Source organism: Emys orbicularis, chromosome 4 (assembly GCF_028017835.1).
Source record: "Emys orbicularis isolate rEmyOrb1 chromosome 4, rEmyOrb1.hap1, whole genome shotgun sequence".
NCBI classification, from domain to species: domain Eukaryota; kingdom Metazoa; phylum Chordata; order Testudines; family Emydidae; genus Emys; species Emys orbicularis.
The window spans coordinates 29,084,338-29,156,426 of NC_088686.1; the positions used below are offsets into that span (position 1 = coordinate 29,084,338).

The following is a 72,089-nucleotide window of genomic DNA, read 5'->3' on the forward strand; positions in this document are numbered from 1 at the left end:
AGTAAAAATAATAAATACACCTCTACCTCGATATAACGCTGTCCTCGGGAGCCAAAAAATCTTACCGCGTTATAGGTGAAACCGCGTTATATTGAACTTGCTTTGATCCACCGGAGTGCGCAGCCCCGCCCCCCCGGGAGCACTGCTTTACCGCGTTATATCCGAATTCGTGTTATATCGGGTTGCGTTATATCGAGGTAGAGGTGTACTTATACATTAATAATAAGAGTTACTCTCATCCAGTCAGAGGACAGAAACCATGATTACCATATTACCTTTGGGTCTAATTAAAACTAATCAGCACAACTGGAGTATTGGGTGTTCCCAATGAACTGTTAGAACAATCTGCTGAGCAAGAATAATTTGCAGAATTTATTTGGAAAATAATTTTGAATAGCACACACATGTGAGAAAATCATAGATTGTTCACATGCAAGGTGTGACCAGCAAAAGGTGAAATTTATCAGATACGTTATTCACTAAAAATTGTTCACACAGCTGCAGTTCCAGTCCCAGCCAAGACCGAGACGCTGTAGAACATTATTGGTCAATATTATCAGTACCCTTGCATGGCACCCAGGTGTGAACTGGGGGGACCTGCAATCTTTAGCAGACAGGTGGGATTTAATTAATTACATAAATCCAAGCCCCAGGGGCTATGATTCTAATGTGCTTGGCTTGCAGTGCTTTTCCCTTGGCTGACTGATGGTGTACCTCTTCTTTTAGGGAGCTGAGCAGAAATTGGAAATCTAGTCCGGACAGTTTCACCAGGAGGGGTTCCGAGTTCACAATCTGAAGGTTGCAGGTAGGCTACTAGTTACCTTTTACTGGCAATTGCAGAAGGAGAAGATACACTTAGTTCTGAGGATTCCCTACTAGCATATTAGGGGAATGATGGTCCAGGGATGAGAGCACTAGTCTAGGACTTGGGAGACCTGGGTGCAACTCCCAGTTCTGCTACAGACTTGCTGTGTGATTTGGGCAAGTCACCTAGCCTTTTGGTGCCTCAGTTCTGTTGTATTGTAAGCTGTATGCACTCCAGCTTCTTTGAGTATTGACTGTCTGTTTATTCAGGCAACAAGTATATAACTTTGCAATAGCTCCACAGACCCACAGTTCCAGCAGTTTCCAACAACGCACCTACCACAACCTGGAACAGCCACACATTTCGTTATCTGATTATCTGCCTGCTCCCCCTGGCGGCTGTTTGTTATACATATTATAACAAGTTCCCCATCTGCTGAATTGACAGGTTTCAGAGTAGCAGCCGTGTTAGTCTGTATCCGCAAAAATAACAGGAGTACTTGTGGCACCTTAGAGACTAACAAATTTATTAGAGCATAAGCTTTCGTGGGCTACAACCCACTTCTTCGGATGGAGATGATAGCACTGCCTTACCTCACAGGGATGTTGTGAGGATATCTACGTTAAAGATTGTGAGGGACTCAGATCCTGTGATGATGGGGGCCATATAAATACCTAAGATAGATATTGTACAGTATTTCACTGGTCATAAAAATAAATTAGAAGTGCCCTTACTTACCCCGGCATTTTACTAATCTGCTGAATTACAGCAGGATAATGTCTACTAGAGCGAGGTGGCAGAATAAAGGGGAGTGGGAGATTTTGCAATTAAAAGGAAAAGCATCTTCTTTCCCCCCCCCCCCCAAAAATTAAAACTTTGAAATTTTGAAGATTTAAAATGTCAAAATTTTAAAAACTTCCATCCAGTTCTGCTGGTTGCCACCCCTGAAGTGAAAAGGGAGTAACCCTGGAGCTCAGCTCTGATTTATTTACAAGTCCAGCTTCCTTTTAGAGGAGAATTATTGGTCCACACTTTTGCAAATAGCTTCTTAGAACTGGAAGTTATGGAAGTGTAAAAGTAGGTTTATAAAGTGAAGGGATATTATATAAGAACGGCCATACTGGGTCAGACTAAAGGTCCACCTAACTCAGTATCCTGTCTTCCGACAGTGGCCAATGCCAAGTGCCCCAGAGGGAATGAACAGAACAGGTAATCATCAAGTGATCCATCCCCTGTCGCCCATTTCCAGCTTCTGGTAAAACTGAGGCTAGGAACACCATCCCTGCCCATCCTGGCTAATAGCCATTGATGGACCTATCCTCGGTGAATGTATCTAGTTCTTTTTTGAACCCTATTATAGTCTTGGCCTTCACAACATCCTCTGGCAAAGAGTTCCACTGATTGACTGACTGTGCGTTGTGTGAAGAAATACTTCCTTTTGTTTGTTTTAAACCTTCTGCCCATTCATTTCATTTGATGACCCCCTAGTTCTTGTGTTATGAGAAGGAGTAAATAACACTTCCTTATCTACTTTCTCCACACCCGTCATGATTTTATAGGCCTTTATCAGATCCCCCCTTAGTTGTCTCTTTTCCAAGCTGAAAAGTCCCAATCTTATTAATTACATTTATATTTTATTCCCACTGGAGTTTAAGGGCTTGTCTACACTTAAAACACAACAGCGGCACAGCTGCAGCACTTGAGTGTAGCTGCTACCTATGACAACAAGAGGGATTCAGTTAGATAATCCACCTTCCTGAGATGCAGTAGCTAGGTTGATGGAAGAATTCTTCCATTGTAACCTCGTACTGTCTACACTGGGACTTTGGTCAGCTTAACTATGCTGCTCAGGGGTGTGGCTTTTTCACACCCTTGGCCGATGTAGTTAAACTGACCTTATTTTCTAATGTAGACCAAGCCTAAAACAGATCTGTGTGCTGGAAAGAATTAGCTTCGCTATGAGCTGGTGAACAGATCCAACAAATTGTGTTATCATTCTGATGTTCAGTGACATGTGGTAGGTGTCAGTTAAGCCGAAAAGTAGTTGTTGTGATCACATGGTGGCAGTTGGGTTTGTCAAGTAGCTATGGGTTTCCCTTGAGAGTGGATATTGTTTGGAGAGGAAAGGAAATGGCAGCGCTGCAAGTAAATGCTCTACACCCTGCCGCCCGTGTGACAACCACTTGGCTATAGCCATTAACTTTAAGCAGGAAATGAAAGTGATTGTTCCAAGAACACCCAGCATGTGTTTATTCTTCAGTACATTAGTTTGGACAAACAATTCCTGATGGTCATAAACATTCACCACAAATAGTACAGGAAACAACTGCCTTGGAAGATGTTCAAGGTGCTAAGGTTAATGTCCTGAACCCCCAAAAATGGTGAAGCTGCAGATTGCTGGGGATACAGCTAATGCTTACTAGAATTTCAAGAGTTTCTCCACTTACTCAAACTGGACCGAATTTAGCTCTGCTGTGGGTATGATTCCCACTGAAGTAATCTAGTCCCTTATCTAGGGATGTATGTGCTAATAATAGCATGACTGAGAGCTGTAGAATTATTAGTATGCCAAGAACTCTCAGCTTTGGAATCGTGGAGATTGATGTGTTGCTTCTACAGTAGTATATGCTAATTCCATCTCCATTTCGAAAGACTTGTGCTCCTATACAACTGTCTCTCTCTCTCGGAACTCTCCTTACACTATCCAGGGCAGCTGAGCAGTTGTTAAATTACCCCAGGACCCAAGTACCAAACAATTCCCACAATAGCTTCCACACTTGTGCGTTTGTATAAAATTTGACACACTACAGTGTTTTAAAAACACTTTTCATGTGCAAACCCAGAACCCTGATCTCTTCCAAATGGAAAGAGTTATGAAAAGCTTGAAGTATTTCAATAATTGGAAAATACTGTCCCTAATGGCGAGTGATTTAACTTTCCTGGAGCACTTTTCTTTCCCTCTCTTTTTATTTCTCGGAGAGCTTGGTTCTGGAAGTGAGTCAAATAGTACATGAGCACAGGAATTCAAGACATACTGAAACCATTTAAAAGCCAGTGCACTATAAATGTTTGGTTTAAAAGTATGTTTAAGAAAGGGATCAATTGTGAAAAATGTGTTATATTAGGAAAAGCAGAATGGCTTTGCAGGGAGAAAAAATGTGTGTTGGGAAACTTGGAAAAATAATGATAATATTGCCAAAAAATACATTGCACTTAGAGTGACTTTGAAGGATCTCAGTAGTGCTTTACAAACACTAACTAATTAAACCTCACAATACCCGATGAGGGCTGTTAAACCTATTTGAAAGATAGTTAAACTGGATGCATAAATTTAACAAAAAAAAAGTACTTTAGGAAATTCAGAGAACGCGATGAAGATAAAGGGCCAGATCCTCTGGTACATGAAAGCTGGTTTCATAGAAATGTAGGGCTGGAAGGGGTTTGAGAGGTCATCTTGTCCACCCCCCTGTTCTGAGACAGAACCAGGTATGCCTACACCAACCTTGGCAGGTGCTGCTCTGACCCTAAACCCAGCTGAGCCTGCCACTGAATCCCTGAGACAAGGGATTATTCAGGTGATGTAGAACAGCTCCTACACCAGCACCATTCTGGCCGTTGTGCAGGGGTATGGCCAGGGAAATAAGAGCACAGCCAGGCATCCCTATGCCCCAATGATCCCCTACGGTCAGAACGGTGCCTCTGGCTGCTCTAATTTATACAAGGGACTGGACTGACAGCCCGGTAGGTCCATGGCCATGCAGGTGCACATTAAGCTACTTTTGCATCCTTTGTCCTGAGCTGTGCTGAGCAGAACTTAGCCACAGCTCAGTATCTGGGTCAGTATTTTATTGGTAAAATCAGGGTTGTTTCTGACCCGATCCCTATTTATTTAAGTGGCCAACGTTTGTTTTTTTGGAGGGGAAGAGATGAGGTCAGAGCTGTGTGGGGGGGGCGAGGTAGGGATGGGAAAAGTGGATCAGCTAAATGGGTCCAGTCTTGGCCATCTCTAATATTTTCCACTTACCAAATTACTCAGACTCAGCCCTCAAAGAGTTTTTATAACCCCTGGATATATCTGAGAAGCTGGCCTACGTTAGCCAGATAGACTATCTCTCAGTATCTTGGAATATTCTCCTCTCTTTTGCCTGTCCCACAGGGGGTGACTGCTTTGTTCAGTGCTTTGTTATTTACACCTTTATTTCTTATGATTAATTATTACTCGCATATGCTGTCACAGATTTCTTCATTATCAATGTGCTTTATAAATTAATACATAAATAAATTAGAATCTTTATACAAAAACAGTTCCAAGAGACACCTCTATAGATCTCAGATGGGAGGTTGTTCCAGCCACACCAGACCCTAGTATCTGTAGTACTGTGCCTCTGGCTCATCCCTCAAACTAAACTACACAGAGTAGCATGAGCAGTGCCTCAGTCCTCATTGAAGCCCACAAGTACTCCTTCATGTGTGGCCAGATGGTTTGGACAACTCATAGAACATATATAAGATAGGACCATTTGTTGTCCAGTCTTGCTGCCAAATATTTCTTAAACTGTTTCTCCGAGAGCTAGGTTTGATTTTCCAAATTGGTTTGGTGATTGGCCTGCACCTTGAGAATGAGTTCACTCCTGGTTCTGTCATAGGAGGGTTTGTGCAACCTAGGTCTACCCATTTCCTTTCCTAGAGGCTTCCTAGGCAGGCCAAATCCTTCCCACACACAATCCTTCCACCGCCCCCGCTGAGCAGTGGCACACCCAGTCCTTATGTGAACCTTGTCTGCTAGGTAGGTCAGCTTGTCAAACCGGGCCCAGTAGAAGTGAGAGAGTAGCAGCCCAACCCGCCCACATCCCCTGCTTCATTGTGGGGCTTGGACCCAGCCGCAACAACTACCAAGGGTACACGTGGCTCAGGCTGGCTGGGAAATGGAGCGAGTCAGTGTCTCCCCTGGGCAGCCTTTGCCTTTGTGGGCTCTCACGAAGCCCTGGCCTGTGCCCTCCACTGGGAGAACCCGCAGTGGAGGGTAGTAGCAGTATTGCTCCTTTGCCTAAGGAGAATGCCCTCTCCAGCACAGCTACCCCCATGGGCACAGAGGAATGCACATTTGGCCCCTGATTCAGGGTGCTGCTGCAGCTGTGACAAGCTTGTGAGAATGCGCACGCCCTGCCACCACACTGAGAGGAATAGCAGCAGGCTAATGAAAAGCTAGGGGAGGAGTGGGGGTGTGTAGTGAAAGTGGGGGATGGGGACATAAACAGGTCACTTCACTCCCCCCCCCCCCCCCCCCCACCAGTGGTTATGATCAGGGTGTCTTCCAATTTCAAGATGTAATCAGAAATCCTGGGCTGGATTCACCAAGGGCCATACTCTGCCTTCCCTTGCTCACGTTGCACAGTACTGGACTGCATGGGAGCAGTCCCATGGAAATCAGTGGGAACGCTTCCAGAGTAAAGTACTACTTGGTCAGAGTAATGTGGCAAAAATGGGGCCTCAGTAATTATCTCTAGACCTTTAAAGAAAGACATTCAATTGTGGATAACAAATAGGCGTGACATTTTCATTAAGGAGAAACTGGCTGGCAGGCATTGGCAGTGGGTGTAGGGCTTGATCCAAAACCCATTGAACTCCAGGAGCCTCTTTATATTGACTTTGGATCTGGTCCACGGGGCCTTTTATCTATAAGTCCCCAGTTCAAATCCACCCAAAGTGCATAGGCACTGAAAGATGTTCCCATCTGATGACTGACTAGTGATCTGTGTTAGCTGTCTCAGCCCGGTTCCTGCAAGAATGGGGTCCGTATCACAAAACCATCACCACAACTTGCTCTGATTGTCAGCCTCCTTAGAAGTTTCAGCAGAGTGGATTAACTGCAAGGTGCTGAGTATTTTGGTTTGATCTGGCCAACTTCATTGAGACAATTCATGTTTAAAGTTAAGCACACACTCAAGTGCTTGGCTAGGTCAGAGCCAGGTGCTCAGTACCTTGCAGGGCTGAGCCCTAAATGGGCTTAGAGAGAGTCATGTTGATGGACATATTTATATTCCCGCTGCCTGTGCTGTGCATGTTCTGTGAAAACACAAAGGACGTTAGTGTTCAGTCTGGTACATTTCACAAGCACCAAATTAACCTAATTTGGTTTTCATATAAATGCAGTGACTCTTATCCCTTTGAATGTCAGCCCAAATCACAGAGCTTAAAGGAGTGTCCCAACTTCATCTTGTTCCCTTGTATACTTTCATTTTAGGAGCTCTGAGTTTGAGCTTTTATTCCATACTCCCCTCTGTTGAGTCTCACATAGAGATTTAGGACTACTGTGGGTTGTGGATTTTGATGCCATTAATCAAAAAGAGATCAGTAAAGTTATTTTCCTTTTTTCCCTGCTGCTTAAGACTGTGAGAGACTTTCCTGATAAAAGAATTGTTTGTTTGTTTTTAATTCCTCATTTCTTTATCTTTTCAGTTTCCTCTAATGCAATGACTCAGCAGCCCCAGGATGAATTTGACACAAGTGTGGAGAATGCAGAAGCTTGGATGAAAGCCATCCAGGAGAGACTGCAGATCAATGACGACACCAAGGGACCTCGGTCTGCCCTGGAAGCCAGGCTAAGAGAGACTGAGGTAGGGGAAGACTGATACTCCTTTCTGAGAGACATATTCACAAGTGGCATTGGCACTGCAGGGACTGCCAGGAGTCATGGAGAAGTTTCCATTAGGAGATGATCAAGGTGGGATAGGGCCAGGGGCGCCGCCAGCTTTTCTGCTGCCCTAGGTGGCGGAAGGTCCCGCCCCGAAATGCTGCCCCCCACAGAGGCGGCGGAAGGTCCCGCCGCCGAAATACCGCTGCGGTCGCCATTCCCCAAATTGTAGTGCCCTAGGCGACCGCCTAGGTCGCCTAATGGGTTGTGCCGGCCCTGGATAGGGCATGAAAATAACCTCACTAGCTGTAAGGTTGCTCCCATTTGGGCAGGATCACTTTAGCATTCTCTCCAGCTTCTTCTTTTGCAAGCCACTTATTGCTGTCATAAAAAAAGGAAATAGAATGTGTGTGGAGGGATGGGGCAGGGAGGTTTGCATCCTGCTGTTAGATTAGATGCTTCCAGACTTTTCATGTGTATTTGGAAGACTAAGAGCAATCCTGATTTACCAAACTATCTCAGCTGCTGTTCCCAGCACTCATTCATTTGTGCATGCTAAAGTGGAAGTTTAGTTGCTTTTCGCAATCACAAGACTGGGGTTTGCAACCACCCAATGCAGTGCAGGAAACGATGCTACCAGATGAGACCAGTAGCCCATCTCATCCCATGTCTCTGACAAGACAATACCGTTGTTACCCCAGAATTTGATAATGCCGCAGTCAGCAGTTTTGTATGTTCAGCCACTGCCAGCTGAAAACCAAACATCACATAGCTAGGAAAATCTTTGGCCTTTATGAGGCAAGGTAAGACAGCTGCATACTTGCAGTTTTTTAATCAGAGTGGGAGGATGGAGCAGAAAGTTAACAAGTGTGGAAGAGAGTGAGTGAATAGTGACCTAGTTTTAAGTGCCCCAGACACATTGTTATGACTAGAAATGTTTTGATGATAAGAGATAATAAGGTTTGGCCGCGATCGGCCAAACCTGCCGCGTCAGCAGGTAAATAAAACTGGCCCGGCCCGCCAGGGTGCTTACCCTGGCGAGCCGCGTGCCGAACGTTGCCGACCCCTGGAATAATCTGTCTGTAGGGCAAGTTTCTTCCTAAACCCTGTCAGTTAGTGGGTTTATAGCTCTCATCCTTTTAATGGAACTGTGAATCTGCGCATTATCTACATAGATACATAATATTTTGTATAATCCTGTTAATCTCTTGTCCTCAGATCTGGTGGCAGATGAATTATGCCTTGTGTGTTTAAAAAATAGTGTTTCCTTTTATCCATTTTAATTGTGTTGCCTTCCAATTTCATTCGATATCCCTTGTTTTTGTACACTGAGAAAACTGGCTGCTCCTATCTACCCCAGCTGTACCATTCATTATTATAGTGGGGCAGTAGGTTGAGACTAGTATCACTGCATCCTTCCCCAGGGCACCCTCAGGCTGGGCCTTTGCACTTACTTGGGCCTCTGCTCTGAGACACCTGAGTGTTCCACTGTGCCAGTCTAGTCATAAGAGGTACTCAGTGTACAATAACAAGTTTTCTGTGGCTGAGCCCTGGGCAGGCTGCTCCTTTCAGGGTTGCAAAAAGAATGAACACAAATGGATTGTCCCACAGGTGTGGTAAGGCTCCTTCTTCTGAAGGCTTCTGTAAAGCTCCTGTGGCCCCGACGAGGCTCACAGGCTAACATGGAAGAACAGTCCCAGCAAAAGTGGATCAGCATCGAGTCGTCCCTTCCATCAGAGATTGGCTGTTGGGCCGCACTGATCTGAGGAGTTCCCACAAGGTCTGCTCTGCCACTAGCTGTGCTGTGTTTTACCGTTTTAAAATCCTCCCTTCAAGTCTGACATCTCTCTCAGGTGTGGCAAGGCAGGGCCAACTGAGCCCACAATAGCTCATTAACCCTGTGTTCCCTGGTGTGGGGTTTGTATACCCCATCGCACTAGCTTATTTTCTATACATCTCTCATATTTCCCTGTGATAGGCCTGTTCTCTAAATGAAACAGCCTTCTCTGTTTCTCTTCAGATGAACATCTTTCTGTGTAGTCATGTTTGCCCCCACATCTTTGAACCCCCTCTGTTTTTGAGCTGGGATGACTAGCACTGAAAAATGGCACTCCTGGTGGGGTGGTTTAAATATTGGCATTGCAGTATTTTCAGGACCATTTTTTCAAATGGGGTTCATTGTGGGTTGGAGCATGTACCAGGCCTAGCATAGACACTCATCCGCGAGCTGGTGGTGATGGGCCGACTTGCATAGCAGTCACAAAGGCTGGAAATTCCTATTTCATTTTGGATTGTGGATTTGTTTCTGCTTTCGGATGAGCACAGCCCTTACCTTTTGCATAAGGAATGTTGATACAGACAACATCGTAATGCATTCAGAGAATTCAGGAAAGTCAGTGCTGTGGGAGACAGTTTATCAAGGGGTTCTGTCAACATTACAGATCACAAGAATGAAGATTATGTGGTTTGTGATGATTTTACCTGGGCTGATCTAAAGCTGATGCCTTTGTTGGACTTTGGAACAGGGTCATAATGCATAGAAAATCCTTGTTATAGTAGCTTTTTCAATCTGGATATTGGAAATCCATCATTATTATTATCGCCTTCTGGCCTGCTCATTCTTTCACTCATTGCCTTTTTTTAAATAAAAACATCCATTCCAAGTGCCTCTTTCCCAGTTGGCTTGCATTTATTCAGGCTTCCTCACTATGATTTATTTTCTGTTAATTTGCTAATGAAAATGCCAGCCAAAGAAAGCAATCGTTAAAAAAAATGCCAGCTCCAACCACAGCTTTCTCAATCGTGGGCTCATTTGCTTTCATGTCACTTCAAGCAGGAATAAGACTGAAGCCTGGACTAAGTTTTGGTTTTGAATCTTTCTATTGTTTGCTGGGTGTGGTTTATATTGTCCCCTGTGCTCTTTTTTTTTTTTTTTTTTTTTTTTACAAGTAAATAATCAAATGATGTATTTATGGGTAAGAAGGCAAATCACTCTGGGCAAATCACTTAGGCCTAAATTTTCAAAAGTTACCTCAGATTTTGAGTGTCTCAACATTTTCCTTTTGGCACCCCTTCCCCCAACTTGAATGAGTGTGGTTTCCCAGAACTGTGCAGAGGAGCATCAGGGAAAGGAAGTCTAGTGGTCTGCGTGATAGTGGGAAGGTGATGCTGGAAGGCTGACAACACTACTAGGACAGAATTAAGGTGGTGTGTGTGGGGTGGGGTGGTTGTACTAGGGGTTAGGTTTGTCTCTGGGTGGAAGAGTAGAAGATACATAGTGTTAGATGGCTTAACTTTCATTTCCTTGCTTGTAGGTTTTGTGTTAGGTATGCATGTATGTGCCAGAGCCTTAACTGATACACAACATGTTTTTGTGGAAAAATAGAATTTAATAGCAGAGATATCATTCTCTAATCTTTTTATAGGGTGGCTCAAAGTGTGTCTTCTATGATTTGCAACAAAGTGCTTTTTTGTGCAGATCCCATGGCATGTTCTGGTGCAACTTACAATACTGGCTTTGCTCAATGTTTCCCATGAATAGTGTCTCCTCTGCACTTATTCCAAGAAAGTGAATTAGACGTCATGTGGTTATGTAGTGCAATAGATCTGTAGCAGTAGTGGAGACACTGCTGTTACAGGCAAGTCCTATAGAACTTAATAGGTACAAACCCAACAGGGTTTGTGTAGAAATTACCGTGAAAACCTACAGAAGTTAACAGAGAATGATCTACTTTCTGTTGGTGGTGGTAACTATTTTACAACAGGGATATATTTCTCTATTAATTAAATTCTGTAAGAATACTGAAAAAAACCGTAGGAAAGTTTTTATTTCTATTAAATGTTGTAGGCGTTTTCCAGCAGGGATGTAATGATTTCCATATAAACACAAAGTTCTAATTCAATAACTACACTGGCAGGCTCTCTTTTTTTTAATGTTTTCAGTTTTGTGTTTTCTAATAGAAAATTTGTGCATTGGAGCCAGAAGGTCGATTGAAAATGGATTTGGTCCTGATGAAAGCAGATGCCCTTCTTCGCTGCATCAGCGAGGAGGAAAAGCATGAGATACTATCCAAACTGAAAGACATTAAAGCCATGTGGGAAGAAACAGCCATCTACATTACTCATTGCCACAGGTAGGACACATGCTGTTTCCACAAAGACTCTATTTGACATATTGTCTAATGCTCTCAGACAATGCCGCCTTACTCCCCACTCTGGCTATCTGTATTGTGGGGGGGAGAGAGGAGCCTTCACTGGGTTCCCATGCATATGTTGGAAAGGAGCAGAGAGTAGGTGGAACCTTGGCTCTACATCTACCCACAATATGCCAGTCCAGTGACCTGAGAAATAATCTTTGCCAGGCACAGGGCTAGCACAGGGTACTTCTTCCCACAGCCGGGGGGAGCTGGGAAGTGGATTGTGACACTCTGAAGTCAATGAAGCTAGGCTGATTTATCCTGTCTGAGAATCTGATTCTTTATTGCCAATATTTTTTAAAGCATCTTGCACTCCCCACCCTCTTCACTGGTCCTGGGAGAACCTCATGTATCTTGTTTGTCACTTTCCCCAACAGCCGTATCGAATGGGTGTGGCTGCACTGGAGTGAATACTTGAAAGCCCAGGATGAGTTTTACACCTGGATTCATAACATGAAGGTTACCTTGGAGCCTGACATAGAGCTGCAGCTCGGTTTAAAGGAGAAGCAATGGCAGCTGAGCCACTCCCAGGTTCTGCTGAACGATGTCCTAAATCAGTCAGTCCTGCTGGAAAGGCTGCTGGAGGAAGCTGCTTCCTTGTTTAACAGGATAGGTGACCCGAGTGTCGATGAGGATGTCCAGAAGAAGATGAAGGTGGAATATGAAGAAATAAAGGCAGAAGCTCAGGTAAAATGCAACTATAAAAGAGAGGAGGGTTTAGGATGCTCACCAGTTACTAGCCTGCATTATTTACTGTTAGTGTTTCTGATATGAGAGCTAGGAGTTCCCCAATATGGTTCATGGGAAAAGAATGTATCTATAGTGCAAAGAAGGTTTGAGTGTTCTTAACAGGGCAAGATTAATACAAACAATCCCAAAGCAAATGCTTCCCTGTCCTTTGGTAAATCAAAGATCTCAGTGTGATCTTAATGCAAAATAATCCATCCAAGGAGATGAGGAAGCATCCCAACTCTGCACCCTCATTAGAGGCTATAACACAAATCCCCAGATCAAGACTCACAGAGTTGGCAAACAATTAATGCTTTTCCAACACAAAGAATAGGCAGCCAACACTAATAGCTAAAAGATTTTCAATAGATGCTAATTCATTTTCCAGCCTGCACCTGCCCTCAATTTCAGAGGTACGGTGGTCATTAGACAGGAGGGTGGTCAACATCATAATTCACCTTTTCATGTCCATGACTCACTTTGATAGTTGGTTTGGGTGAAGGTTTGAGGTGAGACAATACCCTTCATTTCCACAACCAGTGGGAAGGATCTGGCTATGGGACAAGGATTTGCCTTTGGTGGGTAGGAGAGGCTTACACATAGGGATGCTCAAGACTCTAGAGCAATGAGAGTAGATCAAGGACATATCTAGGGTATATCTAGCCACCTGTACAGTAGCTTTTGTACATCAGTGGCTTTGGATTTGCCTTGGGGAAGAACAGGCATTCCAGTGTCTGGTAACTGACTAATCCAAACAACTAGTGTTAATAAAACTGAACTCTGTTACATGGGCTCTGTCATCTGCCTGTACAATCATGACACCTGCTCTTCTTTCCCACTTCTCCACCCAGACCAAGGATTGGGTGGTCATGTTGATTGTTGGACACTCTCATCCCAAGAAATCATCATCCAAGGGGAGCATGGAGTCTCCTTGAAGGGGCAATGTGGGGAAGTTTGTGGTTCTATGGGAAACAGAAGCCTTGAGTCTCCAGGGCTAGAATCTTTCATGAGGATGAACTGGTTACTTTTTCATTAAAAATATTTTAAAAAATATAAACCCCTATTCTGTGCCTGCAGCTGCTGCAGTCACACTTTCTAGCCATAAATACATCTAAAGAAACATTTAATCAAAGTCAGGTTGCAGAGTAAATCCATTCATTAAAAACACCCCTTTTTGCTCCTGGCAATTCAACTCTTGGGATTATAAATTTCACCAGATTCCCAATGTAAATGTTTAGTGACTTCCCTCTAAACAAGGGTTTGTCCTTGATCCATGAACAGCTGATATTTGTGTTGTGCAGTTTGATATTTGGACTAGCTAGTTCCCTCAAACAAATTATCTGAATACGGAGAGCCTGAGTCAGATCTCTTAGGTTAGTTTTACACCGGTGTAGATTTACACTGATTGTTGCTGCTGTGAGATCAGAATCAGGCCCAGTGTATTTAGGTAAAATACATGCTGATGTCTCCAGCTAACTGAGGCTCTAGAAAAGGCAGTTGAAGCAGCTACAAATGCCACCTTGCGCCAAAAGAGAAAGTGAAACAATCCAGTTGAAAAATCTCTGGAGGCTGTGGGTGGAAGGGGTGGTGGAAAACATTAGTTTTCGTGACTGAAATAAATGGGGGACTCATTGGCTAATTCCAAGGTTAGAGTCAGCTTGGGAGTCTTGCCAGGAAGTGAAAAATGGTAGCTGAAGGAACCTTGCTACCTCTCACAATGGGAGGGAGGACTGAATGAAAGAGATCCCTTAATCTAAGGAGTTGTCTCAGCCCCTCTCATGATCGGGGGCCAGACTACGTGTAAATTGCAAATGACAGCTGAATTCCAAAGTTGGCTACAGGAGACAGCTTGCTGGTACTTGTAAATTTCACTAGTACTCAAGAAGCTTTTTTAGATCTCCTGCAGTTGTCCGTTTCTGTCACAGGCTGAGCAAGTGGATTCCATTTCTCAAATGGTTTAACTGTGATATTGCTTCTCCGGTGAGTTCACATATTTTCTTGCTGCCACTGAGTATCCTTCTCACTCCCAAATAGAAAATTATATTCACCAGAATTTCTTTTAATTACAGTTGTAACATTTTTACACACAGCAGCCAATTCCCTCCCCCGCTCCACATGTCTCTTCCATCCCCTCTTTCCCCCCCCCTCCCCCCCCCCCCAAAAAAGTTATTGGTACTAACCAAGAATGTAATCTAAATATAAATAATCACGGAGACATCCTGTCTTTCTTGTTTAACAGGAACAGTAGTGAAGTAAAGTTTCAACACTTATTCAATCTAGGCTGGTGCAAAACACAAATATTTTGATTCCGGTTGGTTCTCTTAAATTAAACCTACAGTCTTTCATTCTACTCTCAGACAATCCCATGTGAGTTAGGGGGAGAGAGTGGCAGAGGGTGGCTTGAAGTCATTTTTGGCACCTTCCCAATTCTGGGCTGCTCCAGGGGCTGAAACAACCTCTAGCGAAATTTAGGCACCCCTAAGTTATGGCATCCTCTGCAGAGCTCCCTATGGCTTGCAGCGCAAGCCAGATTGGCCATGGTAGCATGTTGTACAGCTCTGCTCCAATACATTCTCTTCTGTCTCCAGCCCCACAACTGCCCTCACACACCTCCTGTACCGATGCTTGCAGGGAGCCAGCAGTGGCTTAACACAGTGCCTGCACCAGGAATTCTCCCTTAGTTGTTTGCTGGCTACTTATAGCCCCTGTTTGCTGCTGGAGTGGCAGATAGTGTATGTCTACACTGCACACTAAACCTGGGCTCTGACTCAGGCTTGAGCCCAAGCCCCACTTCTGTCCACACACACATCAGTCTGACTCGGGTCAGCAAGCACTCAGGACCTGGGTCCTAGGGTCCCGCTAAGGGAGTGGGTCAAAGCCTGATTCCCGCTGTGATTCAGGTCCAAGCCCTGTCATTTTGCAGTGCGGACCCAGGTCAAGCTGCAGACCTCAGTCAGAAGGTCTGCGTAGTGCTGTATAGACGTGTTAGCACAGCTCTGAGACATGGGTCCCACAATTGTAAAGCAAGGTTTACAATGCAGTGTGAACACTCAAACTCTGATTTGGAAACACCAAGTCTACAAGCCTGGGTCCCGCAGACCTGGGCTTAGTGTGCAGTGTAGACATACCCATAGAGGCCAGAGAATGGGGTAGACCTTCATGCTTGATCTCTTGGGTAACGGTGCACCAAAAGCATGTCCTGAACCTGAAACCAAAAACCTGCATATATTCTTCACAATGTCATCTCTTAGTATTCCTCATCTCAGCCTGCTTGGGATCTGTTATTTTCTTGTCAGTACAAACATTCCTCCCCATGCCACATCTTGCCTGGTAGATGTTCTCTGATTATTCAAGTGCTTCTGCAGAAGGCAAGAGTTAATGCTCCTTTTGTGTTGCTTCTCAGTGAAAAGAATAATTAGTTGCCTGACAGAGCAAATGGCAGCGTCTTTCTCTTCATTAAAAGTTGCACTCAGAGGCAGCCCCGTCTAGCAGTCTGGCAGGTTTTCAGCCTGCCCTTGGTTAGCTTTTCATATGATAGCTTAGCACAATGTTGTGTCTGTTCAAATGTGTGTCATTTATCACATGACCTGATTGATCGCAACATTTTCAGCAGTAATCTCCAAGCCTTGGACTACTTCATTTTGATTGAACAGCTTGTCCCAGGCAAAGGTTAAGCTACTTCTCAATTTAAGCTGTGCATCTTCTCCTTAATCAACCTTTGTAATTTTACTGTAAGATGCTGGAGTACATTTTCACCATAATTCTGTTTATCAATCAGATTTGAATCCTGCCACTTGGGAATTTTTACAATTTGCACTTCCTGCCCTAGTGTATTTATGTCTTCATTTCACTTTCTCTGCCAAGGGATCTGGCCCACTATGTGCAAGGCTTGATTCAAGGTCTATGATCCCTTACACTAGGCTAGGCCAGGCCCAGATCACACGCTTTCCTACAGAGCTCCCTAGCCTGCAAGCAGGATCAGGAACGTGCCCTGAAATTTAAAGGACAGACTCCCATTTCAACAGAGTTTTCAATACTCCACGTAATTGAGGTCAGAATTTTGCCTTCTGACTGCAAAGACTGTCACTGTGGGGCAGATTCTCCAGTGCAGTGTAGCTGCTTTGCATTGCACCACTGTCATGGTCTGGCCCTAAAGCAAGAGGGACTGGCTCTGGAGGATCATCCTAGCACAAGGGTGATCCTCTGGTGTCTGGAGCTGACATATGGCCTCATGCATTTCTCTGCCTCTGCGCTGCTGGCATGGCTGGAGGAGAGGTGACATGGCCAGAATGCTCCTATACCATGGTGTCTTCAGACTGCTGGAGTTGTTTGCAGAGGACACTAGATAGAGGTACCCTCAGACTATTCCAACTTGATGCAGGGTCTGCACAGAGCAGCTCCAGGGTCAGGAGAGAGCAGATGGGAGTTTTGAGTCACCTTTCCCCCTAGACCAGTGACCTGACCTCTATGTAGATCAGCCAGATCCCAGGATCCAGTCCTGTCTCTGGCCCCTGCATAGGGGCATAAGATGTGTGTAGAGAGACGTCTCCTTGCACCCTGCCCCTAGTTTGTGCAGAGCCAAACACTGCCAGGCCCTATATATTGTGCCAATGAAAGCAAAGTCTTTGGAGGTTACCATAGATGCTAAAAATATTGCAGAGTTTCTAATGCTGCAATTATAGTAGTTTCTTTACATCTTGTTTAAATGGCAAGTGCTGTGAAATAATTTACATGCCCCAGGTATGATCAGACAGAGTAATCCTGTACTTTTTGCCAGCATGGAGGCTCTCGCTGTAGCTTCTAGGCTGACCCCATATATTGTCTCCTGTTTCAAAGCAAAGTTGGGAAAGGATAATACCGCTTTTTAATGAAAAATAAGAAGCTTTGGAAAGGGGAGGCGAGGCACTGACCTCACAGGACCTTGCCATCTTTTGTTCTCTGAATAAATGTTGAGGTGCTACAGCACAGCCAAGATCCGGAGAAAGCTTTACATATTTTTGTCCTCATACTGGAGATGAGGTGTGAATTCCTGAAAAGGTTGAGTGACATGAGGGTGAAAGGAAATGGGCTCTGTTTTCCTAGTTAAAAATGCAACCTGTGAAGAGACAGGTAAGCTCTTGCCCTCACCATTTTGGACATTTCTTGTTACAGTGCAGAGTGAAATTGCTTGAAAAGATAACGAAGGAACATGAGCAATACAAGACCAGTGTTGACCAATTTCAATTGTGGCTGAATGGTGTGACTGAAAGATTGAACTGCTGCACCGGAGAAACAACAAAGTTGCCAGCAGACAACGGGCTAAAGACATTGCAGGTTCTTTATGATACAGTTCTAGTAGGGGGAGGGAGAGCGCTGCTAAGAAATGCATTCTCCTCACCTGAATCCCTTCTTGTGTATATTCCCCAAATCATACAAGTATTTAACAGAATAGTGTATTCCTAAGAGCTGTATGGCTCCAAGAGTATGCTGTGGGTCTAGAATTCAAGCACTGCAAGTTCAAATCTGGCTCTGGGGAGAAATCTGAAGCGAGCGGGCGGGCGGGCGGGCGGGCGGGCGGGGGGGGAGGGTATATTATCAGAGGGGGATATTTAAAACAAATTCTGGTGTAGTAGCTAAAGAAGGGGTCCTGAATCAGGAGTTGTCTAGTTGCCACTTTCTCTCTGTGATGTCATTAACACACCATTGCCAACTCTCCCAATTTTATCATGAGTCTCATGCTGTTTGACATTTTTCTTAAAGCTCCAGTTCCTGGAGTCATGTGATTACATGAGAATCTGAGCTTTCATTTAAAAAAAAGAAATGTAAGTTTCTAGCCTTCCTGGTTACAGAGAGAAGCATATAAACATGATCTGAATGTAACGCAGAGGCTCAAAGGCCAGAAGGCAAATAAAAACAAACCTGACCTTTATTATTTTTAAAAATCTAATGCTTTAAGCCAATCTCATGATTTTGGGTGGGCCTGACTCATGATTTTTGAATGCTTGGGGTTGGTGACACTGTTAACAGCACCATTTTTCACAAGTGGTCTCCAATTTTGGGTGCCTTAGTTTGGGCTACTAAACTTTAGACACTGTGGCCTGAGTATCCATGCTGCCAAGTACATGTGGCTCCTGTTGACTTCCACTGGCCCTGTGGTGCTGAACACTTTTGAAAATCAGGCCCAACAGTTTTAAAAAATTCCTCAAGTTCTTGGGAAGCCATGCTCCCGCTGTTATATTATCTAAATCATAAGGCTACAAGTTTTAAATAAGTATATCAAATCTGGCAGCTGGCCACTTCATAAGTGACATGCCTTGAAACAACAATTGGAGAAGAAAATAAATACACAGATAAAAGTAAATATTATCAGGTGTCATTTCCCCACCACCTCCACAGTTCTTTCCACTTAACTCTTTCTGATTCCCTTCTTTCTTCAGAACATTGCCAAAGATGTCAAGCGTGGTGAAAAGAAATTGAAATGCCTGGAGGTTCAGTCTACAGGGGTGATCCAGAACACCTCCCCCCTAGGAGCTGGGAAGATGAAGGATGAGTTGGAGGAGTTGAGGAAAGCCCTGGAGAAGTTGAAACTAATATGTGTTGAGGAAGAGGAGACAATGCATAAGATCCTTAAGTCAGAAAGTGCCTATCAGTCCCAAGCCAGACAGTTGGAAGCAGAAGTCCAGGAATTCAGAAAGATGCTACAAAGACTAGAAGATGACCTGGAGTCAGGGGAGAAGCCAAAGAGTGAAGAGGACTTAGTAGCTCTGTGGAGAAAATACATCGTAAGTGGTTGTATTTTGTATGCCTAAAAACAACAAGAGAAGTGTGGTAAACACATTGACAAAACTGAAGGTACATGACCACCTTTGATCATACAGATATTAGTCCTGTCACAGTGCACTACAGGAAAGTGCTCAGATACTATGGGGCTGAGGACGGTATAAGAATGTATGTGGACTTGAATAAAGAAAAATGTGAATAGGGAGAAAAGAACCAAAAAATTTTCAGTCTCTGCCTCACACTATCTGTTCCCAGCTTCTCCTTAGGTACAGAAAATAATGTTGTTTGTTCCTGCTTATATGGGGTTGTGTCTTTCTCTGCAAGTAGTCCCATTAAAATGAAGTGCGTACTGGTGGGCATGTGCACGCACACTTATAATTTCAGGTTTCAGGTTGTAGAACTCCCATGTTAAAAAAATCAAACTTCTCTAAACATGAGATGGCATAAGAAGAGGGTCTTTTGCAGATAGAGTATTTAAAATCACACATCATTAACCTCCTGGTAACAGCTGTAACATTTATACATCTGTCATCATTTTTATTACTTTCATTATAATCCAAAATGCCTAGTTATGTCATATTCAGCAAGTACTGTGCAAAGAGTAAAGCAAAAGTAGTTGTAAACATAATTCACTAAAGCCAAACTGTGTTTCAATCCAACTGTGTACCTACCCCTTTTTGTTCCCTTTTCCATGCACATCCATATAACCATATTGTATTCTTGTACTGTTTGCGGAAGAGCTGCTATTAGCACAGATAGGTTTGATTGTAATTGTACCAGAAGTGCTGCTCGCCTTAGGTCGCCCAATCAGGGAATAGAAATTAAGCAATGTGCATAGGTGCTGAAACTTGGTTTGGGGGGCGGTGCTGCAGCACCCCCTGGATTGAAGTGGTTTCCATTATATACAGGGTTTACAGCAGGGCCGTCCCTAGACATTGCGGTGCCCTACGCAGCCCCTCCCCCCCCCCGTGTGTGTGTGGGGGTGATTGGCCCCAGGCTTCCGTGGGGGGGGGGGGCAGGAACAGGCACGGGGGGCAGGGGAGAACCGCCCTCCAGCACTCACTGGCAGCAGAGCAGACTGGGGCTGGGTCGCTCCACTTCCTGCCACCTGGTGAGTGCAGGGCGCCCGACCCCTGCTGCAGTCCCCCGGCATGTAGCTCAGGGGAAGGGGTGGAGTGGGGGCGGGGCTGGGGCGGAGCAGGGGTGGGAAGAGGAGGGGCAGAGCAGGGGCAGGGGCTATGGGGAAGGAGTGGAGTGGGGGCGGGTAGGAGCGGGGGCAGCTTTCCTGGCCGGCTCAGCCGGGCGGGCGATCAGGCTGGCCACTGGAGCAGCACGTAGCTGCGTAGTTTGTGTATGGGTAAGGATGGCCGTGGTTTACAGTTTGGTTCAATGGCTCTCAGCACCGCCGCTATAAAAATTGTTCCAGCACCCCTGGCCATGTGACTTTGTTGACCAGTCATACAGTTCAAATAGTGAATTCTGCATCTAAAATACTCACAGAGCACTTGCTGTGAACAGTTTATAAAACACCCATAGGCACAAAGGTGTTTTTAAAAATTAATCACCTAACTATAACAAACAACATGGACATTTATGAAAATCCTGATCGGTTCATGGACAGTTTGAGAACAGAAAAAAGGGCCAAATTTGACACACAAATGGCTTGTGGCAAATAGTTTGACCATCTCTAGATTCAGCATAGTCTATACATTTCATGTTCCAGGTTTTGTGCTCATAATGCAAACTGATCATTATTTTTATGATTAAGGCAACAAGAGCAGCGCTTGCAGCAGAAGAGTCAAAGGTTGAGAGACTGAAGGCTCAGCTTAAGGAATTGTTCCGGTTTTCACAGAATATACAACCACTCTCTGACGGTGTTGTAGCCGCAATACGGGAATATCAAAGGTATTTATCAGTGGGGAATGTGGGTGGGGTCGGCTAGCAGTTTGACATAAAACTTCACTGGGGACCGAATGGCTCCAAGAATCAGCAGGGGCCCGTGGAAAAAGTGCAAGTTAGACTGACCTTAGGTGGCAGAGTCACAAAGGGTTTGGGGGGGGTTTCTTTTGTTTTTCTTTTTTACTGGTGATAGCCACATCCCACATTTCAGTTAACTTTGCTGCCTTGGGACCAGTTCCTGGAACCTTGCTGAGAAGCATTGTCTTAGGAGAAGTCCCAGAAGAGCTCAACTCCCGTTTAGGCACCAAAATAAATAGCCAGATTTTCAGAAGAGCTCAGTCCATTGTGCGTTGGCCTCATTTGGCATTCCGGTTAGAAGTGTTGCAACATGAGCTGCTGGGTGGCTGAATACTTCCATAAATCTGGCCCTAGTTCACAGTGCTAGAAAATCTCTTTCTTAGGGCCCAAGCCTGCTTCCATTGAGGTGAGGCCTCTGACCTCAATGGGAGCGAGATCATGCATTTACATGTTAAAAATAGCAAAGGAAACTGATCTTTGTGGTTTCTCTGATGTAGTGGGAAGGTTTGACTGTGTGTACAGTATATTGTCAGGCTCCATAATGGTTTGGAACACAAATTCCTTATCTCCTGCTCTTGGATCCCTCTCTTGCTGTAGTGTGTATAGTCTGGATGAAATATTTGGTTTGACTGCTTGTTTTAGCATTGTAGAATCAGTATTTTTATTTTTTGATTGCTTTTCATGCTCAACTAAAAATCAGACTGGGAACTGTTGTTGTAAATGGTTTGGCTGAATTACTGCAGAGTGCACATGGCCTTTTTCTGGGAGGTTTGTTTTGATGAATCATTCCCCTCCCAGTTATCTGTCAGGGCTTATTCTAGCTTCTCTGACTACCTACCTCCTGTTTCCTGCTTCCATTTTCGGGCTGGAAACATTGCAAATCTAGCCTCTCCCTGTGCTTTAGCACTTCCGCTTCCAGGCTGTCTGGAATCAGGAAGTTCAGAGGCTGCAGTTAGCAAACGTCAAGAAAGGATCAGTCTGGGAAGGGAAAAAGAAGGTCAGTTTATTTTTATTGTATCTAAACTGGTTTTCCTATCCCTAGAGCAGACTGTGCTGGCAAATGGAAAAAGATTGGAGGAATAAAATTGATGCAGAAAAGCAAGCAATTCACATTTAAAAAATGAAACAAAATGGGATTTATTTTCCACTGAAGAACAACTATAGGAGACTTAAACTTGCCTCTGATCAGAAATCAGTGACTGTTCAATGAGTTGCCAGCTTTTCCCATTACTCCTGCTTCTTTGAAAGGCGTGGCAAAGTCACAGGCTGCTGCTGGCAGAGGCTGTAGGGTGGATGGCAAAGGAAGTAATAACAGAGATTTCCATCTGAGGATTTCAGGGCCCTCAGAAAGCTAAGCTCTTTGCAGACACCCCTGTGACACGTGGGTAACTAGTATTATCTCCATTTCAGAGAGGGGGAAGCAGATGCAGAAAAGTGAAATTAGCCAAGATTGCATTGGAAGTCTGTGGTATAACTAGGAGTTGAATTCTAGTCTCTTGATTCTCATTCCTGTGTCTTAACAGGACAATGTTTCCTTTTATGCGTAAACTTTACACTGCAAGCTGCTCCTGACTTCAGGATCCAAGGTCAGGAAAGCATAGGGAAGTAGGAGGTAACTGTAGGGGGTCTGCCACTGGGAAGGGAACTGCATAAGTTACTCTCACGACCCCACAGCATTTAGGACCAGCCTTCATACTGGGAACCTGGATATTTAAACCATATATTAGTTTAATGAGTGTTTGCTATTTTAATTTATCCACTGATTTTACTTGACACACAAATTATTCTAAGAAGTTTAAGAAATCTAGAATGAAAGACCAGGAAAATTTATTTGTGTCCCCTTTAGTCTGGGCAATTTTGGGTTATCAAACATTTATTTTTTGTGTGTAAAGATTAAAAAAAAAATTAAAAATGGACCAAAACTCCCTTTTCACCTTTTTATGTATAAATGCTAAAGGGGGGTGCAGCTAAACGCTAGGTTTCTTAGATGTACGTACATGGCTTGTTTCTCCCATCCACCAGCCATGTTGTTCCTTTGCTCTTATTGGTGGATAATACTGAAGGTAACAAACGGAACACAATGAGATTGTTTGGCATTGGAACTGCCAGGCCAGATTTCATCCCTGGTACATCTCCACTGATTTCAGTGGAGTTGGAGCAGAGATAAATGTGTCCCTCCAGATCTAAGCAGGGTTTGTTGGACATCTGACTGACAGAAGCAGCTGCCTAGTAAAGGGTGGACAAAGCCAGGAGTACACAAGGAGAAAACTGAGGTTCTTTGTGTTGGGTGGAGCAGGCACACGAGGATTGTGCTATTTTGTCCCTCAGTGAATTGCACATTTAGCTAAAGATTTCACTTTAATCATTCTCTCCATTGTCTGCTTATTCTTGCAGGGTCAAGGGAAAGACATTTAAAATGAGCACTGGAACTGAAACTGAGCTCAGGCAGAGTTTTCAAAATCCACTGCGAGAGTTCCAGCTGTGGAAGCCATCAGCTCAGAGACTTCTGGACTCCACTGCTAACGTTGCTGAGCCCTCCCTGACACATGCTTTCTTACTTCAGATTGAGGTAGAGAGTTGCAGCTAAGTTAGGAAGCCAGTATCTTGTTCGCACGGCACAAGCTGTAGTGACATGTGCACGAATGCAGCTGTCTGATGGCGACAACTGAGAATGTTTTCCAGTTCCTGTAGGAAATAACACACTGCTGAAACTCAGGCCTACACCTTCACTAATTGTAACAAAATCACATCATTTTGAACATTCTATTTAATAAGCTAGAGTTGCCAGTTGAGTAAGGAATGTTATATAAGAGCTAAGTGCCTTATTATTGCCTTTGGCAGTAACCCCAAATCCATCTGGGTTGGAAATCTGAGGACTCCATTAATACTTTTCTAATAATATAGTTTAGAGATGAAGATGCATAATTGCTGCATGCACCCATGAATTGAGTAGTGGTGGCGAAACCCTCACTCCTTGGATCTCTGGAATAAATGCTTTCATAAACAGGGATCAAACTGAATCATAACTCTGATAAGACAGTTTCATGTCAGGCACCTGTAGCTGAGTAGGCTTCCTTCATGCAGGTCAGCAAAGCAGCTGCAGAACCAAAGAAGCAGTCCAGTTTATATAAAAGAAATATTGTGAGCAGAGTTTACTCCTTCCTGATGCAGTTTGTGGTATAGCAGCCTGAGTCATACATTGTACCAGGACTGGAGTAAGCCCACAGAGCCCTGCAGTGTTGCTCACAGCTTCCTCCTTTTAAGAGTGTAGACGACAGATCCCAGCAAACAATGCTTCACCTTGATGCGAGCAGCCAGGCTTCATGCTGAGCCGTTGGGCCTCATCTCCATGTTAGGGATGAAGGTGACTGCAATTGGCTCCCTTTATTTTAAAAAAATGAGTGCTGCCCTGAGGGTTCTGGCAAGTTGCTGTGTTGGCTCTCGGCTGGGCATACTGTGGGTGCCTTGTGGTATAGCAGGTATGCTCAAGATACTGTTGTCCTACAGTCATGGCCTTGCTGTTTTTCTGTGCATTTGTCACCTGATCCGCTCATGTAGCCCTTGGTGTTCCGATTTCACTAGAAGAATTGTTCTCCTGTAGGCATGCCTGGCTCAGAGCTCCCAATTCAAGGAGCAATTGATGATGTTACAGCTGAAGAAGGATTTGCTAAGCAGTATCTTTGGTGAGGAGAGAGCAAAGTCTCTCCTCGTGGAAGTAACCGATACGGCAAAGGAGAGAGAAATTCTACACAAAAGTCTGCTGCAAAGGAGAAGCAGACTGCAGGTGAGCAGTTAATATTAAGTTCACTCCAAGGCCTGCTTACTATTTAATATCCATGCCAAAGATTGTGATTAATCTTTTATTAATCCAGATTTGTATAAATAAATTCACTAATACTAATCAACTGTGTCTGATGCATTTTGTAGATTAATAGAAACGTAGATTATTGTGCAGGGCAGCTGCTTATTTGCTCAGAGTGTCAAGTAGACCCTCACAAAATAATATAACTGTAGTTATATTGAGTGCTCTTTTTGCTCTTTCTGCCTAGAGTTTGGTAACACAACATAAAGACTTTGATGCAGGCTTTGTGCCTCTGCAGAAGAAGTTATCTGCTATCAGAGCCAAAGTAGATCTAGAGAATGAACCACAACCTGACCTTTTAGGTAAAGAAACACGACTCCAGAGACTACAGGTATGTTACAATGATGGTTATCTATGCTACTTGCATGTTAATCATGTTCACGTTGGCAGATGGCCTGACTGATTTATTTTCCTTCTAGGCAAAATGTATAATTTATTAATGTCAGAAGTACCGGGGGGCGAGGAGAAGCCCTTCTTTGCTTGACTTGTCACACAAGTCTGATTCTAGATTATCTGATTCTAGAAAGATGTTTTTTATATGATAAATTTATACAGCCTGGTTCTGATCTCACAGTGGTGAGAATCGGGGTTGGGAATTGGGATATTTCCTGTAGTGCAAAGAGAAACGAGCGACACAGCTGGGTCAACCTAACTTTTTAGTGTAGACCTGGTCTCAGTGACAGCAAAATCAAGTCCTTAAATTGCTGCTATTTTGATGCTATTTGTACCATTTGTGGTGCTTGAATTAGCCTACTAGCAGCAAGCATGCTATCACGTGGCTTCTTTGTAATCAGCTGCTAATGTATCAGAAAGCCTGCTGGCTTCTTTTGTAAATTTTCAGTTCTAGGCATCAGAAACTAAATTGCTTAAAATTAGTTATTTTTTACTTTAATACATCTCATGCTGTCAAATGGAACCAACTTCAGAATCAACGTTCTGACCTGTCTTGTAGGGCCAAATCGTGTTCAGTATGTAAGTAGCCAATGTACAGTATTCCTTTTTCTCTATAGATGATCCAAGAAGAGTTGGCAGAGTTTATAGTTCAAATGGAAGAGCTGGAGAATCTAGTTCAATCTAATCCCACCCACAGGCGTAAAATGAACCAGCTTTCATCTGACTATCAGACACTGAAGAGATCTCTGGAGGTAACTCATCATTTAGTGGAGAATTTAAAGTGGCAACTGCGAAAATTATCCTTTCACATTATCATAATGTCTGCTTTCAACCGCTGACATTTTCCGCTAGCGGAAGGCAGGGGCTGAGTTCTTATGGCCTTGATAAATCTTTAAACATTCCCCAGTTTTCTCTGTTTTAATCTTCCTCACCCTACATTGTGGCCATCATCCTACCAACTGAGGCTACACTTAGATGTTGAAATATTTTGGTTGTGGGAGCAGGGAATTTTTACCTATATAGTTATAAAGGTACAACCTCTACCGTGGATGCAGTTAGACTGTACTGCTCTAAAGCACCTTTATACCAGTATATTTCCCTTTATATAATAATAAATGGAGATATTCTATCTCCTAGAACTGGAAGGGACCTTGAAAAGGTCATCAAGTCCAGCCCCCTGCCTTCACTAGCAGGACCAAGTACTGATTTTGCCCCAGATCCCTAAGTGGCCCCCTCAAGGATTGAACTCATAACCCTGGGTTTAGCAGGCCAATGCTCAAACCACCAATGCTCAAACCAGATCTTTTTGGCTTGGGCTCGTGCAATGTTCTTGGGATTTGCTGCATAGGGCATTTAGTACTGGGTCATCTGGAAGGTTTATCGCAGGCTTTATAAGACCTAAAAGTTAATGGACCAAAACCACTGCGGTTACATCAAGGACTGATTTGACCTAGGTCAGGGGTTCTCAAACTTTTTCTTGCTGAGGCCCCACTCAGCATGCTATAAAAACGCCAGGGCCTAGCGGGGGAAGAGGGGGGAGCGCTGGGCTCCAGGCCGGGGGAGGACCCTTGGGCATAGGCATAGTTTTACTTCTATTTTGTGGGGGGCAAGGGCTGTTGGGGCTTGAGCCAGCTCTGCACAGCATGGTCCAGGGACGGAGTGCCACCTCCACCCACTGACTCACTCAGGAAACCACCAGTCTGTCTGGGCTGTGGAGGGATGTAACCAAAAAATATAACTCAAAGGGGGACTCAGTTCAAAACGTTTGAAAACCGCTCAGGGTGCAGGCAGGAGGTAGCTAGGGGCTGTGTGCAGGCAGGGGGGTAGCTCACAGTGCAGGGAAGGGGTAGCTAGGGGCTGTGTGCAGGCAGGGGGATAGCTCACAGTGTAGGGAAGGGGTAGCTAGGGGCTGTGTGTGGGCAAGGGGGTAGCTCACAGTGCAGGGAAGGGGTAGCTAGGGGCTGTGTGCAGGCAGGGGGGTAGTGTGCAGGGAGGGGGTAGCTAGGGGCTGTGTGTGGGCAGGGGAGTAGCTCAGGGTGCAGGGAGGGGGGTAGCTGGGGCTGTGTGCGGGCAAAGGGGTAGCTCAAGGTGCAGGCAGGGGATAGCTAGGGGCTGTGTGCAGGCAGGGAGGTAGCTCACGGTGCAGGCAGGGGGTAGCTAGGGCTGTGTACAGGCAGAGGGGGCTCCCAGTGCAGTTCCCAGCTTCAGGGCGGGGCATTGAGGCTCCCGGCTTCAGCCCCCTGCTGCTCCTGGCTTGGTGAGGGGGGGAGGTTTGCCGGTTGGTGCCGGTTTTAGTTCCACGCCACTCCCGTCTTAAGCACTGGGGCTTGGGGCACCAGGTTTCGGCCGCGGGGCTCCGCGGCCCCCCTGAAAGGGCTCACGGACCCCCAGGGGCCCGCAGATCCCCAGTTGAGAACTGCTGACCAAAAGTATTTTGTTGCTTGTAAAGACAGCTATAAAAATCTTCCCTCCCAAAACAAACTGAGAGCATGTAAAATTCTCTTGGCTTGCTATGTCACTAAAAAAATTATCCGTAATAAAATTTGACTCTAATATGCTAGGGAATTCTAGTTTTTAATCACAAATAGTAAACAAATATATCACTAAAATAGTATTTTTCCAGGAAAAAGTACCATATGGCAGATCTCTTTCTATTCTATCTAGTGTGATTTTGCATGCAAAGAGGGGAGGAGGAAGTACTTAGTTCAGATACTAAAATACAGGATTTTTCACTTTAAGTCATCTGTAAAGAGGGAAACTATTCTAATACATAATGCCCCACCATGTGGCTAAGCTCAGATCTGCAGGAGCTTGTAGATATCCAGTTAGGAGGTGCATTCCATGTCATGGTACTAAACAGCTAAGAGTTTCTGCCTTTCATCCGTATTTTTATTTCCTCTCTTTGTGTTTCTATAGCATCCGTCACCATAGTCTCTCTTGTGAAGCCTGCTGTCTCTTTGTATTCTATCACTGATGTGTTTTGGTGACTCCTGGTATTTTTAGATCATCCTGGCGCGGACTGAGAAGCACGTTCGGGAGCATTGGACGTTCAATAACAAATTGTCAGACCTTCAGCGGTGGATCACAATGACTGAACAGAAGTTGGAATCCTATCAGGATGCCAGTGGGGAAAGGAACACGGCAAGCAGAGTCGCAGACCTGGAGGTGAGGACCACATTTTGGCATATGATGTCATCATCCATTTGCTTTTGTGATCGAAGCAGCAGGTAGATGTTCAGGGGAAGTGGTGTGTTCCCCTGGGCTCCATTTCCATTTGCATTTGCCATGTAAACTGGTGGACAGAAGATTCCTACTGCCTAACTGGACTGCTCTATGATGAGTGCATGATGATCTGGGGGTGGTTAGGGCGAAAGAAGCATCAAGCTTCTGTTGAAATGTCTGCAGCATCATTAAAGGAAAATCCAGTCTTGAAAGTGAATTCCTCCTGGCAGGATGGTTTCTCCAGACACACAGCAATGTAGCATTAAATGATAGATTACTCTATTGGTTTATCCTACATTGCATTTATTTGTGCAAAAGGGAAAATGTCCCCGTTCCCACAGTTGCTCAGTTTTCCCTTCATGGAAATACTTTGGGGTCAGATTCACTCATACTGGTGATTTACACTTCCTGTGCCAGCCTGGGCTGATTGGCCCTTGAGCGGGAAGCAGCAGCTTTAATTTCCATTGGGGGCTCCAGAGAAGCCCCACAGTGTTACCCTGCAGCAGGGACATACTAGCTACACCTTTTCCCTAATCCCATGCTACCCACTTCTTGGGCTTTGCTGGATTCCTCCAGGAACCCCTAGCAGATCTTGCTGCTGGGGACCCGTAACTAGTGTAGTGCCAAGAGAAACGAGCCTAATCCTGGGCTGAACATAGCCCTTCATTTGACACAGGTATCCTGCATTGTGGTAAAGCTTCAGAAATAGCAGCGACACCTGAAAGTGACTGTGAGTGCTGTGAATTTCAGGGGCTGCTAGCTGAATTCCCAAGTAAAGAGATCCAGTTGCACCTTGTTGGGGCTCATGGCCAGCTGGTGATTGAGAGTTCTTCCCCAGTGGGGGCAGCACATGTCCATACTGAAATGAACCAGCTGACAGAATCTTTGAGTTCACTCAAAAAAATGACAATCAGGTAAGTGTTCATATATGTCTTTCCCATGTCCCTTCGAGGGGGATTCTCTCTGCTGCTCTATAACCAGCCCTGCAAACGCTAAGCCTAAAGGAGTATTGAAAGTTAGGAGCTGTGCTTGATTCTCTTTTGACTGCAGTGGAGTTACTCCTGATTTACGCTGGTGTAAGAAGGTGGAGACTCAGGCCAACTATGTCTATGACCTGCACAGTACCTCGTCTCAGACTTCAGCCAGGATATTGTGGTCTGTGAGCAGATACTGTACCTGGCAAATCTCCCTTAGGCCTGAGCCAACAGGAGCTTTGCAGTACTTGAGTCAGGAAATAAGGCTTTGGATGAGAGTGTTGCAGATGTGAACAGAGAGAAAAGGCTGGATCTTGGAGAGGTTATGGAGGAGGAAGGGGAGGCAAGACTTGGATATTGCCTGCATATGTGGGGCTAGGGAGAGAGCAGAGTCAGAGGTGCGTCTGGGCTTAGAGACCTGAGGGTGACATTGCTGGTGATGGCAGAGAAGAGGACTTAGGTGGGGGGAGTTGAGACGCTCACCCAGGCACGGTGATAACGTGTCTAGGTTAATTATCATGATCCGCCACCCCAAACTGACACAGTCTCCACCTCCCCTGTATCCTTCAAGCATTAGTAGGAGATAATGAGACTCTGAGCTGTGCCTCTTGCAGCCACAGCAAACCAGCTGTAATGGGGGTGACAGTTTCACACAGTTTTGTGTTGAAACCTCATTAGATTTCAGAGCATGGCTCCCAAGGATAAACAATTCAAATTAAAGCCGTTCAGAAACAAGCCAAGCCAAACACACACACACACACACACACACACACAGAGCTCACTCTTTAATTAGGTCTTGCCGGCAGCTAAGTGTCACTTTGGAAGACATTCTTACCCCTGCCATTACCAGATGCCTTGGCTGTTACCTGTCAAGGAATGCTGCTTAATTAGAAGCACACATTCCCTCTCCGTCTCTGCTGTGAGCTCCTGGGTTCTTTTACAAGTGGTTTGTCTGGATTACCACGTGCTTGGGAGGAGTTCTCCGGCTCTCGAGATTTCTGTCGGTGACCTAGATTTTGCTGAGAAATACACAAAGAAATAACAGGTTGCTCACCTGCTTCTGATGATTTTTTTTTTTTTTTTTTGGAGCACTCTCAATTATTTTCGTTTTGGAATTTGCTCCCTCAAATGGCTCTCTCCAAATGAGACAAAAGTGCTTCTTAATGCCAATTTCTGGTTTATTTTCCACTCAGCATAAAAAGATCTTTCACATGGTATCTAACCTCACACTAGATTTGTGATGGGTTGGACCCCCCTTCTGGGATGCCATCTGATGTACTGTGATTTCACTGAGCCTGCCTGTTCCACTAGCCTGGGCTCCCTCTCCCTGTTTTGCTGAATTAGGCTCTCCGGCCTCTGGCAGCACACGCACACACATAGGTAGGGACGCACCAGCTATAGAATCACACAGAGTCTGCAAACAGAAGACTCAGCTAGGAAATTGCCCAGCACTCAAGTGCAGCTCCCCTCTGGAAAGTCTACCCAAAATAATATTGTCTTGCGCTGTAGAGAAATCTATACAATGTAAGCTCATAAATTCGCCCCCTCCCTCAATGTGGAGGAAGATATGCACAACTTCTTGCCTCTCCCCCCCCCACCCCGCCCAGTTAGAAATTGTACAAACTGGGTTTAATAATAAACAAAAATAAGTTAATTAACTATAAAAGGCAGATTTTAAGTGATTATAAGGGATAGCAAACAGAACAAGGCAGATTACTAAGCAAATAAAACAAAACATGCATACTAAGCTTAAGATCTTAGAGAGACTGGTTTCAAGAAATAATTTCTCACCCTAAATGTTGTTTTAGGCAAGTTGCAGAGTTTCTGTAGCTTAGAGTTCCAGTTATTTCTCTTTACAGACTAGACTCCTGTCTTAGTCTGGACTCAGCCCTTGCCTTTCCCACTGCTCAGTTCCTTTGTCTCTTCAGGTACTTTCAGCAGTCTTTCTTCTTGGGCAGGAAGGCAATGGAGAAGAATCTTGTTTGCCTTACTCTTCAGCCTTAAATAAAATTTACATACGGTGGGAATCTTTTGTTTCCCAGTCTTGACCTCCCCTCCTTTTAGTGGAAAATTACTAGAAGTCCAAGAGGGTGTTTAGTACCAGGTGACAGGCCAACTGACCTAGTAGTGTCAGCCTCTCAGGAAGGAGAGAGATTAGTATTTTCAAAGTCTTATTGTTTCTTCCTAATGACCCATCAAGGCTGATGGCCTGTTGTCTGGTGGGTGTCTCCCAAATACACACACAGTTGTAATTGTTACATAGTCAATATTCCTAACTTTCGATACAGAAATGATACATGCATACAAATTGGATAATCACATTCAGTAAATCATAACCTTTCCGATGATACCTTACAAGACCCATCTTGCATAAAATATATCTGTTATGCCATAAGCATATTTCCATAAAGAATATGGGGTGTAATGTCACAAGCTCCCTCTGGCTTTCACTCAGCCCTGACCTAGAACTCCGAGCTTGTCTCTCCCTTCCCGCCAAACACTCTTGGCTCTGCCAGTGCTACTGTCTTTTTTTCCTTCTCCTTTTTCTACCTTCATGCCTTCTTTCATGCTTCTCCTTCCCTCCTCCCCGCAACTCTTTAACCTGGCCACCACCACTTCCTCATTCAGATCCCATGTCTGCTGTGGCACCTCTGAGAATTAAGCTAATAAAAATTATATTAAGAAATCCACATTTAGCAAACCCCCCGAGATGTATCTGTGACCCTTTCCCTACCGCTCTCCTTACTCCATTTTTGTTTATGACCATCACTACTTGTGTTATGTCTACACTGAGAGTGGGCTCACTTCAGGCCATGGGCTGTGTAGTTATCTGTTTGAGTGCAGTTGGTGCACTGTCGGGCTGGGTGCTCATTGAATAAAATAACCCACCAATAACAATGGCTAGCTTTCCTGGCACTATTCTCTCCTGTATCTGCTATGCCTCTTCTGCAGTGCAATCCCATCCCTCGGTCCATTGTATTCCCCTGTTTTAAAGCACATTTCTTCTCTCATAGGCTGGATCATCTTCCCAGACTTATCAACCCTTTTGGCTTACTCTGAAGCCTCTAATAATAAACTAATTATCTTCAAGTCCTGCCTGCTACTGCTCCAGAGTAAGGCTTGCTAAAATCTCTAACTACTGCTGACTCACTAGGGAGCTCAGTGCAACCCAACCTTGATGTTCTGAGGCATTTCTTTCATTCATTATTTTTCAGGCTGTTGTATGTTCTTCTCTTGTCCAAACTTCTGTTGGCTGCTTTAGCCTCCCCCCTCCCCTCCACCCCCGCTTCTTTTAAAATGAGCTGTTCTGTTATTGGTATGTCTTCACTGCAGAGGTAACCAGTGGTTTGCACTTGAGTTATTTCTCTCATGTTCGCCTAGCTCAAGTGAGAGCAGCTGCACTGCAAAATAACACTTGAGTTTCTATGTCTGCACTGCACTCACTTGTGTGGCACTGAGACTTCGTAGGACATGTCCCATGGTCACGCTGGGAATTCTTTCGCCGTGTATTGTGAGAGAGAAGGCCAGAGTTATGCTGCTGTAGCAGCTGTAGTGTAGACATGGCCTTAGACCTTGTCTACACTTACATTTTATAGCGCTCTAACTTGCTGGCTCAGGGGGGTGAAAAATCACCCCCTGAGCGCAGCAAGTTTGAGTGCTTTAAAGCGCTAGTGTGGACAGGCCCCGAGTGCTGGGAGATGCGCTCCCAGCACCTGGAGCTATTCCCTTCGTGGAGGTGGATTACCAGGAGCGTTGGGAGAGCTCTCTCCAAGCGCTCACGCGTGACCACACTCACATTTCAAAGCGCTGCTGCGGGAGCGCTCCTGCGGCAGCGCTTTGAAGTTTCTAGTGTAGACGTAGCCTCAGCATTTCTGTGCCTCATTCCCCAACTGTAAAATGGGGATAATAATCCCTACCTCACAAGGATGCTGTGAGGCTAAATTCATCATAGCTGGTGAGCCAGTCAGGTATTCCCCTGATGGGAGCCATATAAGCAACTTAGTTAGAGCACTCTGCCTGCACCATGCTCCCAGTCCCTGAGGCTTGGGAATGAAGGATATGTTTGGGAGCCAAACGCTGATCCCCTGGTGGCATTTCATTATCTGCACTTTGCTAACTGGAGCCCTTGAAAATAAAATGACAGCATCAGTGGGCACAAATTATGTATTCTAGCTATGTTAATTATGTGAGCTTTCTGGATGTACATAAATACAGCACTATATTAAATCTATAGGCAATACCAGCAGACCTTGATATTAACTGTTTAGAATATTTTAGATTGTCAAAACATAGTTGTGCACCAAGAAACACTCCTGATATGGATCCTTAGAGGGAAAGGATACTTAAAGAGGCAGAGCCTAAAATTATAGATGGGCCTGAACCAAACCCCAAGAGCCAAGCGCTTCCAAACTGAGAAAGTTTGGATCCAGCTCAGGCCCATCTCTGTGTGGTAGGGGGAAATGAGGAATGGAAGGGCTAAAGGGATGCTAGCAACGTTAAAAAAAAATCACCCTCTTTTCCAAAAATATTGTACTGATAGTCATTTTAGGTGTTAACTGTAACTCAGACAATAGAGGAAAAGGTTTCTCATGTTGTTTACTATATATATTTTGGCAGTACTTTGTTGTTAATTTCACTGGTTCCCATGTGTAGTGTTTCCACACTACAATAATGGAGAGAAAATATTTTTTAAATATGAAAATGTGATTGTAAAACCCACAAAAGCTGGCAGGGACATTCAGGCTCAGGCATAGAACCTGAAACTACCTTTAACTTTCCTTTTTTAAAGAGCCTAGATTTCAAGTTGACAGTATGCCTTTCAGGGACTAGCCCATAGTCATGCAGGAAGTCTGTGGTAGACAGGAATAGAACCCAGATCAGCTGACTCCTGCTGTTGTGTCTTAACCACAAGACCATCTTTCTCTTCTGAAAGTACATCAACTGTACTTTTCCAAGGAGCCACTTCTGGAGTTGGCTCTTAATGTTTTGCAACATTCTAAGCAGAGCTAATCTTCTTTCCTACCTATCTATACTCATTGTATTTATAGCAGCGTTCACTATAGTACCTAGCGCTATTCAGATTTGCTGGTCCTTGCTGTACTTCTAACAAAGTGCTGTGCATGCGCATGTACCCATATTCACACAAAAATAACCTGCACCAACTTGTACAGTGTGGAGCTACATTTATATGATTAGGGTTACTGGTGATGCTCCAGTGATTACTTGCTACCAGAAAAGCCTCTTGGTACCCTAATCAGCCAGACATGATCCCAGTAGAGTGAGGAGGCACCAGAACTGCTACATGGGACAGTAGTGGGGGGCATCCAAGTTTGAGTCCCGTACTTTTTCATTTGCTTTCCAGGGGCTTGAAGCACTGTAGAGACAGGGGGCTCAAGATGGTGCAAGGAGGGAGCATGTCAAGGAAATCAACAGACAGGCTGAAGTATTAAAGCCTATCAGTGGTGTTGCTTGTGCAGAGAAGAGTGTTGTTCTGATAACTTTCCTTAAAGAGCTACAAGTCAGCCCTAGCACTGAGTACTACGAATACTTTGTGACACTGCTGATTTGTTACTTGTTCTTACTTTATTAATAGTAAGGAAATAATAATAATATTTTTAAGCATAGGTATGTTGGTTTGGTTCCCCACCCCTTCCCCCCATTCCATGAATGTATCAGTTGTCAGATGCATCACTGCATTGACTTCTCTGATTTTGTATTTTCAAGCCTCCTCAGCAGCATGCAGCCAAATACAACAGTGGTTGATACGGGGAAGAATATAACCATTGTGGGTAAGACACTGACGACTGGGTTTGCCTTCGGCTCTTCAGCGGTAACTCTCAAGCACGCCCAGGTGAGAGAAGTAATCTGTATCAGCGTTCCTTAATAACTTTACAAAGCCCATTTCCCTTGGTTCTGTCTGATACCGTATGTAAAACTCTCCAATTTGCAAAGTCCAGCAAACATCTGAAATGTGGGGATCAAGGCTCTGAGCCTTACTGGGTCATTAGAAAGCACATCCGACATCTTCAATTTGCAAAGGCTGATGTAGGAGCATAGCTTCATGACTCCCATACAAATCAGTGGAAGTCACTCAGCCAAACTCACATGTACTGTTTTGGATATGAAACGGTATGTGTTATAGTCGAGACCCTTGTAAATAGTACCATTATGCCAGGCAGGGAGTTAGGAAAAAAAACACCTGGAACCGTCTGTGTTTTGCTAAATTCCTCATTCCACTGTCAAATTTTAGTAGAGCAAACCCAGTGCCAGATTCTCAGATGGTATAAATCAGCATAGCTCCAGTGCAGATGGTTTACACCAGCTGAGGACCTGGCCCTCCATCTCCTTCCTGTGACCAGTTAATTATAACTTGAATCACAGATGGATGGTGCCTCCTGCTCCATTTCCAATTATTTTGCCCTTCTACATGCATAACTCCTATGAAAATCATAGGGGATTTTGTCTACATGGGAAATCCAGACCTAAAGTTCTTCCTTATATTGAGAGCCTGTGGGACTTGAGACTTCAGTGGAAGGTGAGGGTGCTCAGCACCTCTCATGAGGCACTCAGCACTTTGTAGAATTGGCCTCAGTTGAGATGAGACAGGAGAGACCAGACCTGGACCCTGGTGATGCCCCACTGGAGTAAATGGGAATTCAGCAGGAACATGATTGGCTGTTGGTGTCTGAAGGCAGTAATAATAATGTGTGTTTCCTTTTTTATAAATTCCTTTTTGGGTTTTGTTCTGTGACTCAGACAAAAGTGAGCAAAGAGGAAGAGAACAGTCACCTCCTTAAACTCATGAAGGACTTTGAAGAGTGGTTACATGTAGAAAATGACAAACTGAGCAAGATTCTTGTCACGAAACCCTCCAGTTGTGAAGAAGTTAAAGCAATACACAGCAAGCTAAAGGTTGGTTTTCAAACACTAATTTTCTGAGTGTAGGGAATTATGTTGGGAGATGAACATAAGAATGTCCATCCTGGGTCATACCAATGGTCTATCTAGCCCAGTATCTTGTCTTCTCATAGGGGCCAGTTCCAGATTGTTCGGAGGGAATGAACAGCACAGGGCAATTATCAAGTGATCCATCCCCTGTCGTCCAGTACCAGCTTCTGGCAGTCAGAGGTTTAGGGACACATGCAGCATGGGGTTGCATCCCCGAGTATCTTAGCTAATGGGCATTAATGGACCTATCCTCCAAGAACTTATCTAATTCTTTTTTGAATCCAGTTGTACATTTGACCTTCACAACATCCCCTGGCAGCAAGTTCCACAGGTTCACTGTGTGTTGTGTGAAGAACTACTTTCTTATGTTTGTTTTAAACCTGCCGCCTATTAATTTCATTGGGTGACCCCTAGTTCTTGTGTTATATCAAGGGGTAGATAACACTTCCCTATTCACTTTCACCACACATTTGTGATTTTATAGACCTCTATCATATCCTCCCTCAGTCATCTCTTTTCTAAGCTGAGCAGTCCCAGTCTTTTTAATCTCTCCTCATATGGAATTTGTTCCATACCCCTAATCACTTTTGTTGCCCTTCTCTGTATTTTGTTCCAATTCTAATATCTTTTCTGAGATGGGGCAACCGAACTGCATGCAGTATTCAAGGGGTGGTCATACCATGAATTTATACAGTGGCATTTATACATTGAGTGGATGTTTTCTGAGAACTATCTACAGTGACTCCAAGATCTCTCTCTTGAGTGGTAGCAACTAATTTAAACCCCATCATTTTATATGTATAGTTGGGATTATCTTTTCCAATGTGCATTACATTGCACTTGTCAGCATTGAATTTCATCTTTCTATTTTGTTGCCCAGTCTAGTGAGATCCCTTTGTAACTCTTCACAGTCAGCTATGAACTTAACTGTCTTCAGTAATTTAGTATCTGCAGATTTTGCCACCACACTGACACTTTTACAGACACAGGTGCTGCAGCACTCCCTGACTTGAAGTGGCTTCCATTATATACAGGGTTTACAGTTTGGTTCAGTGGCTCTCAGCACCCCCACTATAAAAATTGTTCCAGCACCCCTGTTTACAGATCATTTATGAATATGTTGTACTGTGCACAGATCCTTGAGGGACCTCACTGTTTACTGCATTCCATTTCAAAACTGACGATTTATTTTCTGTCTTTTAACCAGTTACTGATACTTATGGGATAAGAGGGAAGGTCCTCTCGACTCATTGCTTTGCTTAAGACCCTTTCGTGAGGGATCTTGTCAAAGGCTTTCTCAACGTCCAAGTACACTGTATCCACTGGATCACCTTTGTTCACATGTTTGACCCCTTCGAAGTCTAATAGATTGATGAGGCATGATTTCCCTTTACAAAGGCTGTGTTGACTCTTCCCTAACATACTGTGTCCATGTATGTGTCTGATCATTTTGTTCTTTTCTGTAGTTTCAACTAGTTTGCTTGGTACTGAAATTGGGTTTAGCAGCCTGTGATTGCCAGGATCAGCTCTGGAGCTTTTTTAAAAAATAGCTCTCTGCCAGTTATCTGATACAGAGGCTGATTTAAGCGAAAAGTTATATATTCCAGATAGTAGTTCTGCAATTTCATATTTGAGTTCCTTCAGAACTTTTGGGTGAATATCATCTGGTCTTGATGACATATTACTGTTTAATTTATCAAACTACCGATTCAAATAATTAATTTAGCTTCTGTGTGATGACCTTGTCTTTCTTGGTTGCTTCTTTAGCACCTCGATCATCCGTTGACATGCTTCCTGCTTCTGATGTACTTGAAAATTTTTTTTGTTAGTTTCTGTGTCTTTTGCGGGTTGCTCTTCAAATTCTTTTTTGGCCTGCTTAATTGTATTTTTACACTCGACTTGCTTATGCTCTTTATTGTCCTTTCTATTTGCCTCCAGTTTTTAAAGGATGCCCTTTTGCCTCTCACCCCTCTTTTAGTCTGCTGTTTAGCAATGGTGGCATTTGTTTGGTCCTCTTACTGTTTTTTTTATTTGGGGTTTACATGTAGTTTGAGCCTCTATTATGGTGTTTTAAAATAGTTTCCGTGCAGCTTGCAGGCATTTCACTCTTGTGAATGTTCCTTTTAATTTCCATTTAACTAGCTTCCTCGTTTTTGTGTAGTTCCCCTTTTTGAAGTTAAATGCTAGTGTGATAGGTTTCTTTGGTATTTTTCCCTCCACAAGGATGTTAAGCTTAAGTACATTATTGTTGATTTTACTGAGTGGTTCAGCTATATGCACCTCTTGGACCAGATCCTGTGCACCACTCAGGACTAAATCAAGAATTGCCTCTCCCCTTCTGGGTTCCAGGACTAGCTGCTACAAGAAGCAGTCATTAATGGTGCCTAGAAATTTTATCTGTGAATCCTGTCTAATCTCCCTGAGCATTTCACAGTCACCACCATCCTGGTCAGTTAGTCAGTAGTATATTCCTACTGCTATACTCTTGTTATTCAAGCTTGGAATTTCTAAGGTACCATATTCTAAGATACCGTTTGATTCATTTAAGATTTGTACTATATTTGTCTCTTATGCTTTCTTTCACATATAATGTCACTCTCCCACCAGTACTACCTATTCTGTCATTCCTATATATTTTGTACCCTAGTATTACCATGTCCCATTGATTATCATTGTTCTACCAAGTTTCTGTGATGTCTTTTATATCAGTATCTTCATTTAATGCCAGTCACTCAAGTTCTCCCATTTTAGTATTTAGACTTATAGCATTTGTATACAAGCACTTATAAAATTTGTCAATATTTAGTTGTCTGCCTTCATGTGATGCAATTGAATGGGACTCTTTTTCATTTGACTGTTTCTCTTCAGTTCCTACCTCTACTTTATCACTTTCTATCCTCTCCTCTTTACTAGGATATAGAGGTATGCTCTTTAATCAATCCTCTGCTAAGGAATGTATTACCTATCCTCTGTCTGAACTGTGTGCTCCTCCACAGCTGTCAGCTGTTCACTATCTCTTAGTTTAAAAACTTCTCTATGACCTTTTTAATTTTACATGCCAACAATCTAGTTCCGTTTTGGTTTAGGTGGAGCCCATCCTTCCTGTATAGGCTCCTCCTTTTCCAAAAGATTCCCCAGTTCCTAAATTGCTTCTCCCAACACCATCATCTCATCCATACATTGAGACTGTGCAGTTTTGCCTGTGGAACTGGAAGCATTTCAGAGAATGCTACATGGAGGTCCTGGACTTTAATTTCTTACCTAGCAGCCTAAATTTGGCCTCGAGGACCTCTCTATTACGTTTCCCTATGTCACTGGTTCCTACATATACCACAACCACCACTCCTCCCCAGCACTGAACTCATGTCTATCTAGATGTCTCGAGAGGTTCACAAGCTTTGTACCTTCCAGGCAATTCACCATGTGGCTCTCCTGGTCCTCACAAACCAACTACCGTATATACTCGTTCATAAGCTGAATTTTTTTAGTAAAAAAGGGAAGCACCAGAGACGGACGGGGGTCGGCTTATGAACGGGTATACAGAGGGAGAGGTGGGACACAGTCCCTCCCCCCAACAGAGGGAGCAAGGAGAGGCAGCACAGCCAGCAGAGACAGAAGGGAAGAGTCAGGGCCAGAGTCTCTCTGCTTCTGGCCACGCTGCTCTCCCCCCAGCCTCCAAAGCAGCTGCAGCTCCGGGCTGTCAGGCTGCAGCCCTGTCGCTCGGCCCCGCCCCCCAGAGCAGGCTGTGGCCGTGCCGTCCAGCCCAGCCCGCTGGAACATGCTGCGGCCGCGCCGCCCAGTCTGGCCCATCGGAGCAGGCTGCGGCCGCGCTGCCCACCTGCCGGAGCAGCTCCAGCCAGGCCAGAGACATCCTCCCCTGGCCCTCCCCAGATAAGATGGGAAGGGATGGGATGGGGAGAGTGTGGGGGTCCCGGGTTAGGGGTGGGGTCATGTGGGGGGTGGTCACAGGGGTTACTCCCCTGACTCCCCGCTTCTCCCCCCCCCCAAAATTTCCCCACCAGTTGCTGTCCCAGCCCGTCAGGGTAAGCCGCTGGAAGGCCGGGACACGTTGTTTACTTAGGTTTACCTCTGTGCCTGCGGACGCTCGAGGTAAACCATCTCGGCCCCCCAGTGGCTTATCCTGATGGCCCGGGAGCCAAAGTTTGCTGACCCCTGAATTATAGGGTCGGCTTATGAACGGGTTATAAAAAAATTCCATTTTTACTTATCCATCTTGGGGGGGGTCGGCTTATAAACGAACCGGCTTATGATCAAGTATATACGGCATATATATTTCTAATAGCTGAATCCCTGGTTACTATTATCTCTTTGTGTCTTATAACTGGGATTCCCTCCCCCGTAGGGGTATCCTCAGTGCAAGAGGATACCATGATATCATCTGGAAGGAGGGTCCCAACTATGGTATCTTTTCCCTTCATTCCAGCTTGATGTTCTTCTTTCCCAAGTCTTTCATCCTCCTCCACAGTACAGAGGCTGAAATGTGGCCAGGAGCATTTCCAAATTATTTAAAAGCTAAAATCAGCATCCAGGGCCATATCAAATCTCCCTTCTATAAAACTCACAAGAGAGGTGGGTGTCCTGGGAAACATTGGAGTTTTCCACAAATATTCCACTCTTTGAGGGGAGATCTGTAAGAGCCCCCATGCTGCAATGGAAAGTGCAGAGTCACACTACAGCATTAGCGTAAGACATTTTCCCATGTCACAAACAGCCTTGTTTGGCACAGATATTCTAACATTTCTGGCTAAAATCTGTCTTTTATTTTTTATCCTCAGCATTTTAATACTTATAACCAATACAATAAAATCCACCAAAAATTACAACTATTAGAGCAAACCTAACAATAAAAATCCTCAATGTAGATAAATCCTGCAGCTGTAGACCATCCTAGATGAATATGTGATAGCAAAATAAAAATAAATGCATAAACGTAAATGCAGAGTTCCCACCAACTGGATGCAATGCTAATGTCCTTTAAAATGACGAAATCTCTTGTGTTGGCAAGGCAGTGATTCCTTTAAATGCCATGTTGCTGATGAACTTGTCTTTCCCTGAAGGAGCTGCAGTCTCGTGTTCCTGAGGGGCAACGTCTTTTCGAAGATCTCCGTAGTCTTCAGACAGTTGTTGGGACCTCTGAAGATGTGGAGGACCTGCGTTATCAATGGATGCTCTACAAATCTAAACTCAAAGACTCCAGCAGCTCATTGGTAGGTGAACAGGTATCAGAGTTGTTAGTATTAAAGACACTGTAGTACTTTTCCATGATTCTTGTAAGTAACCACTGCTTTTTGACAAATATGGTCCCAATCCAGCAAGGACATAAACATATGCTTAACTTTAAGCATATAGGTAATCCCATTGAAGTCAATTGAATATATTTATATATACACACACTTTCAATATTCAGTTAGAAATCCTGTGGCCTCTTTGTCTCCACACAAGCAATGCTTGTTACTTTTGCTTGAGTAAAGACTTCAGATTTGGCCCAATAGTGATATCATCTAACATGATATCATGTAAGGGACTGAGGCGTAGATGGTCTTGCCTAGTGGTCTCAGCGGGGCTGAGGTCTGTCCACCAGGGACAGGAGTTGCTGGGCTGGAGTTGGAGGAATCGCAAGGCTAGGTCTCATAAACAAGTGCCAAGATCAGTCAGGCCAGGGTCGGAGACTGGAGATCAGAGGCAGAACCAGGTTAGAACTGAGAGGCAAGAATCAGGGTTGAAGTCAGCTGGAGTCAGAGATCAGATATCAGGAGTAGAGGCGAAGTCTGGCATTGCAGCAGACTGAAATCTGTGTAGTTGCCCAGACAACTTCCTGGGGCAACCACTGGGGTTAAGTAGGGGCACTTGGCCAAACAGAGGCTGCAGGGTACTGTCAGTCTGAGTCTCTTGGGTTGTATTTCCTGTGGCACCTACTCTCCACAGTGCTCCGTGGCTATGCCTCTATATGGCCTCCTAGTGGTACTGTGGGAATATCAACTTTCCTACATTCTACAGACCTGGGTTCTAGTCCCTGGATCCTCACACCATGTATCATAGAATACCAGGATTGGAAGGGACCTCAGAAGGTCATCTAGTCCAACCCCCTGCTCAAAGCAGGACCAATCCCTAACTCGTAGTTGGTGTGTGTGTGTAATATATAACTTACTTTCTCAAAGACATGTAATGAGGAAATCTCAATCAGGGGCTTCCTTCTCTCCCCCACAGAATGTTCTTTTGCACAATTACTGTAACAAGGTTATATGTCCACAGAACTCTATTTGTATAATTGTCTTTTGTTCTGTGGTGCTCTGTGAGCCATTGTGATCAGTATAGTCAAGAACAGAATAGATTGTTTCAGAAAGAAACTACAGAAGGAGCCAGATTCTTTATAACATTCACTTCATGGGCTAAGCATTTGGAATGGTATAAAGAGCTGATGTCATAGACAATTGTAATGGATTTTAATGTGAGGACCAAAGTATAGGTCTGGGTAAACATAAAGCTTTATATCAGAGAGTTGTATATGAAAGCACTGTAAAGAAGGTGGAGTTTATCCAGTAACAAATACACCTCTACCCCGATATAACGCTGTCCTCTGGAGCCAAAAAATCTTACCGCATTATAGGTGAAACTGCATTATATCGAACTTGCTTTGATCTGCCGGAGCGCGCAGCCCCGCCCCCTGGAGCGCTGCTTTACCGCGTTATAGCCGAATTCGTGTTCTATCGGGTCGCGTTATATCGGGGTAGTGGTTTATTGCAAATAATGATAAAGATATTTGCAGTTAGTTTTAGCATAAATTTGCATAGTTAAGTCCTGATTTTCCGAAGTGACTAGTGATTCTGGGTGCCAAACTTTGAGGCCTGGTTTTCAGATTGTGGGTACCTGGCACTTTCGGCAATAAATCCTCTTTAAAGTATTGTAACTTGAGCACCTGAAAAAAGATCCACCTAAAATGACTCAATATTTAGATTTCAGAGTGGTAGCCGTGTTAGTCTGTATCAGCAAAAAGAACGAGGAGTACTTGTGGCACCTTAGAGACTAACAAATGTATTTGAGTATAAGCTTTCGTGGGCTAAAACCCACTTCATCGAATGCGCATCTTGGATGTAAGGTGTGGGAGAAAATCTGTAATTTTTGTCCTTCTCCGCTAGTTTTCAAAGAAGCTGTCAATGAGTTTCAAATTGAAAGTATTTATTTAGAACACAAATCCTTTGATTTGCAGTGGAGGTGAAGAGCAGTCTCTGTTAATCAGAAATATTGTAAAATCAGAGTTATTGTGTGGTACATTTTTTGCCCAGGTACCTTGTGTAAGAATACATTTAGTCAATAGGTGTCAGTAAAATCAAAGCTATTTCTTAGGTAACACTGCATCTGACTTACATTGTTAGGAAACAAAATCCATTTGGGCTTTATTCCTGATGTGCATTTAAAAGCTCATTAAACACCAGTCACCTGCTGTTTCAGCCTATCCAGATGACCAGAAATTTGAAAGAAACGTTCCCCCTGTGAAATGAATATTCCGTTATAGGTTCCACTGGGATCTCGGGTTCATGGTATTTTGTGTTTGTGTTTATTTTTTTCATTATTTTTTTTTTTTTAACAGACTCCTAGATCTTTGGAAGAACCCGATGGATTCAGAAAGGTACAATATTTTCCAATCATTAAACTCAGAAATGTTAGATTAGAAGTTTCACAGGTAATTACTTTTAAATGAGATTTTTTTAAGGTTCTTGAAAAGAGTTGGTTGCATTAGGGTAAGTGTCTATGTAAAGTACCTTAATAAGGAAACTGCTCGTCCACAAGGCCTGGTGTACATTTAAAAATTAGATCAACCTAGCTACGTTGTTCAGGGCTAGGTCGATGGAAGAATTCTTGCGTTGACCTACCTACCGCCTCTTGGAGAGTTGGGTTAACTACTTCAGCAGAAAAATCCATTCAATTGGTATAGGCTACACTTCGGTTGTAAGCGACACAGATGCAATGCTCTATCTGAGCTGCTGTAGCAGCTATAGTGTAGACCAGTGGTTTTTAACCTGCGGGCCGCTTGCGGCCCAATTAGCACACAGCTGCGGCCCACATGACATCCTCAGGGCCATACAGGTAGTACATATATTGTGTGGATGTGTCCCACATAACACATAGAGGAGAACGGCCTATGCGGCCCACAGTGGTAAAGAGTTTTGAGAAACACTGGTGTAGACATACCCCAAGTTTAAAAAGGAGAAGCCGTTTCCTTTTTAAGGGAATTAAATTCCTTCTACTCTCAGAGTATTGCCCTTGGACTATCCTACCATCACAGAAGGGTAGGAACTGGATGTCTGTCCATCTCCTGTGTAGATGAGGGTGAACATTTTTGAAAGTACCTAATAACTTAGGAGCTTACGTCCTCTCCTCAGCATTCCCTATTGGCTGTATTAGGTAGCTCTCCCCTCGGTGTATGCTGGCTTTTATGAATCCTGTTCTTAGGTGCCTATCTGTCCCTGTGCATTATATCGGGAGTCTGGGCACCTAACTCGGTGCCGTGGATTCCATTAGGCAGCAGGATGCCTAAACGTTATGCACTGCAATGCTGTGCCTAAGTCCCCTTTGTAGATTTAGCCCTTAGGAGCCTAGATCTCATTGGAAGTCAACACTAGCCTGGTGGTCTTTGTGGAGTCCCAGAATTGAGCAGTCCCCCTAGTGTGGTCTTGTGTAACTGAATCACATTGTGTGGTGCTTGCACAACTCTCTTACAGAATTGTAAATCCCTTGTTTATATGTCCCCTACTGATTAATGGTTGTTTAAGGCTGGCCTGGGTGTTGGTCAGCTCTTTTGTTGTTACTGGAGATCTATCAGTGGGCGACTCCCAAACTCACGACATATTTCAATAACAACCATATAACAGAATCTCATAATTTCATACACACTAACGATATACATATTTTGACAGAACAATGGGTCTCAGCAGATATCTTACATGGCATGCTTTGTATGAACACCCATACAACACACCCATATATGAATGATGAATATGGGGATTACTGGGTGCTACTGTGGGGTACAGTGTGTCACAGGTTCCTAATTCACATTTTGGAATTTTAATTTAGCTCATCCAGTCCATGTCCCTTCAAGTGAAAAATTGTAGGTAAAGTAAGGTAATTTGCCTAAAGCTATTAGACTAAGCCCTGATTCTGTGCAGCATTCTGTGAAGGAATTTCTCTTGGGACTCACATAAAAGGCTGAAACAACAAAGAGCAGAGACAGTAGAAGAGACAAAAAGGGATAGGCTTGAAAGAAAAGAAGAAAACACCAGCTTTTGATTAAAGTTAAGGCGCTGTTCTTCTTTTGGGGCCCGATCTTGAGTCTTTCCATTGCCCTTAATGGGATTGAATCAAGCCTTTTATCTCTACCAGCATTTGCTTGGTTCATAAATAAAGTTGGTTCCCACTTTACATCATCTCATCTGCCTTGTTATTAGATGGTACTGTCGGAGAATAACAGATTGAGACTTTCTTTAGACAGTGCAAAGTTAAATGAATGAATAATGAGTTTTGTGATTATATCACCACACAAATAACTCTTGATCTCTCCCTCTGAGAACCACATCCCATTCCTGTTAAGGGATGCTAAACACTCACACCTGGCATTAAGTCTCCTTGTTATGCACATGCGGATCTTGTCCTCCCTAAATCCTCCCCATGCCAAGGCTTCCCAGTGCAAAGATGCGGTAAAGCCCTACCCAGTTCATATCCTGGTTAAGCACTAGTATGTGCACTGGTAATGTCCGATGAGACCTGCATGAAATATTGGCAGGTTAGTATCCGTTAGGCCCACACTAGGCAAATCATCCCTGCCGAGAAGCACTGAAGCCCTTCCCTGACTTCTGAACGACTACCCAGTGCAAAGGGAGAGAGACAAAGAAATTCAGAAAAAGAACCAGAACGCGCTGTGGGCGAGAATACAGTAGTTCCCTTTGCACCTAAAAGAACATTGTCAGGCGTTTCTAGGTACCAGGTGATTTAGAAATGCTAATGATCCAGATGCTGCTGTCATTTATACCCACCTTACACCAGTGACGGTCCATGGACCTCAATGGAGTTATCCCGGATTCATATTGCTGCCACTGAAAGCAGAACTGGGTCCGTTATGACCAGAAATACATCTATGAGTTAAACATCCCCTGACATAACAGCATGTGGTCTAGCTCACGAGAATTAGAAAGTGACATTGACCAGTCTGGTCTCAGTGCTATCCGAGCTGGGAGAAGGACAAAAAGTATAAATAGGGAGCTGCAAATGAGAGTTTTAAAATATTTGTAGTTGCTTTTTAAAATTCAGGTTAAATGATCTATGGTGGTGTCAGTAGCTGAGTGAAGGATTTTTTTAAATATACATTTTATGTTGGTTGTATCCTTCAAAACTGCAGCAAATGAAAATTCTCTGGGTGAATGACTAATAATGTCCTGAGTTAATTAACTTGTACCTGAAATACTGCACCACTCGTGGGAAGGGGCTGCATCACCTCATAACTTGTAAAATCCACTCCCCTCAGCATGTGTGCAGTAGGAGCAGACCCCTGTTTGGGGGACTTGAATGGTGCCTAGGCCATGTGCTGATCCTCTGCTCAGGGGGTGAATTTCGGCTTGGATGATTTGTGACATCCCTCTTTATAGAAGCCTTATAGAAGCAGCAGCAGGGGCAGAATATCAGGTGCTGAGTTGATCTTCTGCTTCTATGATGTGTTGTTCCTGGTGATTCTCATTTCATCTTCCATGTTTTAATAGTTTGGGGTGGGGGTATAGAGGGGCACAGATGCTGCCAGTCTCATTCCATGTCGTTCTGCCTCCATTCCATTGCATGGCTGAATGTTGTCAATGTCAGAGCCTCTTCTGTTTATATTAATGTGCTTCTTTCTACTCACTCCCTCTCTCATTCTTCTTGTCTACTGAGGACATGCCCCTCGCTAGACCTTCCCCCGAGATGAACACAAAGAGATCATTATCCCATAAAGAGTGATATCTTATAGACCAACCAAAAAAAAAACATTTGCAGGAAATTGTATCAGCTGCTGTGAGTTTTTGGCAGGTGCCCGTGATGGGGTAACATGTATGTATATGTGTCTGTAGTGCACCTACCACATGTAACCTTTGAAGGTTGGCTCCTAGCCAACTGAAAATATTCCATGAGTATTTTTAGAATAAATAGGAAATCCAAAGCTGGTTGTTTCTGAGGCTAGGTAGCATTGTCTGATTTTTTCCCCCCCAAAGTAATTACAGTTCCTTGTTGCACAAATAATTTTGGCTTTATTATTTGTACAAACAAAATAATTAGGGTTTATTAAATTTGTAGTCACCTAATTGCTTCTCTTTGAGAAATTGGTGGACGTAAGCTCAAGCAGCACATGGGCAAGAGGGAGTGTGTAATTTAATCTTCTTTAGAAGTCACCATAGATCTTGAGTCAATCAAATTAATGCAGCCATCCAGGAAACAGTGGACAAAGCTATAGCACTCACTCCTTGTCTGGGAGAAAACACTAATAACACAGACTGAACTTAAGATATGACAAGAAGTATACAGGAAACAAAATCCGTTTACAGTAACACAATATATATATATAGTGTCCTGTTAAAAATGCATCATAGCTTTTATGGTTTTGGTGGTCAGACTCATGGCAGGTGTATGGTCATCTGAAGTTTGCTGTAAAATAACATGCTTGGTAAAATGGAAACTGCTTTTTAAAAAGTGCATTAAGGTGACACATTTTTCCCAGTTTAATGCGTGTTTTATGAACACTGAGAAAATCTTTCCCCCTAAATAAGAGAAATGTTTCCCCTTGAACCAGAACTTCAAGGCCAAATACACCAGGTCATTGGAGTAGTTCAGATCTGGATCTTAGATTTGTGGCTGGAGCCCACCTTTGCTCCAACCATGAACATTTTCTTCCCAACATTTTCTTGGCCTATGTGGTTTTTGTTCATTTCATGCACCCAGGCCAGCCTGTAGGTTTAGGAATCAAACAACAATACATGCCCCAAACGTGCATGATTCACAGCAAAATGAGCTTCTTACCATTTAAAACAGTGACATAGATTCACCCCTCCGGGGACATAAGGGTAGTATCCCTGCTTTCTGGGCCAACTGTGTAGGCCAGGGCTGCATGGGGGAGGGCAGCGTTCAATTTCGCTGAGACGTTATAGGAGCCCCATCAGCAGAGACTTCCCAGGAAAAAGGCTGAATCAACCTGGCTTTGCCTCCTCCCATAGTGGGAGACTGGGCCAGGCAGCTTCACCCACTAGTGAAACCACCACTTCACCTTACTACTACATCCTAATTCTGTTGCCAAGGGATCTTCTGGGGAGTGAATCTATCCCAGTGTTTGTAGATCTAGCGCTGGTTACAGTACGTGCCCAGAAAGTGGAGTCTCCTATTTATCCACAAGACAAACCAGCGGTGCAAGCTGCATACGCTGCCCCAACCTGGGTCTTTAAGGTGAGACGCCACCCTAGGAGTAAGAAGGTATCTTAGTTTCCATGTCCATTGAGTCCTTGAGTCCCATCCTTCTGCTGAGGACGCCAGGAGGGTTCCAATTAGTTCTGAATGAAGGTGTGATGTTCATTTTCTTTGCAAGAAAGATACTTCCAATGAACTGTTCCGGTAACGGCAAATCTTAGCGTTATTTTGTGAAGGAATATTGTAATCGCCCGGTAACTGCAGGAAGCCAGAGGGAGTTGTGGTGGCTAGAAGCAGAATAAAGTCAGTTTTTGGCACCTTTAAACACCTTTTTTATATTTGTATAAGAACTGCCATCCACCCTGACTCTGGTTGGGTTCTCAAGGCACTTGTTTGAATAGGACCAGTTTAAATGCACATTATCTTGTTTAGAAACCTTATCTATAATTCTGCTTGGGATTATTCAGCAGAACAAGGATAAATCTTTGGCTGCTTATAACAGGGCATGCTTTTGCTCCTGTCTTCTTGCCCACAAAAACTGCACAGACACCACAAGTTGTACATTTGCAGTGCTTTTTATTTTGCGTTCCCTTCACCAATTTCCCTTGACCACCACAGTCCCCATGCAACTGTCTGGTTACAATTCCTTCTGTGCTTTAGGCCCTCTCATCAAGACCTCAGGGGAACAGAGGTTGCCCGTTCCTCAAGTCTCTGTGGATTTGTCTACACTGCAGTTAAAACCCCGTGACTGGCCTGTGACAGCTGACTCGGGCTGCAAGGTTGTTTAATTGTAGTGTAGACATCCGGGCTCAGGCTGGAACCCGGGCTCTAGGACTCTGCAAGGTGGGAGGGTCCCAGAGTTTGGGCTGGAGCCCGAGTTGGAACGTCTACACTGCCATTAAACAGCCCAGCAGCCTGAGCCCTGGGAGCCCAAGTCAGCTGGTACAGGCCAGCCACAGGTGTGTAATTGCCGTGTAGATGTACCCTTGTGTGCCTGGGCTCAGCTAGCCCTGTTCCCCCCCTGCTCCCCCGCACTTCCTTCTTTTTTATCAGACTTGGGTTGATAGGCTAATTGGCTCTTTGTCACACCCAGCCTGCCAGCCTGGTTATCTAATTATCTCAATCAACTTTCTCTGCAGAACTAATTGGTTTTTGAGTGATCAGAGTGTGGGCTGTCCTGTTCACTCCCTGGACTCTGTCATACCCCTGAGCTATTCTAATGGGAGACTGGGCGTCAGTTTTGTAGCAGCACTGTAGGTTATCTCCTGGATGCACCACCATACCTGCTGCTCACTGTCCTATACGTCTGTTTATTAATCTTCCCCACTGCTTCCTAAACTCTTATCAAGGATCAAATAGCCCCAATTTAAAAAAAATAAAAATAAAGGAGGGGGGGAAGATAGAGAAAGAAAGCAGCTTCCATTGATCATGTCATGAGCTTGCTGAGTTCAAAACCAGAAACTTGTGTGTCCTTATGTATAAAGAATTGTCGAAGGCAATGTTTTCTTCTCTGCAATGCTGCTCTATCAGATCCAGTGCCACCACTTTGCCTGTGGCATTATTATCCTAAGTGCATGTTGTGCCATATCTATCTGTAGAGCTGGCTGTCGTAAGTCCATCCGTGTCACAGTAACATATGGCAGCATACTTAGTTTTAAGCGACTTTGCAGCAGAAACTTTGAAATGTCGTCCATATGTCTTCTGAGACTCAGAGTATAAACTGCTGGTTTGTTTCTTGCTGTGATTTTAAATTGACCCTTGTACAAAGACTGTGGCTGTTAGGCTAGTCAATTCTGTGTTCTTCTGAGTGCACCGGAGGAATTAAAAACCCTGGGATTTGCCTGTCTGCTTATGAACTGGGCAGCTTTCAAAATTCCCCGCAGATGTTGCATGGGCACGCACATCCCCACCCACCTATTTTAAAAACGTTAAGGTTACAAACCCAAGCATTCCATAGGTAAGAAGTGCCAGAATTAATATTGTTTGTGTAATATTCGTTCAGCCCCCTGTGCATTATGATACAGTCTTTAATTATGTGATCACTTTTTTTTTTCCATGGGACCCCTGATATGTACAGCAGCTCTGGAGGTGCTTTTTTTTTTGTCTGCTATGCCTGGCACATATAGGTAGCAGCAAAGTCATTAAACTCACAGATAAGTAGTGTACCATTAGCTGGACAGGCTGTGGTCTTAGGTCCCTAGGACAAATTAACACAACATTCTCCTGTATTCTGGATTATGATCAAAACCAAGTCAGAGGGAGAGTAGTAGGAAAATATTCTTTGCAGTGTTGTTGTAGCCATGTTGGTCCCAGGATATGAGAGAGACAAGGTGGGTGAGGTAATATCTTTTATTGGTCCAGAGCTGTCACTCTGATGGTGAAAGAGACAGAGACCGAGCTTTCGAGCTACAAGAGCAAGAACAAACTGGTGTGTGAAATACAAGATTATGACCTTGCTATATGATCAGGCAAAATGGAGAAGCTGGGCTGTGTAGGAAAAAATTATTCTTCAACCCCAGCAAGGAAATAGGTTAGAAACTGCAGGCAAAGTAAATTCATTTTCCTTGCCTCAAGTTTTTCCCCAGTGTAAAGTCCCTCTTTGCACAGTAGATGTAATGCCAGATTTGGCTACTGTTAGTCTCATTGAGTGGTATCTTACTCTACTAAAAGCCCCAGTGAAATAAAGTCTTAGCTTATAAATAAGGCAGCCTCAGAAAAATAGTATATGTAAAATACACAGAGCCATGAAAGGCAGCATTGTTTTGCAGCGTGTAGTGGTGGATCTTGAAGCACGTGACAAGCAGTATTTAAGCCTTGTAACACATCTGTGGGTAAGGCCATTGCCTGTTTTACAGAGGGGGAAACTGAGCCATGGTGTCTTATCCTTGCATTGAATTAATGACCGGGCTTGGGAGTAGAATTCATGTGTTCCTTGTATCCCTAAGGCACAACTCCTGCTGGCAAGCACTGTACGGAGCTCTGTCAGCTGGGCTTCCAGACAGTCAGGGCTAGCGATTCCTATTAGCCATAGCTCTGTCTTGAGCAGAGCATGGAGCCACACCACGCCAGAAGGGCATGGAGGAGCCTGCCTCAGAGGCCATTTCTGCTGGAGTTTGTGGATGCGCTGGGAGAGTGCATCCACTACTACACCCCTTTATGGGGTGCGCCTCTCTCCATCCCTGAGGCTGGCGTGGAGGGGTAGGGACCTGACTCTGCCCCCTCCTGGCCCCCTTTGTGCACCTTTAGGATTATTCAGGCAGTCCATGGAAGTTGAGGGGAAGGCTCCATGCACCCTTCTCACCACCACTGAGCACCTGCTGAAGACCAAGCAGAGTTTGGCCCTCAGTGAGCAACCTCCTCCCCTCTACACCTCCCTAGGAGAGCTGGCACAGGCAAGAGAGAGTGAGAGAGAGACTACACTTACTGGCAACATGGATGCCCTAGGAAGTCCTGGATACTGTTAAGGCACCTGCTGGATGACAACAGAAGTGGAGATGAGCCACAAATGGAAAAGCCTAGCGCCTCTGTACCCTCTCTCCAGCAGGAATACATAACTAGGAGGGCAAATGCAGAGCAGCTGGCTTGGCAATTAGCTCCAAACATAAGGCAATATTGAATTCTGGAGAGTTATCTGATGGGATTTGCAAAAGCGCCAAAGGGAGTTAGGAGCACAAGTCAATTAACTCCCTCAGGTGCTTTTGAAAATCTCATCTGTAATGTCCATCCCTCACTGAGCTGTACACTATTATAGGGAACTCTCCTTTAATAATGCTGATATTAAACCTTGTGCCAGAGAGAATAGTACTTCCACGTCCTGTTCCTGGTAGGAGTGCTCATTTTCTGACAGTGGGAGAAAGAGTTACTCTTCATCTTCACAAGGCAAGGATAATTCTGCCTCAGATCTTCCATCAAACAAAACTAACTCTGTTGGCAAATAGCAGTAAACATGGTCTGGTTTTGCATGGCTCTGGAGTCTGAAAGACAGGAATTTAGAATAAGTATCTCTACCACATTGCTGCACTAGGCTATTGTGGTGGCAATGGAGAATTAAACAGGAATAGAGAAGAACTAGTGAAAATAGAAATCCCTAGTGAAATGCCATTGATTTACATGGCTCCAAGGAGAGTGGTGATGTTGAAGAAGAGCCTGTTTTGTAGAATCTAGAGCCGAACCCTGAATGCTTCACTCAGGACTTGATGCTGCCACCTGTACTCATGGTTCTTAGTACCTTACTCTGTGACTAACCCCTTTGTAATCAGTGGGACTATTCAACGTAAGGGTGTGAATTCCCTCTCCCAGCTCAGATTTTATTCAGTCCTTGGGCAAAACTTTTATTTAAGAGTGTACTAAGGACGTTAGGGTTTGGCCTGTAGGACTAATAGAAGGGAAAAACCTATAAGGACACCCAGTTGTGTCTAGTGCATTGGACACAATAGTCAAGAACAGTAGATCCGTATGTAGAAATGGCTCCTGCAATGCTACCAGGGTCACTAAGTTTTTATTTTCTGTGTAAAGGCCAGCTGTGCACGGTGAAGTTCCCTCAGGGAACACCTTAATTTAGACTCCCAATTTTCTCTAGTACTTCATTGAAAGCGAAAGATGAACACAAGCAGCTGAAGCACCCAACATATTCTCAAAGGGCTGGGAGTTTTCACTGACTTCAATGGAATTTGGATCAGGCCTTAACCCAGTCACAATGCAGCAAGTCAGAAAGGGTAGAACAAACAGCTGTCACTCTATTGCCTCAACATCCGCCAGATCCAATAACTAGTTCTCCATCAGTCATTTGATACAGCAGAAATAAATCAGCTGTAACAGAAGAATATTTTTACAGAATCATTATCTCATGCTCTGAAACTGTGTCTGGGTTGTGTGCCTTGGCAATTTCTATAAGTGCCCCAGCATTTATATATAGCAGCAGGAGGTTGAGGAGCTTAGTTACAAGGGGGAGAAACATCTCCACAATTTCTAATACAGACCATTCGTCTGTGACAATATTCTAGTCTATTGACATTATCTTCTCTGCTGGTGTTTTCAAAGGGCAGGGTCTGTTGGTAATGCAGTGGGAGGAAGTTATAAATGAGAGCCAGGAGTTCGAATTTCTAATCCCAGCTCTGACACTGGTTTCCTTTGTGGCTTTGAGCAAGTCACTTAACTTATCTGTTTCCTCATTTGTAAAATGAGGATACTACCCTTCACAGGTGTGTTATGAGAATTAATTAATTAAGATTTGTAAAGCATGTAAATGACTGGTATTGGGTAGATGCTAAATATCATTACTATGCTGCCAATGTAAATCCAGGCTTACTGAAAAAACTGCCTCACCCGAGTATTTGGTTACTTTTTAACCTTTTTTTTTCCTGAGAGAGATCTTTAATAATCACCAGGAATCCTGCCACTGGGAACCCTCCACTTTAATGAGTATTTCCTGAAGTCCCAGGCCCAAATTCTGGTTTGTAACATTGGTATATATCCAAAGCAACTCCTTGCGGTCAATAGAATTATTCTCGATTTACACCAGTGTAACTGAGCAGAATTTGGCTCTTCTCTTCCTTTCGTGGAGTACTTCATGTTAAAGCCAGCTTTCACCATCTGTTGTGCTGCTCCCTTTTCTTTGTCATTCTGTTGCATCTTGTGAAGTATAAAATTTGTCTGGCAAAGCATGAGAAACAGTGGATTGGCTGTAATAATGCGGGAGCCTTCTCCTGCTTTCCCTAACCATGGGGAAGGTCATCAATAAACAGAGAGGGCCCAAGGATCAGACTGCACTGGGAGACCAAACCAAATCATATCTCTGAGTGATCTGGCCATAATGAATACAAACAGCATATGAAGCTCCTCTTCTGAGACAAAGCCTAAGGCTGTTTGGCTTCTCCCAGGAAGCAAAGCTTTCATTTTGCTGTGACATATTAGCTGCTAAAATAGACCTTTTCTCCTCAACATTCCCCGGGAGAAGACCAATTAGCAGTCTGGGGGGGGGGGGGGGGGGTTTGTGCACGTGGAGTTATAATTGCTTAGTAATCAGAAACCTGACCCTGAGGATCGTTGTTTTCTTCCTCCAGTGAAGCCAAGCAATAATTCTCAAGAAAATAATTCCTAGCACTGAGGTCTATTAGCCCATGGAATAACCTAAAAGAGGTGGTTCAAGCGCCATTACTTTAATCAGTCAAACTGCACAGAACATGCAGGAATATATCACGGGGATCAGTTCTGCACTGGATAAGATGGGCTAAAAGGTCTTTTTCACCTCCATTATCACTGATTCTAGGAAATATTTGAGGTGTCTTTACTCCCTGCCCGTCGCACCTCCCCCAATTATTGTCATTATTTTTCTTGTTAATATGCTCAATAAATCCGTCATCCCCGTTTGGTTTGTGTCTTTTAGAGACGTCCAGGGGGGATGTGTCCTTTCCTGCACCGCGTGTGCTGGGCAGCACTGCCACTGCAGATACTCCTGCTGTTCTTGCTGCTCCTGGCGTTTCTGCTCCCCTTGGTGGAGGAGACCCACAGCTGCAAGTTTGCCAACAACTTTGCCCGCTCCTTCAACTTGATGCTGAGATACGAAGGCCCTCCTCCAACTTAACTCCTCTACAGGCACGTGGCAAGAAGTGACTGGCTTAGACATCCAGGCTGCTTTTTCCTGGGTGTCTTGACTATTGCTAGTCCTTTAAATCTAGGGCTTCTAACATGGCCACCAGATTAACTGGAAACATCATCAAATAAACGCAGCATAAGGTTAGTCCATATAAATCAGGTATTAACAGTTAGAGCTAAATTAATATTTTTACAATATTATATGAATATATTTATACTATGAGTGTATATATATATATATATATTTTGTGTGTGTGTGTGTATATAACTATAATGAAAAAAATCTAAACTCCACTGTTTTGGTCTAATCCTGCAATGTTTTTGCTTTTGCCTTTGTTCAGCTACGAATAGCAGATATTTTAAAAAACTGAGTTCTTGTTGTTTACAACTGAAATCAAAGTGAGTGTGAGAAAATAAGGGATGTTCTGTGGAATCATGTGCTAGGAAAAATTGTCTCTGAGAGTGAGATGCAATGGAATCATGTTTAAATACGCTGTTTAACATTTAGCCTTACCAAAAGGGGAAGTTTCTATTTGGGATCAGTAGCTAGTTTTTCTATTGCTTGATTCAGTCACCACTGATGCCAATGCAAAAACTGCCATTGACTTCAGTGGGTGTGAGACCAGGCCCACAGTATATTCAATGCTCTCTGTGACAGTCTACCAACTTTTTTTAATGCTTTGTCCTCTGTCACTCCTGAAGTATGAGAGATAAACTCGGGCAAGGAAAGCTGAAAATAATGGGACATTTTTCTAAACCTCACTCTAGTGAAATGATTTTGGAACCAAATTGTAATTTTTATTTTATTTTGTGCAGCTACAGTGTACAAAGCTCTGTGTAGCAGTAAACTGTGCAAGAGAGAAAAATATGATCTTGTCCCCCCTTTTTAAACTATAAAGATCATCCACACGAATGGTTTTTGCACAGAAATTGCTCTGGGATGGACCCCATGATTTGGACAGTGGGATGTAGCTTGTCTCGGCCTCAGCATAGAAAATGGTCTCAGCACAGAAATATATTAACAAATGCAGTCAATAAACATGATTCCTTCCTAGCAGGCGTTATGGCAGTGGTTTGCTAACAAAACCTGACATAGTGTAACTGCATCAAGCACAATTATACTACAAGTTTTTTAAAAGTCTGAGGTCTGAGACACTGAGAATTGTCATCCTTTTACCTGGTCTTGTGCTTGTTTTCATCAGCTCTTCTTTTTTAACAGAAATGTATGCATTCAGTGTGCTTTTTAATGTAAATGCGGTTCACAGCATTATTATGATGGAAACAACCATTTCATGGTGGTGTTTTACCTAATTGGAGCCTGCATCTTGTCCAAAGGTAGGAAAGGGAATTGTTTCAAATACTTTGTGGCACTTCTTTGGTTCACCCCCTTTTTTTCTGTTCATTTTTATCCTCAGAATCCTAGTCGTCATACTGTCAGTCAAAAAATCTTAGTTAGTTTCCCCTACCCTGGCTATTTCTTTGGATGAAACTTGAATTCTAGGTGGCAGCAACTGACTTTTTTGTCTCTCACCAAACAAGTCCCAAAATAGTATCCATTTTATACTGGATACACATTATTGTATACCTGTAGGTGGGACTCACGTTTTTTTGTACCATAAAACATACAGGAGGTTAATTACATCCTGCCATATTCTACTCTGCATACAAAACTCCAATTCCCTAAAATAAAAGGTAGAATATGGCCCATAGTTACATGTGTTATATTATTTGATGTAAATTATGTACTAACTACAGACCCAATTCCACTAAGTATAATGGTGATTACAAGAACAGCCAAAGGTCCATCTAGCCTAGAATCCTGTCTTCCGACCGTGGCCAATGCCAGGTGCTTCAGAGGGAATTAACAGAACAGGTAATCATCAAGTGATCCATCCCCTGTCGCCCATTCCCAGCTTCTGGCAAACAGAGGCTAGGGACACCATCTGCCCTTCCTGGCTAATAGCTATTAATGGACCTATCCTCCATGAATTTATCTAGTTCTTTTTGAACCCTGTTATAGTCTTGGCCTTCACAACATCCTCTGGCAAAGAGTTCCACAGGTTGACTGTGTGTTGTATGTTACCCCTGCCTACTATGTCAATAATTATGAAGAGTTGAAACAACAAAATTCAGATCTGCGATTCCCCCAAAGTCTTTAAAAAAAATTTTTTTTGATAAAGAGAGGAAATGAGGGAAGAGAGGACAAGGTAGCATAGGAGGGAGGAGATATTGAGGAGTTCTGAATAGAAGGGAATAGGCAGCAGTGGGGGGAGAGAGGTAAGAAGGTGGGTGCAGATAGAGAAGGTGGGAGAAAAAGAATAGGGTCTGAAAAAGGAAGGCATGAACGGTAAGAATATAGAATGCAAGAACAATCTCTATTAGGGTCCCTCTAGTCCAGTGGTTTTCAACCTTTTTTCATTTGCGGACCCCTGAAAAAATTTGAATGGAGGTGCAGACCCATTTGGAAATCTTAGACATAGTCTGCGGATCCCCAGCGGTCCATGGACCACATGTTGAAAATCACTGATCTAGTCCATCTCTATGCCTATGCAGGATTATTTCCCATTGTACATTGTCCAGTCTAATTTCAAATGTCCAAGTGGTGGGGCCTCTACCATTTCTCTAAGGAGACTATTCCCCTGCAGAGAGCTCTCACTGTCAGGGAGGTCTTGTCTACACAAACATTTTTCTTCATGCTTCCTGCAATTGCAGTGACACCAGGTTCAGCAAGGGTGGGAGTTCTAATACAGCGAGAATACTGGTGTTCTAACAAACATGTTGTCTAACCCCGCTCAGAGCAGGTGGAGTGGACAAGGTGGTCAAATTGCTATCTGCTGCTCATGGCCCACCTACACTGGAGCTAGATCATTGCTAGAGCTGGTCAAAATGTTTCAAATTTAGGAATTCTGATGAAAAATGTCATTGAAATTTTGAAATCCAGCTCCAAAAAAAAGGAAACAGTTATTTTTGTACATTTTTCAGTCAACTAGGAAATTAGAAGGAAAAACGCAAGAGTAGGCAGAGCCAGAGGGGAGAAATGCAGCAGAAGGAAGAGCAGAGGAGGATCTGAAGCGATGTCGATTAAAAACTGGCAGTTAAGAGCTAGGAGAAGAGAGAGGAGACCGGTGACTTAAAGCAGAAAGGTGACAAGAAGAAGAAATTGTGAAAGACAAGGGGTTTAAATATAAACAGGAAGGAAAGGAAGGCATCAAGCTGTGTCCTCCTTTGCAAAGGAGACAGATGGAAAGGAACTATAATTCACAAGTGATGCAGCAAATGAATTCCTTCTTTGCAACTGTTATTTCCAGCAGAGAAGAGAGACACATCCTCCTCTCCCCCAGTTAGCTGGTTCAAGAGCCATGCAAATTCTACTCTGTGCAGCAAGAATTTAATCATCTGAATCATGTGCTTCTCCCACCTCCATTTCAAACCGTGTCAATGTGTACAAAGAACCAGAAGGGGGATGGGGCAGGATAGAGATGTAGCTGTGTTTGTAGCATAGCCACATTCTGCTTCGTTGAGGGGTGTTGTGGTCAGGAAATGAAATAAAACAGGATGAAAGGCAGGAGAGAAAAAGAACTATAACAAGTGGGAAAAGTTAGTTAAGGTGAAGATCAAGGAGGAAATGGTCAGATTTTTTGCATGAAAATTACAGAATCTCCCAAGAGTTTCTGGGCACTGGCCTTTCTTGTCTGGATTGTTTTTGAGTTCAGCAGTGGATTTTACAAGCGTTGGCAATACCAATGTAGGGGACATTAAAGAAATTATTTCCATGCAGAGGGTCTTACGAAAATAACTTCCATGTCACCTTAAAGTTTCAATGTTGGGGCAGGTTTAAAAAAAAATCTAAATTAGAACCACATTTTTGCCGCTGGGGTTTTGCATTGAATGTATTCTTTAACATCTCTGCTGTAAATCTTGGAGTTTTTCTGTAAACAAACTAAGCAATACAAATATCACATAGCAGAGGTGAATCTTTCTCTGTTTTTAATGGAAATCGGCTCAAGCATTAGGCTCAGATTTCTCTCTTACACCAGTTTTATGCTGGTGTAACTTCATTGTTCTCAGTGGAGTTATTCCCAGTTTACATTGGTGTAAGAAACATGTAAATCAGGTCCTTTGTGGTGTGGGTGTCGGTTGGGGGCAGGGGAGGTCAAAGAGAGAAAAACCCAACCTTCCCTCATTTCTTAATTTAATTCAGAAGATTTTGCCTTATTGATTTTTGGGAGGATAACTGCTATTAAGATCTGAAGCTCAAATAATGGTAAAGGAAAGTGGATTCAGTTCTCCCCCTAGCAGGACTGTTTTCCTCACAGTTGGTTTCCTGTGTCAAGAAAACAGGCCCCAATATCTATAAAATGCATCCCAAGGAACAAAGTTTCAAAAGCAGTCTCACAAACGTTAGGTACAGATTTCTGTCTACGTTTTTGCACACAGTTTTTCTTGTCCTAACTTTTATAAAATCTTAGATCATCTGTGACTAGAGCTGGGTAAAACTTTTTGGCTGATACTTTTTCATGAATGTGTGTTGGATTCACTTAATTGTTTCAGTAGAAAATAAACAAAAATTCTGAAAAAGTCAAAATATTTCATTTTGACATTTTGAAATGAAACATTTTGCCTTTTTGATTCAAAACAGCTTTTCATTTTGACTTTTACTTCCGTCTTATTTTTAAAAATTGAAAGTTTTTTTTTTTTTTTTAAAAAAAACACCTCATGGTACCTGAATGTATTTTCTTCAATATGTTTGGTTTGCCAAAAAAGTAAAAAAAAAAAGTGCTTTGGGTAAACCTGAAATTATTTTTTTGTTTGTTTGTCTGGCCACTGACCTGAAAAATCAGTTATACACAGCTCTATCTGTGACATCTGTCAATAATCTGGATGCTTCACAACTGGGCTTCAGATTTGGACACAGAATGGAATCAGTGCTGACGGTGTACTTAAAATGCCTGGCAATAGATAGAGGCCACACCTCCAGTGCTCATGCTACCTGACCGGTTTACAGCTAATCCAGAGTCAGAGCACCTTCAAGGAAAGCTGTAGCCCTTAAATTAAATACATGAGAGCTTGGGAACTATTTGCACATGCAAATCAGACCAGCACCTGACTACTCAGGCTGCATGCAAATTCACTTTGTGTTCTCAAGTTAACATTTTTGTGCTTGCAAAACTGCATGCACCAAAGTTCTTTAGCATTCAAGATGTCATCCACTATCTGATGGGCCAGGATGATGCCCCTTTGAAACTATGGCTCAAAGGGCCAAATTCTGCACTCAGCTGCTCATGCATGGAAGTTAGTAGGATCTCCACGCACTCCAAGTTCAGACTTCAGCCCCAGCCTTTGAAGAAAAGCCTCAGTCTAATTTATGAATTGTAATTGATTCTGTAGCCAGGCGCTTTCAACAATTTTTTCCATGACTGCAGTACAATAAGGTAGAAAATTGCTAGTGTGCTGCATACCTATTTATAGCATATTCTCTGATTCCAACCAGTAATTTAGATTGTATTAAATTCTATTTATATAAGCCTCTCTCCAGTGCTCTTTGTGAGGAAAAGGTATGTTCTAAGAACACACACAAAAAGTAATATTCTCCTGATAACACCAAGATTGCAGAGCTATCATGATCTCTAAGCCACATAATAGCTTATTTGCCTGGCTGTTATGTTTACTCTAGTCAAATATTTCTGGCTGAAAATAAAGCTACTAACCTAATTAATAAAACTACTAATTAATCATTATACAGTGATCACTTTGCATAAATTGCAGGGATCTTAGAATCACTATTCATCTCAACTTAATCCTTAATCATTGGAGTTGATTAAGGTCCTCAGAAAAGAGCCAGTCTCTCCAAAAAGTGACTATTGCAGTTATCTACATAGTGTTTCTTTAGACAAAATAATTACCAGCTCTGTTATATACTGGTGCTCTGGGATCTCAGGCATTTACTCAGCTTGATCATGTGTAGAACATTAAATACTTCGTACTTGGTGTGTGCATGGTACTCCCATTAGTGTGAAGGAGACTTACAAGAGCACTTCAAGAGGAGATAGGGCTTAAACACTCAGTTGTACAAATAAATAAAAGGGAGCAAATGGAATTCTGTAAACCAGTGGGTTGCACTGAAAAGTCTTTCTGGCTGCTTGGGAATCATGGGAATTGTCGAATAATAGTTGACTACATTTAAGTAGCAACAACATTCATTTTACAGTCAATATTTATTTTGGCTGAGGTGGAGATGTATTTATTTCCACCTTTGAAAAAAGTTTAGCTAGTTACTCAGCTAAATACACCTTTGAAATCATGCATGGATTTTGGTTATGTGTTGTTATATTGTATTGGCTTTTGGAGACTTTACTGTCCATTGGTTTAGTTACTATTCTGCCGCTGAAAACACATTTACCCAATGAAACGTGAGGGCTCCTTTCAGGGTTGCTGGGGGCAGTCAGGCAAGTTCTTCGTAGTTCTCAGATCATTGGCCTACCCTGAGCTCTTACGGTTCACTGTGTTAATCCAGCTGTGGGGTGCTTGGCTATTCTCTGAAGTCTGCCTGCTAAAAAAAACTGTAGATAACTTTGCACAGACCCTCTGATCCATTCAGTAACCAATTTTAACATCTCTACCATATTTAACTGTGATTCAAAAAGTTTGATTATGTCTTGGACTAACCACGCTTATTTTTTTTTAATCACTGGACTTTTTGAGTTACACAGACATGCCATTTCTTTATTCATTTTGCATTTGTACAATGTTAAAATAAAACAAATCCAAGAACCTAAACAATTAGTTTCCCCAAAATATCAAATATGATTTAATAATCTAGCATGCAGTCTGTTTTATATGTTTTTAAGTTCTTTGGTCTGTCTAATTGAAAACCAGACCATGTGTTTGTAGTAGAGTTATCAGCATCCCCTGAAGAATAGGGTTTATCAGGAATATGACAACAAACTGGTAGCCTAAATGGCACCACTATAATTACAATACTATTCACAAGCAAACCATTGTTACCTAATCTACTTTAGCAATTGACAGGTACTGACCACTGGGGAGGCTGAGCTGTGTTGGAGGAGGTGCAACACCCTAATGGAGGTGGCAGGAGGGATTATGCCTTCAAAAGGCATAATGGTTCCTAGGTGCTGTAACACAGGAACATAGGAATTACCACTCTGGATCCAATTCAAGGTCGATTTTATCCCATATCCTCTCTCTGGCAGAGGCCAGCACCATGTGCTCCAGAAGTCTCTGCCTAATCCCTAATAATTGTGTTAAATCTTGTGTTAAATCTTGAAGCATGTTTATCACTTTTTATATTTTTATATCACTTCCAGAATTGTTGTTAGCATTAACTATTATAAATCTTGATATTCTTGTTATCCATATAAATGCCCAGTCCCTCTTTGAATCATGCTGAATTTTTGGCCTCTATAGCATCAAGTGGCAATGAGTTCCAAAGTCTCACTACATGTTATGTGAAAAGGTATTTACTTTTATCAGTTTTGAATTTGATAAATTTCATTTTCGTTGATTGTCCCCTTGTTCTTGTGTTACATGCCCAGGAGAACAAAAGCGTTCGATCTCCATTCTCTAGACTATTTGTTGTTTGTTATTCTTTTATCATGTCCCCTCTGATTTGTCTCCTTTCTAAGGTGAACTTTCCCAGGCTTTTCAGTGTATCTTGACATGTGAGTTTTTCTGTGCCCTTGGTCATTCTCATCACCCTTCTCTGAACCCTCTCTAATGTTAATTTTTCACCCACTGGTATAGCTAAAATCTGACCTTTCCTTCCTGGCCTGATGACTTATCAGTGACCTGGCCATCTCTTGCCTTGTTTACTGCAACCTTCTCCTGTCTGCCCTCCTCTGCTCCCATAACTGTCCCCTCCAGTCTGTCCACAGTGCAGCTGTTAAACTGTCTTCCTTGCCTGCCAGTAGCTCCCACTCTTTGAATATCTCCTGCCATGCATTGTTTCAATGGCTCCTCCTCACCTCCACACCCTGCACAACTCTGCCCAAGCCTACATCTCTGATCTAGTTTCTTAGCTCCTTCACAGCTTATCCCTGTGCCAACAATCCCTGCCTCACCGACCTCTTTGTTACTGACTCACTCCTTCTCCCTGCCTATTTTCATGCTGCCCCCCCTTGGAACAGCCTCCCAACCTGAGAGTACTCTGCTCTCCTCCCTCCCCCGTTTCCTCATTCAGCTCCCTCCTACAGACTGACTTCTGCTACAAGGCCCTCAAACACCACCCATGTTAGAATTTTATTCTGATACATTTTAAAGTTATTCTGATTTCAATGAACGGTCTTCTCTGGATCTCCCGGTACATCTTGCCCTCTCTCTAATCTGCCTTTCACACTGGAGCATTTGTGTCTCACACAGATCAGAGTCTGTTGTCAGCACCTAACAAATAATAATAGCCACCATGCCATTTGTATTACAAACAACCTGCCCAAGCCCCTTCATTCTGATCCCTTTAAGCAGGCATTCATGGATAATTCAGCTATTAGCTATAGAAAGTTGCCATTTAATCAGAAAAGGAAGGGCCACCATTTCAAATTCAGCTGTGTTATCCCAGCCTTGTCCCTGACTGTCTAAGCACTACCATGTGCTCTGCAGTCTGGGTCTGCATGCCCTTGAGCCCCTTGGGACATTTGAATGACACAATTATACATCATAAATAGCTGGGGTATTTTTCAAACAGAAAAATGGTCACTTTTGACAAACTGATATAACAAACCATTTATCAACCACTGTAGCAAACCATTTATTTTGGCCCTTTTGTTCATTGGAAAAATGAACTCAAACCATTTCTGAAAAATAAGAGAGAATATTGAAGGAAAGTTGCCAGAGGAAGACGCAAGCTGGCTCCAACCCTACCTGCCATTACCAGCTTTTTTCTGGCCTGGAGCTGACGTCTTCCTCCATTTAGAATTCTTGCTTGGAGGGTTTATTTTTCAGAACACAGGCCCCCCAAAAATCCTAATGTCTCCTTTGTCAGTTCCAATAAGAGTAAAACACCACAGACTTGGTTTTCGTTGCAAATATTTGTATCCCTGTACTCTGCAAGGGCAGCCTAGCCATTGCTGCAATGTGGGTATAAGAGGAAGTGTAATCATTGTACCGCTTGAAGAAAGGTGACATACCATATCAGTGTAATTTTCAAGTGCAGCTTTAAACTGAAAAGTGTTTGTTTTAAAATGAAGCAAGGAAAGTTTAGAAATATATTTTAACAAGTTTTCAGTATTTTTTTCTGTTCAGGCCTGATCCCATGAGGTGCTGAGCCCTTGAAATCCTATTGCCTTCACCTTCCCATTCAGCACCATGCCAGATCAGGCATTTTAAAGGTATGTCTACACTGCAACTGGGAACAAGCCTCCCAGCCCGGGTAGACAGATTCACGCTAGCCTGGCTTCAGCTTGGCACATGCTAAAAATAGCAGTGTGGTGTGTGGACATTGCAGTTCAGCTGGCAGCTCCGGTTCTCAAGCCTCCCTGATTCCCGGGGTCTGAGGTCAGGTGGGTGGCACGATTCTCTGCCAGAGCCACAATGTCTGCCCTGCTATTTTTAGCATGCTAGCTCAAGCCCTGCTAGCGCGTATCTCTATCCTCGGGCTGGGAGGCTGCCGTGGAGACATAGCCTAAGAGTTTTACGTGAGAGTCACGGGTTGAGCATTTTGTGTTTCTGAAGCTATTTAGATGCATCATGATTTAGTCTTATGTTTGAATTCTGTGTCTCCAAGTCATAGGCGTGTATATTTGACTGGAAGTCCTTCTATTAGCTTATGCTCTCTTAGTTTCTTGGATAATTCCATGAGAGTGGTTTCCATCTGAAAAACATCACAGTTATATTTCCAGCAGTTTACTTTCTCCTCATTTGTTTACTTGGGTGCACTGGACCTACATGAAACATTTGCAGGAACAATAATGTGCATGTGAAAATTCTCTGACATAACCTTTCATAAGACTTACAATCTCATTGACATTAAAAAGTGCTACTAAGAATGGAAGTTGCATTATTGTTTTTCCAGGGTGCACAAAACTTTTGCAGAAGACTTGTCCTCACTTCTAGAACCAGTTGGCTGTGTTGGGCCCAATTCAGTTCACAGAGCTAGGTCATAAGGAGGTTGTGGACATTTCCCATCTCACTTACACTCCATCTCTCTTACTTTCATATCTCTCTCTCTCACTCTCACTCACACACACACACACACACACACACACACACACACACGCTACCTTTGTTTAATTGTAGGAAGAAAGTGTAAGGTAATTTGCTAAGAGCCTTGAAAGGTACCCAATGTATGTTACCAAAAACAACAACAAAAAGGAAAGCACAACTATGGGATTTACACTTGCAGCCAATGTATTGTCCCAAAACATTGAATAAGAACAACTTGGTTTTCTGAAATTTTCTTTAATTAGGCCCTAAATGTTGAGGGGATTTTTTAAATTAAAAGATGTACAAATATGTAGATATATTTTCCACTTGCTGTTAAAGATTAACTGGAAGCCAACATCTGAACATCCTTAAACTGTAGAGGATGGAATTGTTGGCATCTGTACCTCAATCTGGATCCAATTTCCATTATTAGGACCTGACTTTATAAAAGGTCAGACAAGATCCCTAATCCTGAACACAAGTGAACTTTAGGATAGTTCACAATCTGAGTCCAGACCCAGATTCAAATCACTGTAAGAGTCTGGTTCAGAACTCCAGATCTGAATGCCTTACCATGTGGGAGTGTTTGAAATCCAGACCTGAACCCAGGTCCCAGTTTTGCAGTTCAGGTCCACTTGTAAATGTTAATATTCAGGTAGAAAACAAGTATAAGAGGCACTTAGAGCACGAACAGCTGTCATATATGATAGCTAATACTAATGTTGGTGTTAATAACTGTTTATGCACATGCTGTTCAGTGTAACATTTACGATACAGAGTGTGTGTGTGCGCGCACGAGTGAGAGAGAGAGAGAGAGAGAGAAGTAAATAACTGGATAGCTGTCACTTTTCTGTTGTGTGAACACAAGTACTCATATTGCAGGGACCATTTCCACTTTTGTCATTTAACTTCTGATTTTTAAATACATTTGTGATAAATTAGGCTCTCTACTAAGATAAACAATACTGGAGCCAAACAGCTGTCTCTGTACATGTGCAAGTTATCACAGCTGATATCAAGTCCAAGACAGACTCCTTGTCTTGGACCTTTCCTTAACCTTTCTGGCTTGATTCAGGGAAATGTGGACCAGTCTATTTTCTTATTAAAACTGTGGTCTTTTGAAATGTCATGCTAATTTTTCAAATCCTTTACTCTTACTCACATTTGATGCAGAAAGACTGTAACAATCGTATTTTTGTAAACTGCCGCTTGCTTTGTGTTTGGAAATAATATATATTTATTCTACTGAATTTCATGTAGTTTTGAAACTCTTGTCTTCAAAAATATCCTCTTACATTCCAGACAGATCAAAAGAAGCTGTTGGCTTCTCGGTGCTGCCTATGTATGACAATGTATAAAATTATAATTTCAGTAACAAGAGCCTGGCTTTATTTACGTTAAAAAAAAAAAAACCCAAAAGATTATTGGACTTAATTAATCTCTAGTGTTTACTCCATCATATGTAGAGGGATGAATTTGGCCCATTCAGAACCCATGATTATAGTAAAGTAACATTTCCTAAGAAACCCTGCCTGGAAATTATGGGAGAATCCATAATGAGACCATAGCCTTTTGGGGCTTAATTCTATGATCCTTATTCGCACTTTGCAGTGTGTTACTCCACAGGTAGCCCCATTAATTAAATTGGGCCTATGAAGAATAAGGTAACATGCCAGGTGAATAAGAGAGACAGAATGTGTCCTTTCTTAATGAAAGCCTCTAGCCTTTTAAGTAGAGAAGTGGGTTACAATTTGAGCATTTCCGGGCAAAATTTTATGTTCTGGTGTGCACTGTGATTTCCCTTGTATAGTCTGGATTTGTTCTGTTGCTGGAATCCAGATGAAATCAATTGAAGTCCCATGCACAGATGAATGTGATAGAAATCTACAGGAAAATGTTTCAGAATATGCAAAAGTCGCCTACTTTTTGAAAAGCGCTGAGACACCCTGGCTCCCATTAAAGTAAGTGAGAACTCTGGGTGCTCAGCATCTTTGAAAATGAGGCCTTAGGTTGTTAAATGATTCACAGTGTAGTGTATAGAGGAGAATTTTGCTTATTGCTTAGAAAATACTTCCACAACTTGGTACTAAGCATACATCTCCCTACACAGTGTGGGCTGATCCTGCAGAACTTCACTGGGGACTCAGCACCTGGCAAGATCAGGCTCCAGTGTTTTAAAACATTGGATGACCAATAAAATAGAGGTGGTTTTCCTGTCTGCAATAAAGATAAAGGGACTGGAAATTTATCACTTGCAACTCTTGCCATATGACTGTTTTTTGATGCTTGTCACTGTTATCAATGAAGTACTATGTTGTATGTTAAACTGCACTGTAAAATCGGAATATTTTACTGCACGTCTTTTTTTAAAGGGGAAAATAATTGTATGTGTTGCAGTTGTAATGCAGTAAATAAATATATTTTCTTTTAAGGGCTTCTCAGTTATACTGGGGCGATTCTCTGTTTTCTTTTCTCTGCCTTGAATTCTTTCCATCCGTATGTTTGTGCTGTCCTAGGAACACAGAACAAGAAGGTAGGAAGGACTAATGTCTGCGAGTGTTTGCTGCCTCCTTTCCCATCATCTTCACACACTGCAGGCAAATAAATGATTGTGCTGAACACAGCTACTTGATCCTAAACTCATAACCCTTATTAGAAAATACCAACTTTTCTTTAAGACCATCCTAGCAAATGTGCAAGAAAATTATATCCCTGCAGGATCTACAGAAAGAGCAAAATCTATAGAACCTTGTTAAGTTTCTACAGGACTCTGTGGGACTTTTCTCTAAGGGTCCCAAATGATGATCCCTGCTCACTGTTCCAGAGGAGAGGGAAACCACACACACAATATATATTTGGATATAGGGGAATTCCTTCTCTGACCAAAGTTTAGTTCAGTCTAATCCTGTGTAAGTAAACAAGCATTATTATAGTTAGGTATGTACTATACACTTTACTTCTATTTCTCTTACCATTGTGGTATGTGTGGACCCAGAAATATTATTAGTAATCAAATAATTGCCAATTTCTTTCTTGAATTCTAGCAAGACCGAGTCTGCCAGAAGCATCAAAGTTGAAGAACTCCAAAGAAGAATTATTTTCTGGCAGTAGGGAAAACCTCTCTGTGTATTTTGCCTAAAAGTCATGTGTTGGGATGAACTTTTGGGATGGTCTCTGTGTTTCCTGGTGCTGTTTAACTCCCGGTGAGCTGTATAAAGGGCTTTGTGACCCCTTTATGGTCCTTATGTATTTTGGAGAACACAAGGTTATTAGGGAGAAGGCATAAGATTGCACTTGTGCAAGTTTAAACTCTTCAGCTGAAGTGCAATGGTCATGAAGAGGACTGTGATTGCTACCCTAAGAGGTGCCAGCAACAGTAGAGGGGAGACCATGCAAGCATAGAGGCAGCTCTGTGACCTTAGGAAAGTCAGACTATGGTGACCTATAGATTATATCACCATGGTATATTGGCTGCTCAAATCAATACACAAATGACACTGCAACTCTTACTAACAGCTTTTCTCTCTGCAATAGAATCCTCCTTGTGGGTTATTAATTTAGGGGGGCACCAACAGGGTTTGTGTGACCAAGCCCCTAGGAGCCCCTTTCACGGTGATAGGCCTGTGTTAGGCCAGTTTTTCTGAAACAGACAAATAAAACTGGGGAGCCTTTTACTGTGTTGCGGATATTATGTATAATGCAGGGAATTTACTTCTAGAAGGGAGGAGAGAGTTGTGCATGAGATTTTCACAGGCTTGAAAAGAAAAACACTATTTTATGGGTGAGCGAGTAGTGGGCTGACCAAGTTCAGGCTGCAGTGGAGTCTGCAGTTGCTCAGTGGGAGTTGATGCAGTCAATGAGAATTACTGTAAATGGTTTTAGAGGCCACAGGAGTATCTTAGGCAGTTATAAATATATAGGCTGGATATTATTGAAGAAACACCTGTTTTAGATAGTTACCTCGCTGCAAGAGGACAAAGGCTGTTGTTTAGGTCATAACACTGAAAGGTGGCAAGTTCAATAAATAAAAATAAGAGGATCAGATCCTTAACTGGTGTAAATGGGCATAGCCTCATTAAAGTTAATGGAGCTAGGCTGATTTATACCAGCTGAGGCTGTGGCTCATAGTCAATAGGGATCTGACAGAATGGTCAAAAAACTAATTTTGTAGTTCTTCTTTGTCTAATGCCTGAGCACTAGATTGTAACTGTACAAAAGTCCTTGCCAGTATAATGATGTCATTTTGGATCTGAATACTCATGATATGGTTAGGTAATACTAAGGGAAAAAAGAACCATCATTATAAACCTATTAAATTAGAAAAAATGGAGCAAGATTACAGAATGATAAATATTGAATGAAATAAAAACCAACAGTGGGGAGTTAAGAGGGAGTGAATTTTAAGGCGTATTCACTTTGTGGAAATCACCTTGCAGTAATACCAATGCTATGTGTAGGAGGCGAGTATTACATCCAGCAGAGATTAAAGACAGAGGGGTTTTTTTTCCCCCTAAGTTAATATTTCAGGCTTTCTGAATTTCATTTCTTGACATTTCATGAATGCAGCCTCAGCTTCCAAATGCGGAAAAACACTCTGATAAACACACATTGCTGGAGCGAATGAAACTGAAGTCTCATCCGGTTTTACCGTAGCATTCATGGTATTACTAAGGATTGTAATATAATCCTCTTCAATGAATAACCCTAACAGATGTTATCAGGGTTGCACTGTATTAGCAGTGGACCTCTTGATAGAACTCCCTCAGCGGAAGTTCATAAATTGTTCTAATGGGCTGCTTGATTTGCCTGGCTGTTTGAGCAGTGTGGAAGAGAGGTGGTTAACAGTGTCCTTAAAATAAGCATTATTCCCATCTGGTATCCATTACAATGCTGTTAAATATTTCATGCTTTTCATGTTACAAACAAATAAAAGCAGAACTAATCTTTTTGTTTAATATTCCTTGATTGGCACTGTGGATGAATAAGCTGTATATTTGAACTGCCAATCTTGCTGTGGCTCCTCTAGGGGTTTGAGTGGAAGATAGAGCAGATCTCCATGAACTTTTGAGGTGGGATTTTTATTACACTATTGATATAGAAAATGATATAGAAAAATCCAGATGATGAATGTGCTGTTTAATCAGCTGGGATTTCTTCGCTTGCAAAAAGATAACTTGATGAAGTGCAAACAGAGACAGGGAGCAGACGGTGATGGCTTGTCAGCTATATACAAGACTGTCTCCTGCTGTGATGGCTGGGAAACTCAATAGCTATTACTGCCACTTTGCCCTTTTATAGCCGCTTCCATCAGAGGATCTCAAAGCACTTTACCATTATTGATTCTTTAAACTTCACAACTCCCCTGTGCGGTAAGTATATCTTGTCACTCCCGTTTTACAGAACAGGAAATTGTACCATAGGGAAGTTAAATCCAGCATTTTCAAAGCTGGGATACCTAAATCCAGAATTAGGCACCTAGATGAAAGTGTCCTCATTGGCTATGTGGGTGCTTGGTACCTCTGAAAATAAGGCTACTTTTTTCAGTGCCAAAGGCCTTAATCCTGCAGTGATTTCTGCATAGGTGGACCCCTGCACAGTGCCTTTGGATTACACAGGGGGCTTCGTAGAGGCATAGTGTTCCACTTGCATGGACTTCGTCTGAGGGTCAGGACCTAAGTTTGGATGCATGCGCCTAACCTTAGACACCCACTTTGGAAAAAGTTGGCCTAAGTGATCTGCCCAATGTTTGCTTCATGTCTAAAGCAGATTCTGGGATAGAATCCAATCCTCTGATTCCTGTTCTTTAACCACTATGCCATGCTACCCTTTCTTTGACATTTTGTAAAGTATGTTGTCATCTTATTCTCAGCAGTTAGCTAGAGTAAGCATCCCACAAGGCCTACCCCCAAGAAAGATAGTGTGGGTGTGGATATATATATATATAAATTGGGTCAAATTTCACCCATTGGATAAATCCACAGAACTTTCCCCCTCCCCCCCCCAACGTGTAATGCATCAGATATACAGTTTCTGACTGCTTATCAGACTGAATTCAGAGGCAGAGGTGGGTGTTAAACAAGAGCAGAGAACCCTGATGATAGGCTGTAAACAGGCAAGTCTTTCAGTAGGAGCCTGGACTATGCAGATCAGGACACACTCACAGCATCTTACATATTTTATTTAATATAGAATCATAGAACCATAGGCTTAGAAGGGACCACAAGGGTCACCTAGTCTACCCGCCTGCCAAGATGCAGGATTTGTTGTGTCTAAACCATCCAAGACAGATGGCTGTCCAGCCTCCTTTTGAAAACCTCCAGTGAAGGAGCTTCCACACCCTCCCTACACAGTCAGTTCCATTGTCCTAATATCAAATATATTTTCAGTTTCTGTAGCACCGTACATA

At 43.1% G+C, this 72,089-nt stretch overlaps 1 protein-coding gene across 1 annotated transcript; it reads left to right on the forward strand.

Annotated features, from left to right (window-relative positions):
* The first annotated feature begins 7,264 nt into the window (after window positions 1-7,264).
* Window positions 7,265-55,672, forward strand: SYNE3 (spectrin repeat containing nuclear envelope family member 3). Its single transcript, XM_065403165.1, has 17 exons — window positions 7,265-7,422; window positions 11,400-11,572; window positions 12,013-12,322; window positions 17,516-17,677; window positions 18,781-19,125; window positions 20,892-21,028; window positions 23,495-23,669; window positions 24,702-24,884; window positions 25,150-25,293; window positions 25,973-26,107; window positions 28,359-28,520; window positions 29,328-29,491; window positions 35,276-35,402; window positions 36,308-36,463; window positions 41,578-41,727; window positions 44,109-44,147; window positions 55,320-55,672. The coding sequence occupies exons 1-17, from the start codon at window positions 7,279-7,281 to the stop codon at window positions 55,515-55,517; spliced, it is 2,904 nt and encodes a 967-aa protein (XP_065259237.1). The 5' UTR covers window positions 7,265-7,278; the 3' UTR covers window positions 55,518-55,672.
* Window positions 55,673-72,089: the final 16,417 nt, after the last annotated feature.

What these genes read in the sequence shown, in the direction of transcription:
- SYNE3 (XM_065403165.1), top strand. Translation starts at nt 7,279, where the DNA reads ATGACTCAGCAGCCCCAGGATGAATTTGACACAAGTGTGGAGAATGCA. An exon ending in CTCAAAAAAATGACAATCAG is followed by an intron (nt 29,492 to 35,275) that starts GTAAGTGTTCAT and finishes TGTATTTTCAAG; the next exon opens with CCTCCTCAGCAGCATGCAGC. An exon ending in AACCCGATGGATTCAGAAAG is followed by an intron (nt 44,148 to 55,319) that starts GTACAATATTTT and finishes TGTGTCTTTTAG; the next exon opens with AGACGTCCAGGGGGGATGTG.